Here is a 72,089-nt window from a genome sequence, read left to right as displayed (position 1 = left end):
GACTGAGAGTTATTAAATTTTTCATTTTTCTCAGAGTCAGTAAGTTCTTTATTTTTCTCGGAGTCATTAAGTTTTCCATTTTTCTCGGAGTTATTCAATTTTTCATTTTCCTCAGTGTCGTCAAGTTTTTTCATATAGTCCAGTCGGCAGGTCGAAAAAAAGGCGTCTACCTGGAAAGAATTCCGAACTTAATGAAATTTTGACACGTCATTTAGGGGTACTCTGGGGTGTCGAATCTCAGTTTTCGACCTCGAGGACCCCGTGCTAACTTGGGGAGGGGGAAAAACCACGATTTTTATTACCTTGTTTTGGTTTTTCGCCTATTACTCAAAAACTGTGGGTCCTCAGAACTTTTGTTTTTCATTTTTGGAAAGAGCATTAAATTTCCTTCAAATTTCACTGGTCAATCTTTTTTTTTGACCCAACAGGCACCGATAGACAGGCGTTCAAAATTAGGAAATGTTTCTCAAAATGACATTTTGAGCCACGCATTGTGACATTTAGCAGGCAATTGCAAGTTTTTGGCTCATAACTTTAGTTTTTCAACATATCTATATATAATCTTCATACTACGGATACCCCTAACTTTTACCGCTGTGGTATATCAGATCACTGTAACTTTCCCGTTATCCCCGCGCCCACTCGCGCCCACTTACTGGTCCCGCGGAATAACACAGGGGCTGGCAGTCTTTAATAGTATCTCGTCGGTGCTTATGGGAGTTGGCGACAGAGAGTATATGAGAGTGCTCACGCCCGGGTTTTGGCCGTGCCGCTTTTGTCTCCACATCATGTTTAGCCTGGAACAGCTCCTACATCATCTTTAGCATGGAACAGAACCTACATCATCTTTAGCAAGAAACAGAACCCACTTTACTGTTAGCACATCTGACGACATCTGTGTCGCTCGAATATTTCTCTTACGCCCTCTAGGATATATTCTGACTGGAGTGAGGAACAGGAGGCCACCAGAGGCCACCACAGAAGACACTGTATCGTGTTAGCAACGCGCCCGCGCGCTACACTCACCAACGTACCTTTACTATATCCGTGTGCGCTGCTTGTGCGCTTATGCCAGCCACAATCTATTTTTAGCACTTGCCATGTTGCCATGTTCTATTGCTTTACGGCGGAAGCGAAACTGAAATTCGGCTGTCGAGCCGTCGAGCGTATGAATCGCAATCTGGAGCTAGCATTCGAGTCCCCGTGCAGCGGGGATTTTTTTTTAATTTTTATTTTTCATTACTTTTTTAATTACATTTTTTAACCTTCCAAAAAATTAAAAATGTAAAAACTATGTTCAAAATATGTATTCATTTTAAATAGAAACGTTTTGTTACTGTCATAATTGCATTAATAAAAATTGGTATATGATCGAGAACAGGTTGATGGTATTTATTTGGACTGATTGGAGAATACGAAAATGCAGGAAGTATTTTTTAGTTTATGAATCAATTTGTAGATTTATTAGTTGTCAAACAAATAATAAAATAAATTGTATAATATATATAAATTGATTTTATACTAGCATACACAAGTTTATTTATTAAAAAATACAATCATAACTATAATTATAATAGAATTTCATAAAATGTATATTGAGGTTATTGCAAACTCATCTTTTTTCGCAATGATGCTCTAATTTCATTGCTTCTCTCGAATGTCCATTTCCTTCCGAGACAGTGGCGTTTTTAGGTGTAAATAAAAAATGTTGATATAATTATATCAATTTTAAAATATATCATAAATAAACTACAATTATTCTAATAACGTGGAATGTAGTACATATTAAGTTTTAGTTACCCGGATTTTCTTCTTCGACGTTAAGCACTCTTTACTGCTTCTCGTAATTTACGTATATGCAACATTAAGGTGGACCTTATTTTTCGATCATGAAATTTTTTTGGTCCCGTAAACCAGAATTGTGACAAATGTTGAGAAAATGGTCTGGAAAAATTTTGGGGCCGTTTGGATCATGGGAAAATGAGTTTTTAATGGAAAATGAGAATTTTTTAAATCATGACATAAATAGACGTTATGATATATCGTTGAATTTGTCTTTTTTCTCTTTAAGAATCCATATATAGCATAAACAGTTGTTGATAGAAAAAACATCCGTGACCTTGAAAACTTTAAATAATGACTTTGAAAAAATTTTTTTTCTTTGATACTATATCCACCTCCTTATATACTACAACTTTTGTTTGAAGAGTTTTTTCATATATGTATACATAACTGACAGAGATATTATATATAAATAAATTCATTAATACGCTCCAATCTACAGAAGAACAAGAAAGCGAGCTAATAAAAACGTGGTAAAAATAGTTCTAATATCGGAAAAAGAAATTGTTATGAGTAATAAGTAGTCTGACTGAAACATGGACTGAAGGTGGTCAATGATACCGCTGAACGGGGCGTTAAACTAATGGAGGATCATAATAAAATTTTATCTAGAAACAAAGAGGAGAAATAATATATACTATACAAACTGTGTGATGGAATATCGACAGCAGTATCCTGACGCCACAAAACAGATTTGTCAAAGGATTTTTAAATATTTTTTAATATAGAGAGAAACACCTGATCAATCCCTGCATGATTAATTGCTTTTTTAAGAGTCATTGAAGACTGCTTATTGACTGAGAGTTATTAAATTTTTCATTTTTCTCAGAGTCAGTAAGTTCTTTATTTTTTTCAAAGTCATTAAGTTTTCCATTTTTCTTGGAGTTATTAAATTTTTCATTTTCCTCAGTGCCGTCAAGTTTTTTCATAGAGTCATTGAAGTTTCCATTTTTCTTGGAGTTATTAAATTTTTCATTTTCCTCAGCGTCATTAAGTTCTTTATTTTTCTCGGAGTCATTAAGTTTATCATTTTTCTTGGAGTCATTGAAAAGTCCCTCTTTGTCGTTTACGCGCTGTCGTAAAAAAAGTTCTGGTATGTTGCTAGTCTAAAAATATGATCAATGCTACTTTTCAGTTTCTCAAATAAATCTGCATTTGTCGAATTTTTGCGTGTTTTTCAGTTTGTGTAATTAACATTTTGAACCAAAAAATCGGGAAAAAATCTCAATTATCAATTTCAATTAAATGCAATTATATGATTAAATTAATGCAAGTAAATGGGAAAAATTGACCGAAAATTGAATGGCGCAACGGCTGTTTAAATAATTCGGAGGACTACCTCGTCCGGCTAGACCCTTCATTCCAAATTGTAATATTCCAATATTTCAGTATCATTTTTAATATTGTTCAAGTACTATTTAAAACTATTGATGAGTTTTAACAACAAAATATTTTAAATGGAAAACTAAATTTTGACAAATAAGATACGATTATAGCAAGCTTGCTATAAATGTCGAAAACTCGAGTCTGGCTAGAGACATTCAATTTTCAGGAAACACTATTCTATGATGACGAACGGAGAAAAGGGAAGTGAAGCTCGAGGGTTTCGGTCGCCGTGGAGTGGAGTGAAACATTGTAACATGATACGGGTCGGGTCGGGTATATCGGTGTAAAATAACAGAATATTTTTTAAGAATTATTATTTTATATTAAAACGTTTGTAGCTCATTGCAACGTCGACCGATTTTGACGAAATTTTCAGAATATGTTTAATTGACACAGATTTCCAAAACGTATTTTTTAAATTTTCAATGTCGGCCCATATAAAGATGTTGTAAAATGCAATTTTTTGTAAGTAAGTAAATACGTATTTATTTATTTATTTCAGCCTCGTGGCCCAGAAATTGGACATGGATTATAATTCTCGAAGCCATTCATCCCTCTATTTATCCATTCATCCGTTCCTCCACCCATCCATCCATATCCCATGCCACATCAAATACCTTATTGTCTATGTGATCTATCCCCATGTCTCCCCGCTAATCCTGCCTCTCTCTTGATTATCCCTTGTGATTAATTCTTTCCTTTTTTTCTCTATACTCCTAACCCATTCTACAATTTCTCCCACTCTTTTCTCCTGTACTATCTTTTCTATACCTATGTTAATTCTTTCTACCCCTTCACAGTCTTCTGCCAGGTGTTTTAGTTTCCCCAAGTGTCTCTCATTTTTTCTACAATTCCGATCAGTTACTATTTTTGAAAAAATTATTTTCACATCCTGTACTAAACTAATTGTTCTAGCTTCCCAAAAAGTTCAAATCGTATAGTATAATATTAAAAAAGTTATCATTTTTAGAGCGTCCGAAAATTTTTGCGAGTCACAGTATGTACATATATCGCGCACAGAACACAATTCTTCTTTCTATTAAATCGCATTTCTTAGGTCAAACAATTGCGTTTTGTAATGTATAATAACATGTAATAACGTTAAAAATTACTTAATATACACCCGCGGTAAAATCAATAAGTATAACTTTCCTCCTCACAGCAGAAACGTCGAAAAATTTTTTACAATGATGTCCCACAATAAAAAAATCTGAAAAAAATTGACGACACTGCCTGCTGTAGTACTTTATCGAGGAACCAAACAGTAAAAAGCATGTTTTCATATTTTCTAGAAATCTATATTTTTCCGATTTTTGGGGGGTTTTTCATTATTTACGACCACAGTTTGCAACCAAAAAATCTGAAAAAATTCTATAAAATGCGTCTTAGGATCCAAAATATGTAACATTTTTTTTAGAATTTTAGAACGTATTTGAGACCGGAAAATTGCGCTCGACTGTGCAACAGGCCTAACGGTTCTGGAGAACCGATTACACTGTCCAACACCAAATTTGTTTTCAATATACTGTTGGGTCCTTCTTATAGAGTTTTTTGCGCTGATTCCGAATCTGTCCTTAATTTTTCTCCTATACGCACAGTTTTTGAAAAACATGGCTTTGAAAAAAGAACATATTTTTCAACTTTAAACAAATATTGTGGTTATTATAAAAGATATTGAATTGTTCTTTACAGCAAAAGATTCTGTAGACTTTCCCGAATACAGTGATATCCAATATTAATACATTATGATTGTTTAAACATGTTTAAACAATGATTGAAGACGAAGAGACACTACTTTTGCACCAATTTTTGAGGATATTTTTCAATTTATCTCAAAAAATTAGGGTCCAGCGGAAAATCGAACTATACCACGCGATAGAGCAGACTTTTATCTTGAGAAACCAACCTTTCAAGTTTGTAACGTCGACGTTTTTTTCGAACCAGAAAACAAAATAACTTCGCCCGACATGAGCCACCAGTGGCGCGGCGAGGCGGCTTTCGTCGTCGATTTTCAATTGTTACTTTCAACAATTGCGTCCGTTGCCGGTTGCGGCCCGCGCGTATTCTTATGTTTTCACTTTTGGCCCACTGCAGTCCGCGGGGGTTGCTCATCTCACTGGTTTAAATAAATAAATTTATATATTTTTCTATTTGTGAATTATATTATTCTAATAATTTATTGTGAAAATAATTGTTTAAATAAATAAAAACAAATAACAAATTTGTATAGATTATAAAAATCTATTTATTTTAACAATAAATTATTGAAATAACAATTCAAATAATGAATATGGAAACAAATTATAAAAATTTATTTATTTAAATTATTTTAACAATAAATTATTATTGAGAAATAACAATTCAAATAATTAATATAGAAACAAATTATAAAAATTTATTTATTTAAACAATTATTTTAACAATAAATTATTATTGAAATAACAATTCAAATAATTACTATAGAAACAAATTATAAAAATTTATTTATTTAAACAATTGTTTTAAATTATTGAAATGGTATTTCAAACAATAAATATAGAAACAAATTATAAATATTTATTTATTTATAAATTGTTTAAATAATAAATATTAGGTCGAACACAATATAGAATCCAGAATGACAGAGAACCGAAATCCGGAACCGAAATCCTGAACCGAAATACATAATATCGGTTCTCCAAAATCGTAACCGTAACCGATATAAGCCAGAACTGCCAGCCAGTACCGATATTCTCGTAACAGTTATAAGTGTTATAACATAACATCATTTCGGTTCTTAATAACTATTTCAATCAGAACCGAAAAATAACAGTTTAAACAGTTATTTTCATAACCGTTCCAATCCCTGTCTGTAGCGTAGATTTACCACTATTTTAATATACTATACGATTTGAACTTTTTTTGGAAACTAGAGCAATTAGTTTACTGCAGGATGTGAAAAGAAGTTTTTTAAAAAATTGCAATTGATCAGAATTGTAGAAAAAATACTAAAAGTTGCGTTTTACAACTTTTTAATGTGAGTCTATCTACAGGGTGATTCACGCAATTGTTACAAGTCATAACTCCGTTTTTATTGCATTTACAAAAAAATGCCAAAGGAGAAAGATAAATGGTTCGAAGAGAACTACATCTGTAGGCCTTTCGATTTTTTTTAGATGCAGCAGTGCATGTGCAATTAACAATTGCATCATTTCTTTAAATAGAAATGCATATTGTTTTTTACACAGATCGATTCTTCTGTTCATCCTACGTAAAAAATGATTAGGGTACACACGGCAAAAAATTATTAGATCTCGAGATATTTTCAAAAAATGTCTTTATTGAAGAAGATGCTCAAACGCTTCTCCATTACATTCTAAACATTTCTTATAACGTTTTTTTATTGTTTGCATAACTGCGTTTATACATCAATACGTTGGCCAGCCCGTGCACCTGATTTAAGTCCCCTTGACTTTTTCTGTGGGGTTATTTGAAAGATAGAATTTATTCAAACCCCATAGATTCTGTAGAGAATCTGAGAGAAAGAATCATAGTGGAATGTTCAGCAATAACTGCAGATAATTTAAACGCAGTTATGCAAACAATAAAAATACGTTATAAGAAATGTTTAGAATGTAATGGAGAAGCGTTTGAGCATCTTCTTCAATAAAGACATTTTTTGAAAATATCTTGATATCTAATAATTTTTTGCCATGTGTACCCTAATCATTTTTTACGTAGAATGAACAGAAGAATCGATCTGTGTAAAAAACAATATGCATTCCTATTTAAAGAAATGATGCAATTGTTAATTGCACATGCACTGCTGCATCTAAAAAAATTTAAAGACCTACAGATGTAGTTCTCTTCGAACCATTTATCTTTCTCCTTTGGCATTTTTTTGTAAATGCAATAATAACGGAGTTATGACTTGTAACAATTGCGTGAATCACCCTGTATAATTAAAATTTAAAAAATACGTTTTATAGATTTGTGTCAATTAAACATATTCTGAAAATTTCAGGGTAACCCTAAAGTTATTCTTCTAAATTTTCGTAGAAAGAATTGGTTTTCAATTTGGTTTAATTAATAATAACTGTGCCTAAAAATATGAAAAAAATTGGAGACAATATTGATGACAGTAAGTATTTCATCATTAAATTAATTTCCAAGATGGTGGCTTTTAAACATCGATATAAAATCTGTGTTTCTTCGAAATCTTCCGGCTTTTCTATTTTTTAAAACTAGAGTTTGCAACAAAGGCTCGGGAAAAATTAAAATACATCTATGAATATAATTTATATTATTAGAGATTTGTATATTAGTTACATATTTGATATAAAACAATATAAACTGTATGTCCTAATCCTGGCCAATGATGATGTACGATCTGATCCAGTCTAAAGATGATGTAGGATCTGATCCAGGCTAAAGATGATGTAGGATCTGTTCTAGGCTAAAGATGATGTAGGATCTGATCCAGGCTAAAGATGATGTAGGATCTTGTCCATGCTAAAGATGATGTAGGATCTTGTCCATGCTAAAGATGATGTAGGATCTTGTCCATGCTAAAGATGATGTAGGATCTTGTCCATGCTAAAGATGATGTAAGATCTTGTCCATGCTAAAGATGATGTAGGAGCTGATCCAGGCTAAGTACTAGAGTAGGGGGCAGCACTATATGGGCACGGCCAAAACCCGGGCGTGAGCACTCTCATATACTCTCTGTTGGCGAGTTAGGATACGATACCGTTACCGCCCACTACATACTACGCAATTGTAGGGGATGGCGGCAAGACGCCAACACGCATGGATTCGAACTGGTGACATTGTACTTGGTGTAAGCCTGAGAAGAAGGTTCCCAGGCAGGATTACGGTGACGTGTCTAGGTGCGAATGCGCGGACGATTGGATCAGAGTGGAGGAGGCAGGACTCGTTTCACACGCATTTTCGGCTGTATTGAAATACTTATTACAGCGGTCACACATACTACGCAGCGTGCGCCATCGAAGTCAACACATTGAGACTACGGGCGCGCGGCTGGGGTCGGGCTAGGCAGACCCAACCCGGTAGGCTCGATTTCTTTCAGTGCCGTTCCCGGGGCTCTCCTCTATAGAGAGATTTATGACAGGTCATTACTATTGAGCTGGAAGTCGACACTTCCTCGACCAACACGTTTTGACTGTAATTTTCAAATCACTCGACGAAGTCGAGCCACTCTCGGGCCGCTTGATATGTCACGAATAGACTGCGGATCTTTATGCATTTATAGCAAACTTGAGTAGATGAAATTGATAGTTGTTGGAAAATTTTTTAAATTGAAGATGTCAATATATGATTTCTCCTCTATTAAAATCATTAAGGGAAGAGATGACATTCAATTTAGTTTCTATTTCCTGTAATCGACGCTGACATTTTTTATTTTGCATAAAGATCCGCAGTCTATCCGTGACACACTATCAGGTGGCCCGGTGGCCCGAGAGTGGCTCGACTTCGTCGAGCGCGTTCAGACGTCAGACAGAAGCGGACAAGTTCGTGCGAACGCAGAATTGAATCTCGAGTAGCGCGAAAACTCGCTCGCCCGAACTTGTCCGATTCTTTCCGAACCCGCCCGACGAGATCGAGACACTCCCGGGCAGCTCGAAACCCCTTGGCAGCCCGATGCACTCGGGTAGCTTGAAACGCGCTCGAGCCGAAAATTATAAATTTCAACACTCTACACCTACCGAACCTTAAAAGTAACTGGTAAATGTTTCTTTGTATGAAAGTGATGAGATTGATTTTATTTAGACATTATGCAGCTCTCCTTGTAATATGTTAATGTATTAGCTTGTTCGGAAAGTCATTTCGTTTTCTCCTTTGCTGAAGAAACAATTCAATTCAATTTGATTTCTATTTCTTGCAATCGATATAGTAAATTTTTATTTTGCAGAAAGATCCGCAGTCTATCCGTGACACACCATCGGGTGGCCCGGTGGCCCGAGAGTGGCTCGACTTCGTCGAGCGCGTTCAGACGTCAGACAGAAGCGGACAAGTTCGTGCGAACGCAGAATTGAATCTCGAGTAGCGCGAAAACTCGCTCGCCCGAACTTGTCCGATTCTTTCCGAACCCGCCCGACGAGATCGAGACACTCCCGGGCAGCTCGAAACCCCTTGGCAGCCCGATGCACTCGGGTAGCTTGAAACGCGCTCGAGCCGAAAATTATAAATTTCAACACTCTACACCTACCGAACCTTAAAAGTAACTGGTAAATGTTTCTTTGTATGAAAGTGATGAGATTGATTTTATTTAGACATTATGCAGCTCTCCTTGTAATATGTTAATGTATTAGCTTGTTCGGAAAGTCATTTCGTTTTCTCCTTTGCTGAAGAAACAATTCAATTCAATTTGATTTCTATTTCTTGCAATCGATATAGTAAATTTTTATTTTGCAGAAAGATCCGCAGTCTATCCGTGACACACCATCGGGTGGCCCGGTGGCCCGAGAGTGGCTCGACTTCGTCGAGCGCGTTCAGACGTCAGACAGAAGCGGACAAGTTCGTGCGAACGCAGAATTGAATCTCGAGTAGCGCGAAAACTCGCTCGCCCGAACTTGTCCGATTCTTTCCGAACCCGCCCGACGAGATCGAGACACTCCCGGGCAGCTCGAAACCCCTTGGCAGCCCGATGCACTCGGGTAGCTTGAAACGCGCTCGAGCCGAAAATTATAAATTTCAACACTCTACACCTACCGAACCTTAAAAGTAACTGGTAAATGTTTCTTTGTATGAAAGTGATGAGATTGATTTTATTTAGACATTATGCAGCTCTCCTTGTAATATGTTAATGTATTAGCTTGTTCGGAAAGTCATTTCGTTTTCTCCTTTGCTGAAGAAACAATTCAATTCAATTTGATTTCTATTTCTTGCAATCGATATAGTAAATTTTTATTTTGCAGAAAGATCCGCAGTCTATCCGTGACACACCATCGGGTGGCCCGGTGGCCCGAGAGTGGCTCGACTTCGTCGAGCGCGTTCAGACGTCAGACAGAAGCGGACAAGTTCGTGCGAACGCAGAATTGAATCTCGAGTAGCGCGAAAACTCGCTCGCCCGAACTTGTCCGATTCTTTCCGAACCCGCCCGACGAGATCGAGACACTCCCGGGCAGCTCGAAACCCCTTGGCAGCCCGATGCACTCGGGTAGCTTGAAACGCGCTCGAGCCGAAAATTATAAATTTCAACACTCTACACCTACCGAACCTTAAAAGTAACTGGTAAATGTTTCTTTGTATGAAAGTGATGAGATTGATTTTATTTAGACATTATGCAGCTCTCCTTGTAATATGTTAATGTATTAGCTTGTTCGGAAAGTCATTTCGTTTTCTCCTTTGCTGAAGAAACAATTCAATTCAATTTGATTTCTATTTCTTGCAATCGATATAGTAAATTTTTATTTTGCAGAAAGATCCGCAGTCTATCCGTGACACACCATCGGGTGGCCCGGTGGCCCGAGAGTGGCTCGACTTCGTCGAGCGCGTTCAGACGTCAGACAGAAGCGGACAAGTTCGTGCGAACGCAGAATTGAATCTCGAGTAGCGCGAAAACTCGCTCGCCCGAACTTGTCCGATTCTTTCCGAACCCGCCCGACGAGATCGAGACACTCCCGGGCAGCTCGAAACCCCTTGGCAGCCCGATGCACTCGGGTAGCTTGAAACGCGCTCGAGCCGAAAATTATAAATTTCAACACTCTACACCTACCGAACCTTAAAAGTAACTGGTAAATGTTTCTTTGTATGAAAGTGATGAGATTGATTTTATTTAGACATTATGCAGCTCTCCTTGTAATATGTTAATGTATTAGCTTGTTCGGAAAGTCATTTCGTTTTCTCCTTTGCTGAAGAAACAATTCAATTCAATTTGATTTCTATTTCTTGCAATCGATATAGTAAATTTTTATTTTGCAGAAAGATCCGCAGTCTATCCGTGACACACCATCGGGTGGCCCGGTGGCCCGAGAGTGGCTCGACTTCGTCGAGCGCGTTCAGACGTCAGACAGAAGCGGACAAGTTCGTGCGAACGCAGAATTGAATCTCGAGTAGCGCGAAAACTCGCTCGCCCGAACTTGTCCGATTCTTTCCGAACCCGCCCGACGAGATCGAGACACTCCCGGGCAGCTCGAAACCCCTTGGCAGCCCGATGCACTCGGGTAGCTTGAAACGCGCTCGAGCCGAAAATTATAAATTTCAACACTCTACACCTACCGAACCTTAAAAGTAACTGGTAAATGTTTCTTTGTATGAAAGTGATGAGATTGATTTTATTTAGACATTATGCAGCTCTCCTTGTAATATGTTAATGTATTAGCTTGTTCGGAAAGTCATTTCGTTTTCTCCTTTGCTGAAGAAACAATTCAATTCAATTTGATTTCTATTTCTTGCAATCGATATAGTAAATTTTTATTTTGCAGAAAGATCCGCAGTCTATCCGTGACACACCATCGGGTGGCCCGGTGGCCCGAGAGTGGCTCGACTTCGTCGAGCGCGTTCAGACGTCAGACAGAAGCGGACAAGTTCGTGCGAACGCAGAATTGAATCTCGAGTAGCGCGAAAACTCGCTCGCCCGAACTTGTCCGATTCTTTCCGAACCCGCCCGACGAGATCGAGACACTCCCGGGCAGCTCGAAACCCCTTGGCAGCCCGATGCACTCGGGTAGCTTGAAACGCGCTCGAGCCGAAAATTATAAATTTCAACACTCTACACCTACCGAACCTTAAAAGTAACTGGTAAATGTTTCTTTGTATGAAAGTGATGAGATTGATTTTATTTAGACATTATGCAGCTCTCCTTGTAATATGTTAATGTATTAGCTTGTTCGGAAAGTCATTTCGTTTTCTCCTTTGCTGAAGAAACAATTCAATTCAATTTGATTTCTATTTCTTGCAATCGATATAGTAAATTTTTATTTTGCAGAAAGATCCGCAGTCTATCCGTGACACACCATCGGGTGGCCCGGTGGCCCGAGAGTGGCTCGACTTCGTCGAGCGCGTTCAGACGTCAGACAGAAGCGGACAAGTTCGTGCGAACGCAGAATTGAATCTCGAGTAGCGCGAAAACTCGCTCGCCCGAACTTGTCCGATTCTTTCCGAACCCGCCCGACGAGATCGAGACACTCCCGGGCAGCTCGAAACCCCTTGGCAGCCCGATGCACTCGGGTAGCTTGAAACGCGCTCGAGCCGAAAATTATAAATTTCAACACTCTACACCTACCGAACCTTAAAAGTAACTGGTAAATGTTTCTTTGTATGAAAGTGATGAGATTGATTTTATTTAGACATTATGCAGCTCTCCTTGTAATATGTTAATGTATTAGCTTGTTCGGAAAGTCATTTCGTTTTCTCCTTTGCTGAAGAAACAATTCAATTCAATTTGATTTCTATTTCTTGCAATCGATATAGTAAATTTTTATTTTGCAGAAAGATCCGCAGTCTATCCGTGACACACCATCGGGTGGCCCGGTGGCCCGAGAGTGGCTCGACTTCGTCGAGCGCGTTCAGACGTCAGACAGAAGCGGACAAGTTCGTGCGAACGCAGAATTGAATCTCGAGTAGCGCGAAAACTCGCTCGCCCGAACTTGTCCGATTCTTTCCGAACCCGCCCGACGAGATCGAGACACTCCCGGGCAGCTCGAAACCCCTTGGCAGCCCGATGCACTCGGGTAGCTTGAAACGCGCTCGAGCCGAAAATTATAAATTTCAACACTCTACACCTACCGAACCTTAAAAGTAACTGGTAAATGTTTCTTTGTATGAAAGTGATGAGATTGATTTTATTTAGACATTATGCAGCTCTCCTTGTAATATGTTAATGTATTAGCTTGTTCGGAAAGTCATTTCGTTTTCTCCTTTGCTGAAGAAACAATTCAATTCAATTTGATTTCTATTTCTTGCAATCGATATAGTAAATTTTTATTTTGCAGAAAGATCCGCAGTCTATCCGTGACACACCATCGGGTGGCCCGGTGGCCCGAGAGTGGCTCGACTTCGTCGAGCGCGTTCAGACGTCAGACAGAAGCGGACAAGTTCGTGCGAACGCAGAATTGAATCTCGAGTAGCGCGAAAACTCGCTCGCCCGAACTTGTCCGATTCTTTCCGAACCCGCCCGACGAGATCGAGACACTCCCGGGCAGCTCGAAACCCCTTGGCAGCCCGATGCACTCGGGTAGCTTGAAACGCGCTCGAGCCGAAAATTATAAATTTCAACACTCTACACCTACCGAACCTTAAAAGTAACTGGTAAATGTTTCTTTGTATGAAAGTGATGAGATTGATTTTATTTAGACATTATGCAGCTCTCCTTGTAATATGTTAATGTATTAGCTTGTTCGGAAAGTCATTTCGTTTTCTCCTTTGCTGAAGAAACAATTCAATTCAATTTGATTTCTATTTCTTGCAATCGATATAGTAAATTTTTATTTTGCAGAAAGATCCGCAGTCTATCCGTGACACACCATCGGGTGGCCCGGTGGCCCGAGAGTGGCTCGACTTCGTCGAGCGCGTTCAGACGTCAGACAGAAGCGGACAAGTTCGTGCGAACGCAGAATTGAATCTCGAGTAGCGCGAAAACTCGCTCGCCCGAACTTGTCCGATTCTTTCCGAACCCGCCCGACGAGATCGAGACACTCCCGGGCAGCTCGAAACCCCTTGGCAGCCCGATGCACTCGGGTAGCTTGAAACGCGCTCGAGCCGAAAATTATAAATTTCAACACTCTACACCTACCGAACCTTAAAAGTAACTGGTAAATGTTTCTTTGTATGAAAGTGATGAGATTGATTTTATTTAGACATTATGCAGCTCTCCTTGTAATATGTTAATGTATTAGCTTGTTCGGAAAGTCATTTCGTTTTCTCCTTTGCTGAAGAAACAATTCAATTCAATTTGATTTCTATTTCTTGCAATCGATATAGTAAATTTTTATTTTGCAGAAAGATCCGCAGTCTATCCGTGACACACCATCGGGTGGCCCGGTGGCCCGAGAGTGGCTCGACTTCGTCGAGCGCGTTCAGACGTCAGACAGAAGCGGACAAGTTCGTGCGAACGCAGAATTGAATCTCGAGTAGCGCGAAAACTCGCTCGCCCGAACTTGTCCGATTCTTTCCGAACCCGCCCGACGAGATCGAGACACTCCCGGGCAGCTCGAAACCCCTTGGCAGCCCGATGCACTCGGGTAGCTTGAAACGCGCTCGAGCCGAAAATTATAAATTTCAACACTCTACACCTACCGAACCTTAAAAGTAACTGGTAAATGTTTCTTTGTATGAAAGTGATGAGATTGATTTTATTTAGGCTTTATGCAGCTCTCCTTGTAATATGTTAATGTATTAGCTTGTTCGGAAAGTCATTTCGTTTTCTCCTTTGCTGAAGAAACAATTCAATTCAATTTGATTTCTATTTCTTGCAATCGATATAGTAAATTTTTATTTTGCAGAAAGATCCGCAGTCTATCCGTGACACACCATCGGGTGGCCCGGTGGCCCGAGAGTGGCTCGACTTCGTCGAGCGCGTTCAGACGTCAGACAGAAGCGGACAAGTTCGTGCGAACGCAGAATTGAATCTCGAGTAGCGCGAAAACTCGCTCGCCCGAACTTGTCCGATTCTTTCCGAACCCGCCCGACGAGATCGAGACACTCCCGGGCAGCTCGAAACCCCTTGGCAGCCCGATGCACTCGGGTAGCTTGAAACGCGCTCGAGCCGAAAATTATAAATTTCAACACTCTACACCTACCGAACCTTAAAAGTAACTGGTAAATGTTTCTTTGTATGAAAGTGATGAGATTGATTTTATTTAGACATTATGCAGCTCTCCTTGTAATATGTTAATGTATTAGCTTGTTCGGAAAGTCATTTCGTTTTCTCCTTTGCTGAAGAAACAATTCAATTCAATTTGATTTCTATTTCTTGCAATCGATATAGTAAATTTTTATTTTGCAGAAAGATCCGCAGTCTATCCGTGACACACCATCGGGTGGCCCGGTGGCCCGAGAGTGGCTCGACTTCGTCGAGCGCGTTCAGACGTCAGACAGAAGCGGACAAGTTCGTGCGAACGCAGAATTGAATCTCGAGTAGCGCGAAAACTCGCTCGCCCGAACTTGTCCGATTCTTTCCGAACCCGCCCGACGAGATCGAGACACTCCCGGGCAGCTCGAAACCCCTTGGCAGCCCGATGCACTCGGGTAGCTTGAAACGCGCTCGAGCCGAAAATTATAAATTTCAACACTCTACACCTACCGAACCTTAAAAGTAACTGGTAAATGTTTCTTTGTATGAAAGTGATGAGATTGATTTTATTTAGGCTTTATGCAGCTCTCCTTGTAATATGTTAATGTATTAGCTTGTTCGGAAAGTCATTTCGTTTTCTCCTTTGCTGAAGAAACAATTCAATTCAATTTGATTTCTATTTCTTGCAATCGATATAGTAAATTTTTATTTTGCAGAAAGATCCGCAGTCTATCCGTGACACACCATCGGGTGGCCCGGTGGCCCGAGAGTGGCTCGACTTCGTCGAGCGCGTTCAGACGTCAGACAGAAGCGGACAAGTTCGTGCGAACGCAGAATTGAATCTCGAGTAGCGCGAAAACTCGCTCGCCCGAACTTGTCCGATTCTTTCCGAACCCGCCCGACGAGATCGAGACACTCCCGGGCAGCTCGAAACCCCTTGGCAGCCCGATGCACTCGGGTAGCTTGAAACGCGCTCGAGCCGAAAATTATAAATTTCAACACTCTACACCTACCGAACCTTAAAAGTAACTGGTAAATGTTTCTTTGTATGAAAGTGATGAGATTGATTTTATTTAGGCTTTATGCAGCTCTCCTTGTAATATGTTAATGTATTAGCTTGTTCGGAAAGTCATTTCGTTTTCTCCTTTGCTGAAGAAACAATTCAATTCAATTTGATTTCTATTTCTTGCAATCGATATAGTAAATTTTTATTTTGCAGAAAGATCCGCAGTCTATCCGTGACACACCATCGGGTGGCCCGGTGGCCCGAGAGTGGCTCGACTTCGTCGAGCGCGTTCAGACGTCAGACAGAAGCGGACAAGTTCGTGCGAACGCAGAATTGAATCTCGAGTAGCGCGAAAACTCGCTCGCCCGAACTTGTCCGATTCTTTCCGAACCCGCCCGACGAGATCGAGACACTCCCGGGCAGCTCGAAACCCCTTGGCAGCCCGATGCACTCGGGTAGCTTGAAACGCGCTCGAGCCGAAAATTATAAATTTCAACACTCTACACCTACCGAACCTTAAAAGTAACTGGTAAATGTTTCTTTGTATGAAAGTGATGAGATTGATTTTATTTAGACATTATGCAGCTCTCCTTGTAATATGTTAATGTATTAGCTTGTTCGGAAAGTCATTTCGTTTTCTCCTTTGCTGAAGAAACAATTCAATTCAATTTGATTTCTATTTCTTGCAATCGATATAGTAAATTTTTATTTTGCAGAAAGATCCGCAGTCTATCCGTGACACACCATCGGGTGGCCCGGTGGCCCGAGAGTGGCTCGACTTCGTCGAGCGCGTTCAGACGTCAGACAGAAGCGGACAAGTTCGTGCGAACGCAGAATTGAATCTCGAGTAGCGCGAAAACTCGCTCGCCCGAACTTGTCCGATTCTTTCCGAACCCGCCCGACGAGATCGAGACACTCCCGGGCAGCTCGAAACCCCTTGGCAGCCCGATGCACTCGGGTAGCTTGAAACGCGCTCGAGCCGAAAATTATAAATTTCAACACTCTACACCTACCGAACCTTAAAAGTAACTGGTAAATGTTTCTTTGTATGAAAGTGATGAGATTGATTTTATTTAGGCTTTATGCAGCTCTCCTTGTAATATGTTAATGTATTAGCTTGTTCGGAAAGTCATTTCGTTTTCTCCTTTGCTGAAGAAACAATTCAATTCAATTTGATTTCTATTTCTTGCAATCGATATAGTAAATTTTTATTTTGCAGAGAGATCCGCAGTCTATCCGTGACACACCATCGGGTGGCCCGGTGGCCCGAGAGTGGCTCGACTTCGTCGAGCGCGTTCAGACGTCAGACAGAAGCGGACAAGTTCGTGCGAACGCAGAATTGAATCTCGAGTAGCGCGAAAACTCGCTCGCCCGAACTTGTCCGATTCTTTCCGAACCCGCCCGACGAGATCGAGACACTCCCGGGCAGCTCGAAACCCCTTGGCAGCCCGATGCACTCGGGTAGCTTGAAACGCGCTCGAGCCGAAAATTATAAATTTCAACACTCTACACCTACCGAACCTTAAAAGTAACTGGTAAATGTTTCTTTGTATGAAAGTGATGAGATTGATTTTATTTAGACTTTATGCAGCTCTCCTTGTAATATGTTAATGTATTAGCTTGTTCGGAAAGTCATTTCGTTTTCTCCTTTGCTGAAGAAACAATTCAATTCAATTTTATTTCTATTTCTTGCAATCGATATAGTAAATTTTTATTTTGCAGAAAGATCCGCAGTCTATCCGTGACACACCATCGGGTGGCCCGGTGGCCCGAGAGTGGCTCGACTTCGTCGAGCGCGTTCAGACGTCAGACAGAAGCGGACAAGTTCGTGCGAACGCAGAATTGAATCTCGAGTAGCGCGAAAACTCGCTCGCCCGAACTTGTCCGATTCTTTCCGAACCCGCCCGACAAGATCGAGACACTCCCGGGCAGCTCGAAACCCCTTGGCAGCCCGATGCACTCGGGTAGCTTGAAACGCGCTCGAGCCGAAAATTATAAATTTCAACACTCTACACCTACCGAACCTTAAAAGTAACTGGTAAATGTTTCTTTGTATGAAAGTGATGAGATTGATTTTATTTAGACTTTATGCAGCTCTCCTTGTAATATGTTAATGTATTAGCTTGTTCGGAAAGTCATTTCGTTTTCTCCTTTGCTGAAGAAACAATTCAATTCAATTTGATTTCTATTTCTTGCAATCGATATAGTAAATTTTTATTTTGCAGAAAGATCCGCAGTCTATCCGTGACACACCATCGGGTGGCCCGGTGGCCCGAGAGTGGCTCGACTTCGTCGAGCGCGTTCAGACGTCAGACAGAAGCGGACAAGTTCGTGCGAACGCAGAATTGAATCTCGAGTAGCGCGAAAACTCGCTCGCCCGAACTTGTCCGATTCTTTCCGAACCCGCCCGACGAGATCGAGACACTCCCGGGCAGCCCGATGCACTCGGGTAGCTGGAAACGCGCTCGAGCCGAAAATTATAAATTAAGTTTCTTTTCCCTTCTACGACACATTTTTTTTGCACGAAGACGTTTCAACCCTCTACACCTACCGAACCTTAAAAGTAACTGGTAAATGTTTCTTTGTATGAAAATGATGAGATTGATTTTATTTAGACTTTATGCAGCTCTCCTATTGTAATATGTTAATGTATTAGCTCGTTCGGAAAGTCATTTCGTTTTCTCCTTTGCTGAAGAAATAACATTCAATTTGATTTCTATTTCTTGCAATCGATGTAGTCAATTTCTACTTTGCAGAAAGATTCGCAGTCTAGTAATGACAAACGGAAGCATTGCCATCCCTACACGATAAACGAAATTACTTTCCGAACGACCTGATAGTATGTAGTATGTAATTTAAATAAAAATATTAATTTTGTCAGTAAAAAGAAAGACTGCTGCTGCTACACATTTGTATAATAGACATTTACGTTAGCGACATCTACCACATAGCACGTCCTACATTAATGCGACCTGGCGCGACCGTGTTGCCCTCTTACGGCGAGGCAAAATCGAGCCCCGTTCTCCGTGCAGTGGCGCGGCAGCAGGGATCCAAAACGCGACATAGCTGCGGCGCAGTACAGCTGCAGAACGGTGCAGTTGGTTGTCTGGGTAGATACACCGGTTTTATAAATCATCTTTATTTGTCGAGGTCACAATAAAAGTGTAATATAGTTCCATAAATTTATTATCATTATGCAAGTATAGCCACTCATCTATATACATACATACGTTCGCTACAATAGAACAATTGTTTAATTTATGTTCAGCCACAGAGTAGGCTGTGGTTCAGCAGGAGACCCCACTCTTCCCATCTTAATTTTGCTAAATATAATCCATCAAAATCGATAATTTGAATCTTACTAAACTTGAATATTACTAAATGGATCGTTTTATTTATTACGTTTGCAGTAAAACAATCGACAATAAGCTTATATTATGATTAATCATAATCTATCAATTGATAATTACATTTCTTTCAAATGTACGTATATTCTTGAAAATGACCGTCAATAAAGTATATTGGCCTTTTAAGAGAAAAGATCATTGTAACGCAGCTAATGTATTTGAAACGCGAGGCGCATATAACGTAACTAATCTGTAGGCAAGCTAATCAATACTCATCCATATAGTAGCATAAATCGTTCTAGTTCTCCTGCATATTTCGCAAACATCGTGCGTCCTAGTTTGTGAAATAAATTTCACGATTTCGTAAACGATAGCATTTCATTGCAAACGCAGGAATTCTTAAAATATTATTTTTATGTTTGGGCTACTGTAAAAAGAAGCAGTATAGATTATATAGTTTCAAGGACTTCTTTATAAACGTAATCGTATTTGCCGGACATATTCCGTCGGTCTGCCGTCAGATGGCTATCCGTGTTTTCCCTGTTGCATACGTCAGTGACACAGTGACGACAGTGATGGTCAGTGAACATCAGTGAACATACGCGTGGCGTGGCGTTGAGAGAAGTTAGTGACTGTTAGTGACTAATGGTGACTCATATATCTGCGTTCGGCAGCTAATTTCTAAAGACGATGCTGCAAAAAAGTGACTCGAACGAATAACTACGGGTTGTTCGAATGAAATTTAACGAAGACAAGAGCGTCTAATGCCTGTGGCGTCCAAAGATGATGTCTCTACAGCATGACATTGCCTGTTGCATTTCTGTTTTATTTATTTGCAACCTTGTCAAAGCCGACCAATACTACCAGGTACACAATCATTTTATGGCTATAGAATTTATATGTTCACCGTAGCTTAAAGTAAAAAGCATATAGCAATTGATCGATCATTCTCCTCACAGAACAAGGCATTCCAATTACCTAACAGGCAGTTTGGTTTCAATGACAATACTGACAATACTGACACAAGTGATAGAGACAAGGGATCATTGGCATCGCAAACAGATTTAATATCTAACACAGGACATGTCTCCGAAAGTGGTACAGATTCTGTTCCAGACTCCTTGGATGGATTAGACAAAAGTAAATATAATATTGTGTTCTGCATAATGATATGCACATATTACATATTGCTATAACAGCAGTCTAAAATGTAGGAACATATGTATATGTTCAGCAACTCTGTTACAAAGCGATAACTCTGGTTCTATCGATGATACAAGACAATGCTTTCTCACAGCTCATGGAACAAATTATTTGATCCAAGGAGCATACATTATGTAAATTCTATTTTTTTATAAGGCCATACTTTTTGTAGTCATATTTTTCAAGATTTACATGTTTAGTATAATCCATCTAAATCTCAAGAAATGTGACTGAAAAAAAATGATATGCATAATAATATCTGTTCTTTGAAACCAAACAATTTGTCCCACGAGCATTTACTCATATTATTAATCAGTCACTGAGACACTCTGTATATATATGAATATATTTGAATTCTTTTAATCTACAGATATAGTATGGGATCCCTATTGGGCAAACGATTTAAAATTTGGACAAATATCTGCAGTATCGATAGACCCAACCGGCAACATAGGGGTGTTTCATAGAGGTTCGCACATCTGGGGTGCCGATACATTCAATATGTACAATAAGTACATTCCGAATGATGGTGCAATTCCAGTAAATACTATAGTCCTTCTGGATAAGTCTGGGAAAAAGTTACTAGAATGGGGTAGAAATATGTTTTATTTGCCGCACGGCTTAACGATTGATTCGTACGGAAACTATTGGGTTACTGATGTCGCTTTACATCAGGTATTTAAATTTGATGCCGAAGACATATCAGTGATGAAGGTGGAACAGTTGAGGAAAAGGCAGTACAACTTGGAAAGCAAGTTTCGTAATACTCGTAATGCTAACAACATGTTGCAAAATTATTCTCCCAAACCGTCTTTGGTTCTTGGAGAAATGTTACATCCTGGTAACGATGACAAACATTTTTGCAAACCGACAGCAGTTGCTGTACAGAGTAATGGTGACTTTTTCGTCAGTGATGGTTACTGCAACTCTAGAATTATTAAGTTCAATTCGAAAGGAGAGAAAATTCTGCAGTGGGGTCGGTCTTGGGGAGGAGCAGGTATTTTTTTACTTGTAAGATGCAGGGCTGATCAGTAAGAACTATTATTTAACAGTGAATCAATAATTTGTTAAAGATTTTTTCCAAATTTATGCACACCGACCAGAGAGAGAGAGAGAGAGAGAGCTTCTTTTCACCTTGGAAAAATTCAAGACCTTGCAACTTGTGAAAACATATAAAAAAATCAAATTACATCTGCCCAGTAAGGCCAGTAGGAAATGAATTATTTTAGATGATAGTTCTTATCAAAGTATCCTGTTTGATTAGAAGATAATACAGATTACGATGATACATCAAAGAAATGTCTTAATTTGTAGGAAGTATGTCTAGGCTAGCTCCGCCACCGAATGCATTCTTGGTGCCACATGCATTGGCTCTTGCCAGCGAGCACAACTTAATATTTGTCGCTGACAGAGAAAACGGTAGAGTGTTATCGTTCTCTGCAAACAATGGGACCTTCCAAAAAGAATATAGACATCCCACAATCGGTACAAAGATTTACAGTGTAGCGTATGCTAAAGAGAAACTTTATTTGATCAACGGTCGTGCTTCAAATTACGAAGTGCATGTAAAAGGATTTGTCGTTGATATACATACTGGAGAATTGCTGTCTCAGTTTGGCCCAAGGAACTACATGGATATGCCACATGACATAGCTGTTACCGAGGATGGGTCTGAGATATATGTAGTGGAATTAAATATACACACAATGTATAAATTTTCGCAAGGTAAATATGTGCTTATCTACTGCACTATTTTTCAATGGTACAAGGACCATTCACAGGATTCATAGAAAACTGCGTAGACTCGTTGAATTCGATCGAATTTAAGTTTGGGACCTGAACATTATGAGTACGTTTCTTCCACAGATATAAATGCATCTGTGCAAACTGGAAAGTCAGTGATAACGACGAAACCTCGTCACGAACCGGCACCTTTAATGGACAGTAACGCTAACAATCCTTCCATTGGAGGTACTACAACAGCAACATTAGTCTTATCCCTTGTTACAGCAGCAGTCATTTTTATTGCCCTCTGTGTAGCAATTGCTGCAGTTGTAGCAAGATGTCAGAAAAGAGGTAGATTGTTTCAGTATGATGAATCTGCTGTCGAATTCTCAAAACTAGTCGAATAAGAGTATTGATTTGACTAATTTTGGGTTGTTAACTAATAGTTGTGCACGCATGTCGATTAGTTTAGTCGGAACCAAGCGTTTTTTCGGTAGTGACCTCGGACAGTAGTCAATTTTCTTGATCTATCGTGTGCTATTTAGCAAAGCATAATTTTCCTATCGATGGCTGCTAAGAGACGGAAGGACGAGCGACGTTCACAGGCCGTTTTGAATAGTCTCCTCCGAAAATGTCGAGCTTTACGCTGTAAAATAATTGATAGGCTTTTGTACTGGCTTTGCATGTGTCTCATGCACTACCAATGCTATTTTTATCGTTTTAGTAAGTAATTATTTATTTTTCAACCGAGTGATTTTTGAGAATGTTTATGCAAAGACTACTTTTAGAACAGTGCCAGTACAAGAGGATTGTGATCCTTATTTTTGATTGCATTTATGATTTCTCGCGAAGGTAACTTCTTACGAACACATATCGTAAGTCGACAATCCACCTATACATATCGTTTTACGTCCATTCAGACAAGTAGAATACATAGTTGGTAATCTATATGTACCTATTGTGTAAATATTCTTTAAAACCCCTGTGATCGCACAAGAGCGTAAACGTATACTTTATTTATAATTTTATTACCATACTTGTATATCAAACGACAGTAGTATCGCGGAGCGCGTCTTCCTTGAGATTTTTTTACGGTATTTCTCGCGAGTACTTGGTTCGCAGAACATTGCATCTTTCTGTTCTACCTCGAGTATATGACCGTTTGTTTATTTTACATGTGCATCTCTTGTAAAAGCAAATATATACGTGTTCTCATTTCAACGATGTATACGGTTATTGTCCTGCGTATTATCCTATTCACATAGCTGTCAACCAGCCATGTAAGTATATATTCGATTATGAAAGATACATATGTACAATACATTGCACGCTGCTTAGAACTCTACCAAGCCTCGATCGCAAATTTGAAGCTAGTGTTAACGCAATTGCTACTTCGTGCGAGTATACCGACACACATGAACTCCGTGTTTTGGTATCGCACGAATTTTTCTAATTCCGTTTGTTTTCGCAAACAGGATGTTTGTTGATTATGCGGAAAAGAATGCACTGGGAAGCGGAGAGGCGGGAAATCTTTAAACTGTCGAGCCTCTTGGAAGGCAGAAGAGGCAAGGGTTTCAAGATATTCGAGAAACGACCGAATCCGCGAGACTTTAGTAAATTGAACACGGAACCGGAAACCTCAGAGGACGAACACCCAGAGAACAGCCTCATGAGGGTCATTTAATGCGAGCGAACGGTCAACTGTTAACAAATTTGAAACATTACACGTTCAGTTCACTTACCGTTTCACTTGCCCCCTGTGCGTGCAGGTTCAAATTTCGGACAACACTATGCTGCACAACCATATATTTCGAATGGGAGATTCACCTGCGCAGGATGTGTAAAAATTATGTGTGAAAGCAAACGAATGATTCTGCGTCATTTTGTTTTTGGGAACAGTTCGATTGCTGCAAATCGTTGTTTGCACTTCTCATCCTCGCGGTAAGTAGATTTCCATTGACCGAAAATGTTTATAAACGTGCACCGATACGACGGTCTTTACACATAATTTTAATGCGCCCTGTATACATCAAACACCTCACAACTTGTTGCCTTCTTAAGCGTCGCTTGTTCAGTTATGTGTACGTGATTACTTCAATTAGATCGAGTCAATCTATTTGTACAACTTTATAATGATTGAACGAAAAGCACTGACGTTGCCGGTTCCGTTAAGAATCTGATCATTGTGACACTGGTTCGTACAACTTGATTCGCTCCGATATTTTACAGAAAATATTCCTATCGTACGTTTAAAGTGTTTCAAACTGAAGAAGTATTAACATATTTTCCTCGCTGTTGTGAGGAGAGATATGTGCACTACGATATATAAATATATAAATATATGTGTATTTTAAAATAACATTCGAGATCGAGACGCACTTGCGAATAGTATTTTTGAGAAACTGCCACTATTTTCGTGTTGTAGTTTTTCCAACGATAACGACACGGGTTTAGTGAAAAGAATGTTTTATCCTCGGCTGGATTCGAATACTCGGAATTTGAATGTTTTTGGAATTGGGAGAGATTATTTTATTGATTCCAGCGAGAAAAACACAAGGTAGCCATCTTATTTATTGTATTAGGTAAGACTGTAAAATCAATGTAACGACTGTACGTTCGAAACTTACGAGATGTAACTCCAAAGATAATATTTCTCTCGAAATACTATTAACTTACCTGATAATAATGGCCTTGCAAAACGATATTTGGAAAGTGACCAAACATGTGCTATACATACATACTATCTGTCAATATCTGACTAGAAATTCTATTATTCGATTATATATTGTAAAACTATAACATATCTCTTTAAAGATATAAGAAGAAAACCTATTGAGTCTACGTTTCAACCGAAAACAAAACAATGCAACTGTCTGTTGTATTATTGTATACTCGTCGTTACTGTTCTAAGCTTTAAGGACTGGCATACTTCGAATGTGTTCCACAAAGACAGTATTTTAAATAGTACCTGAAGAGAAACTTCCAAGTTGAAACTTGTTTCAGTTCCTCCATTAAGTTTCGTAGTTTAATTCTGCCTTTCGACGGTGTAATCTAGTCCGTAAATGAAAGTACTTAAGTTAGTCGTTCGAATACGTTTTCCCTGTATACATATATTACTATGAACATGATACTTGTACCCGTGAACATGGAAATGTATATATATTCAAATAAAAACTGTGTGTTTGTACACCATCGTCGTCGGCGTTCAGTCAAGTCGAGTCGAGCAACGCAACGGTCGGCGGAGACGTTTGGCTTTTTGATAATGATTTATTTTACACACTTAGTTGTCCTCTATACACAACTATACAACGATAAAAATTAAAATTCTTCTATTTATCACTAATTAAGGTCGTCGACGATAATGATCTGTGTTAGAGATGCGATAAAAGTCAGTCCATTCTTTCGCGACACATTCTGCCAAGTACATTCACCAGTTATCGCAAACGCACGGGCCTAAACAGAACGTACGCGCAGAAAAACGCGTTCAGATCGTGTACGAAAAATTTCGCGCAACTATTAATTCGTTTGCCAACAACCGCGACAATACGGCAGAGGTTCGGTGTTGAGAGTTGGCGTTCATCCACGCACGCAGATGATAAATAAATAATTATTATCCTTCGCGCATTCAACCGGAAATATGGCGCAATTTTCGAGTGACACCTTATCGCAGTGTCCAATCTTATGTCAAACATTGTGACGCGACATCACTTATTATAAAAAATAATGCAAACATAGCTTGATGAAAGTAAGCCGGCAGGAGCACGCGCGGAGGAGCTGCGATTAACTGTGCTATCTTATGTTTTACTGTCTCCACTCTTTCCACATTAGTATCATATCAAAAAAATTGAAGACAGTTCCTAAACAACTTCGAGCATTTATTGATCAAATCAAAATTGTTCTTAACAGACACTCGAATAAATATCTCGAGAACCGAATTTACGACTTGGATTGAATAGTTCTTATCGCAATATAGTACCATTCGCTGCGCCCTTAAATCACACTTCAAGGGAAAACTGTATTTCGAATGGAAGAACTACATGTTTCTTTGCTTCTTTAACTCGTTGACTGTAATTGAAACCGGAACAGTAAAAATTTACCATATCGATTGCTACTGTACCCCTTTTAGATCCATCAAATCGTAATTAAACTCGGTTTGCTACTGAATTCGTGCTACCAAATACCGTCAGGCTCCTCCTCGCCTACTTCGTTTGCTTAGTAAAAATGTGTAGCCCTGCTGGAGAATATAGAGCGCGGGAAAGAACGGTAAACGAGGAGAATGTAATTCGAGTCAGTCCAAGTACAAATCGTTTCATCCTGAACACAAGTCGCACCAGCAGGATGAAGTTCTGTGAAATCTATCGTCTCCTCACACGGCGCGGCGTCTACACCATACTTTCCGTTTGTACATTAAAAATCGTATACGTTTCGTAATAATACACTGACAACTGCATATCGTTAATCCCATAGTTTTATCACTAACTTTTACCTAAGACTATCGTAAATTCGTAACTAGATTAATCGATCGTCGCTGATCACTGCTACCGGTTACCGCTTATGGTTCCCTTGCAATATCGTACGCGCAGCTCGTCGCTGTTCAATTCGCACACAGAAAAACTGTGTGCATGTGTACCAGCGGGGCCCAAAATATCACAATGTCCAAGTATACTTCGCGTTAGTTCGTTCGTTCGTCCGTAATTGGGGGGAATATTCTCGCTTACGATATTCAATTTCTTCGTTAATGTTAGACGTGTACGTATCTCTATTTACAAAACTTACGTCTCGGTGTACAACAACGGAACAATCTATATTTATAGCGTCCTATACGGGGGGTTACTTGGGAATGCAATATACGGAGGTGCTAACTTGCGCTTCAATTACACAAAGTACTGGTTTCCTTCTTCCATGCAAGACCCGATGGCGCACGCACTGCTTTCCTCGAGGCAAGCGAAACTTCTTTAACACTAGAATTACCAGCGTAGTCGAAACGATCCATTTCAAATTTCTGATTCTACAATCTGTACGATGATTCTATAATCAGCGATGACGTGAACGTGCATCTGTAGAAATTTATACGATACGCCGATTGAATCGAAGGTATTGATACAGCAAACGAGGTTAAATTCAAATTAGGATATGTATTCTTTTATTAACAAAAATTTCAAGAAGAATGCTTCGCCAACATTTACATACACAACGCTACCTTCAATTCTTTGGAAATGGCATGCCCCTCTCGCAAATAATACACTGTACAATAAAAATTCATTGAATTTCTTTAAGTGGATTTTTATCGAATTCAGTCATTTTTATCGCTCGATATTTCTAGTGTTAATCTTCAACACCGGTCAACACCGGGTCAGTCTTGACCCATCACACACGTTTCGCGATACAAAATATTATCTAACGACGTCCATAATACGCAGAAGAAAGTAACGTTCTAAAAAAATGTTCAAAATCGACGCTCCTTGCTACACTGAAAACATGGGTCGCAATTGACCCGGAATCGGTTCGACGAGAGTTCGTTAAATTTCGCTTCGTTCCGCGAGAATCGAGCCAGTCCGTGCTCGAAGTACAAAGCCGAACAAAGAAAGATTAGCTTCTTTTCGTTGCAAGAGACTGTGCTGAATCGACATTCGCAGATTTCGATAAAACTTCGATAGAAAGCGATTTCTAAAAAATATTCGACCGAAGGGCTGGTTGCAGCCCTGAAAATTAGGACTAGTAGCAACCACATTCAATTTGGAAACTTTTAGAGCAGCAAGGACTGTGTATATTTGAAGAAGGAATCCAACTAAGCAGATCTTAGAACTTTCCAATGTTTACCACTGAAATATAAATAATAAATAAATAATAATTACATTAGCTCTAACCGTCTCCAAGGTACATTTGATGTTTCACGTGTCAAATATTTCTCCAAGAGCTAGTTTTCCGCGAAGCACCAGGAAAGTTTGCGAACGTCATTCCGGCGTGTTCTCTCGTTCGTGGTTAAACTTATGCAACTCGTTATTTATAGTTATTAAAGCTTAATGTGATCGTTGAACAGTGATTAGTCCGTCTGAACGAGGATCGAATACAGTTAAGATCGGCGTGCAGAAAACCGTGAGAGCGCGGTTTCCCTTTGGCTCTCGTGTAAATAGAGTTGTTGAAGAAAACAATGAAAAACTGAATCGCGTGGTTCTCCGAAAGAAGCGGGCGGTTACGGATTGTGTACGTTTCGCACACGTTACTGAATGGCCGAGATCAAAGGAATCGGCCGTTTTCGTCGTATGCAAAACTTAATAATATTAATCGTAATCTATAATATATCTGTGTACGCCAAATTTCCCTATATTTACATACGTAATACTATAATAACTTCTCGTATACTTTTCGTTACACCGTGAATGCGATGCATGAATTTTACTCAAGTAAAGTCGTCGACCGTCGTGTCTCCTTATGGTTGTGATGACAAATGAAACAATCGTGAAAAATCTCAAACTATCTCCACAATTTAAGTACTTGTTCCGATGTGTGTGCGTATGTGTATGTGGATAAAGCAACGTTACTCCTACGAATGAAAATCTTCGGTTAATACGTCGCGAGTACACGAGTTGCGGGAAACTGTTCGATTGGTATCGATCTTAGGATGTGATGTGTGAGCGTATGAATGAACCATTACACCTTTTCAACGTTGCACAGCTTCTGGCGACAAGAATCGTTCGTCTTTCCCACAGATTCGTCTTCTTCGATCGAAATCATCACTGCGTCGCAGCGTGTCGTCGTCAGAACCGTTCCCTTCGCTACTGAATTCGAGGAAGTTGCAAGGTTTCGTTAGAATCGCAAAAGAAACGAGAAAATTTCGTTGTTACCGGCTTCGATCCTGAACTACCAACGACATGCTACAGTTTCTCCGAGTTACCGCGACTGTTTGTCCTTTAAATAGAAACCAGACTATCTTCGTACGCACAGTCGGTTGATGTAACGGTAAAATTCAATTCTCAGTGTGGTTCCTCTTCTCCTTTCGTCTTTGTAACATTGTAACAGACAGTTGAACAAAATTCTGTGTCGCGATGCTGTTCATGGTTGAAATCGGCTAAGCTGCTGGTCACCGGCGTATGAATGAGGGCGCCATCCCCTTGGTCACTCGCATCCTGCACGTTGACCGCTCAGAGCCCCTGTCCACGGGAGGAGCAGCGTTCTCTCTTCCGGTGTGCGTCACGACCAAACTTATCGCAGAGTTAATTTACCAGCGTAAAATCGAAGCACCTCAGTAAACGGAACTGTACTCTAGATCGTGGGCGTATTGCGGTGGTCCTGCAGGCGGCGGTGGCAGCGGTTGTGGACTGTACTGTTGCGACGCGTCCGAGGCGCGACGCCTCAGCGCCGCGATACTGTGGGCGCCTCTCCAATCCGGCACCTCCGTCGAGCTCACTTCGGCGGCCACGCAGGAAAGACCACCGCCGCCACCGCCGCCTCCGCTGCCGGAAGTCGTCCCGGGCGAACCCTGGCCGCAGTTCAAGGACGAGCCAAGCCCGCCACCCTGACCGCCGCCCACACTCGAACCTTCCGGGGAGCCTCGGGACGATGACACGTGAACACCCCCTGCAAACAGAAACGTTGTCGATTAGCATTTCATGTCACTAGATCTCCTTGCGTTGTCGTTCGACTCTGCGGTCTCTTCTCAACCCTTCACCTTAGCAATACATGACTCAGTCATAAACCGTCACGTAAAAATCTAAGGGGGAAGGAATCCCCGAACCCATACTTCTTTTTATATATTTATCATGAAGAAAAAAAAGTAATGATATTTGATCCCCTCAGGGTTTCAAATCCATTCACCACTCCTCCCCTCCTTCCACTCTCATTATCGCCTAATTTCAACATAATTTTCAGCGGGACCTACTGTTTATTACGGTGGGTTCCGAACCACCTTTATTTATCACGAAGAAAATTGTTCTTTTTTGCGGTAGGTTTTATAATGTACGTTTTTCCATTGAATTTCTTCATTCTACAAGAATTTACTGAACGTAGTCTGTTTGGAAGTCATCCACAGTCTAAAAGAAATGAGAACAATAGTCGAATGCTGAACCACCAGTTAGGGCTAGAGGGTTGTTTATTTGCAAACAATTCGCTACGCAAACACCGGCCGCACAGGGCCCGGAAGAGTGGATTCTGAAGACGTTCCACGCTATCGTTGATCCAACATTGTTCATACTGTGCGTCGAATAGTCAGGCACGGAATCCCTTCGGCGGGACAGGTAGCGAAAGGGCAATTTACAGCTGCGATACCGCAGGTGCGCCTCGGACCGTTTCCTTTCTTCGCAGGAGATATTAATACGGTAGGCTCACAAAGTGCGTGGGGTGCGCGCTGCTACCGGGTGTCGTAAAGTCGTTTCCGCTTCTCCGTGCGCCACGTTGGTGGCCCCGCCGTGAAACAACGGGGAAAAGGGATCTTTTTATGACGGCATCGCGGCGAAAGCACAAGTTTGCGGAGGACTATGACCGCTCCTTTTAGCTAGCTACACCGAACAATGGAATAGATAATGGCGCCGACGAGTCTGATTCCGCGGCATTTCCTTGCCTGTCAATTTCGCTAGAAAATCTTCGCGATTTACAATCCGTTTACCAAATGTTTCTACTAGTCGTCGTAAAAATTTGAGGAAAGTCGCGGATCCAGGATTCGGTTTTCGCTACGTGCGAATTTATTCAGCGTTTGGCACGAGGATTGATAAAGTTTAGTGGCACGCACATTTTTATGGGCACAATGAAACTCTTGTATCTGAGGATCAAGTTATACCCACTATTTTATAAACTAGTGGCGGAAACTGTGAATTTGCATTAGATGCTTTATTTTGTAGAGATAATTCGTGAAACATAAAGAAGCCGTTCGATGGGGGTTGCGAGCTGAAATAGTTTGGGAGACCATGTTCTATAGTGTCTCGTAAAGCGGGAAGAGAGTCCAGAGAGCAAGTCTAGTTTCTGAGATCAGCTGTATTCCCGTTTCGAGGGCGTTTCGTCGCGCGCGTACCGAAAATCGGGCATTTTTCGGGCCCCGGTTAATTCACACCTCATAGAGGTCTGTTTGCCCGGCGTTGGTGGACGAGGATAAACAAAATAGAATTCCGTAATCGACTTGAAGACCGGCAGACCACGGTCGCGCTACCGTTCGATGCTAATCATCATCGGAAACCGAAAAATAAGGCGCTGCTCTAAAAGGTGTTTGTCGTAGGTATTACCGGACAAGTAAAAGCGGATAACTGACTACGGTGTCAGCCTGGTCTGGGTATATTGGCGTCCACCTTAAACCGAGACCACACGAACACCGTGCGGACGGTAAATCGCGGCTGTGGAACAGCGATTTTTTTCTTTTCGACTGACGCTACCTGCCCCGCGGCGATAATACGTGATAATTGACACCTTGTACGTGTTACGTGTGTAAACATGTAAGTGTTCGCGTTTCAGACACGTCCGTGTTCGCGCGGACATTGTGAAACTGTGCTACACCCAAAGGCAGTTTCGCCATTAGCCTGAACCCCTAACTGTTCGCCTGAACACCGTCCGACTCTGGTTCAATGCGTTCCTCGATCGAATCGATGTTCTAACAGCGGTCAAACAGGATCTGTCAGGTTCAAATACAATGGACGTGTACGCGTCGAATGATTAAAAGAGAAAATGTCTGGAGACTTTCCGCACGGCGAGAAAATTCGGAGTTTTTCGAAGAATTTTCCATCTATCCAGACCCCGTTTCCTTTCGTCACCGATATCGCTTTTTCATTATCCATCAGACGCCCGAAAAAAACCGCCATTATAAATAAGCATTCCGACAAGCGGCGAAACAGCTGAAATTTTAGAGGGAATGGGGAAAAAAGTAGATCTTAGGAGTTGTTGACCTCGGGAAAGCGACGGTGCCGGATTAATCCATTTCTACGTGTCAATATGCATTTATCGGTAGCAGCATTCGATATGATGTTTTTAGGTCATACATAATACCGGGCAGCGTCGGAGCTCGCGGTTTTCCCTTCATTCGGGAAACAATTACGCGGGTACGGAGGTCCGGCGCACGGCGGGAAGAACTTTATGAAATTGGACCGCTCGAAATGGATATTTCTCTAATCAATTATCGATGGTTCGATTACGCGTTTCCTTCGAGACACGGTTTTTCTTTTCGGAGGTCGGATCAACGAACTCCGCCGTCTCCGAAACCTGTACACTTTTTTTTGTACGGTTTCTCCTCTTCGGGTAATTTCACGCTAATACACGAAAAGCTGATGGACGCGTCTCTCGTGTTTCTTATTCTCTACCAACGCGACGGGTTCGCGACTGTGTTCCTCGGAGAAGGTTTCCACTGTAGCCATTCATGGCTCTTCGAGGTTGGAACGAGCAAGAGAGGTCTGAGCGAAGCGAACGCGGCGAACAGAATTTCGTGAGACAAAGAATTTCACACACGCCTCATCGTCGGACACCGTCGAAGGTACAAGGTCCCCCGGATAAGGTGAAGCGTAACTCAACCAAGACAGGTTGCATCGGGATGTTATGGTAAACATACAGCGAAAGATCTCGCACCTAGGTGCGAGACCAGGCACGGTGTTTGCCTGCGTAAACAGACGAGAGGACGGAGTTTATGTTTCTGTCTCAAATTCCTTGCATGCAGGCGCATAACCCCTTCAAGCGATAATGCACCGTAACGTTTAACGACTTCGTCAAAGAGGCACCGGTTCTTCGATACTGTTTGCATGTCGTCTTCTTCAGGGGGGCCACGGTCCAAAAGTTTGGCAAGACGATTATCGAACCGCCTATAAGCGTCTGCGTTTCTGCGCCGCGTTAATACCTCGTCTCCGACGGGAATAGAAAATCTTCCTCTCCTAAAGATCCGTTTCGAGGCTGACTCGCGGTCCGAATCACGGTCAAACCCTGCGTAGTTCGATAGCCATCGTGCGGAGCGAAAAAATATTTTCTCCGGAATCGAGACCCCCTCACACGGGAGAAATCGTGGTTCGGTGCCCTAATCACAAGATCAAAATCCCAAGGTTGTGTAATGATGCCTTCGAGTTGTGTATCGAGCAATGATACATTCTCAAAAAATCGATATGTTCACTAAATTTTCAAATAATCGAAAACTTTGAGCATCATTACACTGCTTTAGGATTTGGTCCTGTCGTCAAGTTACCAAAGCAGGCAAAGCACAACTTCTCCCATGTGGGAGGTTTCGATTTCGAAAAAGATATTTTTCGGTCTGATCAAAATTTTCTACGGTGCCGGACGATTCACGTGAACAGATTTAACCACAATGAATAAATTATATAAATGTTCCACGAATGACGCGGTTCCTAATTATTGCATAGTTATCAATTATTTCTTTCGGCTATCCGAAATTAGCGTAGATCGGAGCAAATGTGGATCATATCTGCGTATAATTAATTGTTAATCACTCTTTCTAGTCACGGAAGGTTCGTATGTGATCAAGTAAAGGTTTAATTAATGCGACCGCTAAATTAGATCCAGATATTTGTAAGAATGATTCGACAAAAATATCGGGCTCGATAGAGCCGATGTGAATAATCCAGAGGTCTGATAGTGTGGTGTTGGTTCGTGTGTCGAGCAACGCTAATCTACGTGCAAGATAGACTTACCAAGGGAATTTAGTCCATAACTAGCTTGATAGACGGTCTGCGATGGACTGCTGATCGGGAGGCCAGAATTACCGAGACCCAAGCTCGAGCCGAAGCTCCCCGTGCTTTGCTGACCAAGTTGCCCTAAACTTTGCCCGAAACCGCCCATTCCCATGCCTCCCTGCCCCAGTTGTCCAAGACCTGTAAAACAAGCGGTTTCGATTAAACGCGTCGTGGTCCCCGCGTCGATAAACCTGGTCGACCGGTTCCAGAGGAAAAGAGGGCAGGGAAAACGGAAATGACGATACGAGTGTGGTTAATTGAAACTGCCCCGATTACCGTCGTCGTCGTAGTCGTCGCGTGGAATTAAATTAGATCCGGACCGCTGTCGAAACTTTGTCTACGACATATTTAAAGACACCGCGTTGTTACCTTCCCGGCGCGGCGCGGCGCGGCGGGCGCGAGAACGTGCCCGTTATGAAGCCGCGCGATGACGGGCAGAATTGAATCTAATTAAAGTAAAATCGAGCAATTTGTTGGTTTCAAATGATCCTGTTGTTCCGCGGAGAGCGTGCCGGGGAACCCGACTCTGAATTTTATGAGGGGCAATTAATAGTCACGTCTCGCGGGACGCAACGAAAGTGATTGAAGTTACGCCGCCAGGTGATATCCCTGGCGGTGCCGTGCCGTTTCGGGATGATCATTGACATATGGAAATCACGAGAATCGTCGACGCCTGCTTCACCCTGCCTGCCTGCCTGACCTGTTCCCATTCCCCATCTATCAGCAGGTCCGTGGAACATCCCGACGCCGCACAGATCCGAGGTCATCGGGCCGCCAAATGGCGGCAGACTGTGCGAGGGTAGCAATGTACCCGTTGTCCGGAACACCGAGGGCTTCTTCTTTCCCTTCTTCCACTTCGCCCGCCGATTTTGAAACCACACCTGCAACGTTCCAATTCGCTCGTTCAGAATCTACCAAACCATATTCGCAGCCAGCTACAGTGCGACTCTGTTTATCCAAATCTTTCAAAGAACAAGACACGGTTCAGACAACTGGATCGTTCGGATAATAAGAGTCCACTAACTTCTACAATCGTTTTTTCGTTCGTATAATAGCAACTGTTGCTCGTATGTAATAGCGTCATTTTGATGTAACCGCTAGGGTCTAGCGTTAATTTCTATCGAAAGGACGAAAACCATTAGCCACTGTAGGGGTTAGTGGACGTTTGAATCATACTCTGTATTTCATTTCAATGGCGTCGCGTCATTTTGACCTATCCGGTAGTGTCTGTTGTTAATTTCTAGCGAAAGGAAGAAAACCATTAAACACTGTGGGGGTTGGTAAACGTTCGAACCGTACAGTATTTCGTCGCAATGGCGCCGTTTCGTGGAATGCAGTGAACAGAGAAGGACGCGCAGTGTCGTCGTCGAACAGGGCGAGCGAATCCAATAAGCCGAGCCAGCCGGACTTTTCCGCGACTCGAAATTCGGTGCTGGGATGTTAAGATGTCCCTGGGCGTTACGACAATATCTTCGACCCCACGGCGAGTAGCTATTAGCCGACGTTATGAGCTGTTGATTCTGGCCACGTAGTGGCCCCCTAAGCTGCCGGGGTCCCGGGGACTTGATTTATTGATATCGCATGCAAAGCCCACCCCTGTGTTCTCCGATATACCCTCGCCCTACAGCCCCCACCATTTCCCGGCCGCCCTGTTCCACACACCAGCTACAGTCCCTTTCCTGCCGCGGTAAAGCACGCTATAGCCATCTCATATGTGCCCATAAATTAGTACTTTAGCATTAGAGCGCGATGCGCGCTTGCGCCTCCGACGCACACGTAGCAACGCGTTACCTGCGAGAGAAACGGCTGGCGGAAGCGAGACAGCCGGCCACCGTGGAGTATGGGGGTGGAGACACCCTCTGCTAACATGCAGGGATTATACGAATCTAATTGGATATATGGGATTTACAGGCTCCAGTGTACTCCAGGTATTGCCAGAAAGCGATCGTCGGATTTCTGCGGCGAAAGGCGGTTTGTTAGTAGCCACCAACTTGCCAGACTATGGAAAACAGCTCGGAGGAGTGTCTTTTGTTGTTGTTATTCTGATCGATCGATAATCAGCCGCATTTCGAAAATCTCTCTTCGACTAAGACCCTTCAGCGACGACGTCTATGCAACGACTCGAAACAATATTTACGAAGTTACGCAAGGTGAGGTTATTACGCGATACACTTTCTAGTATTTTAACTCTTAAGTGGACCTTCAAAATGTACTATAAAAATGCAATGATTCCATTCAATTATATTTATATTCAATATCCGTATATGTACGGCAACGCCGATGACAGTGCCACCGGAAGAGTTCTCTCGTCGATAGATGAAGAATCTCAAAGAGCAGCATCGAAGTCATTAACTCGGCTCGAAGACGAGCGATCGGTCGAGAAGCCGGTGATATCGGGGCCGGTCGACGAAAGCTCTCGTTTTACGTGCAGTTATTTCATAACAGGAGTCATTAGCATTCACCTGCGTTAATTAACGGAAGTTCTGCGGTACGTGTATCGCGGGCTGTATCGGCCACGGGCGCGAGGGAGAGGGTGGGCACGTGATAATGCGCGATATATGCCTCGGCAGAGTCCCTTGTGCTTTTTCCCTCTTCTGGCTTGCATCGTCGATGCTCACGCGGCGTGTAACAGCAAATTATCCACGGGCTTTTAGTCGTAGTTCTGCCGTAGTTGTACCGTGAAATCGACGCAACCACACCCACGAATGCCGCAAGAAACATTGACATCGCGGGGTCGGACGACCGAGGGGCGCAAGAGAGATACCCCGTCTGCATATTCGAAAGATCATCGTTGTCGTTCCGAGGGTTGGCGGAACGATATCTTTTCCGTCTCTTAAAAGCTACAATTCCATCTCGCGTGGGTGTGTTGGCCAACGCCACCGACGCGACGGCTGCTGCTGCGCCAATGAGAGCTGCACGCACACCGATTCGATCGCGGTGCACTTAACACCACCCAGCTCTAATGCCATTCTCTCGTCACGACCGTCCATCCTTGAGAGACAACGGACGTGCCAGATGTTCCGAAGTCTCGTCGAATCAAATCGAAATCCTGACGGAGATGAAATTTCTGCCGATTCCTTCACTAGCTCACCAAACATTCGTTTGTAGGCAACAGTAACACTGTCTCGTGAATGGTTAATTACCATCCGAATTAACCACTTGCACTGCAAGATTTTCAACAGACATAAATCGACATAAAATAGCCGAAATAAATTCCTAAAATGTACACATGCTCATCGATATTATCCATTAATTTATATGGACAGTATAATGCATTCATTTTGATTATTAGTGTTCTTAGTGCTTTGAACTCTTTCCTCGTGAAATATAATACAATAGTATCACGTGTCGGATAATATCGATGGAATCGCTCCTCGTTTATGCAAACCGCGTTCGCGTCGATGACTATCGAGCATAGTTATCTATGAAATTGTGTTAATTACAAATATCACTATACGACCCCCGGCTATGATGGGAACGAAACTATCGTAGCCTATGATGTCACGCGGACAAAGCTGATTCGTACGAACTGTTCCCGGGCTAATTGCATACCTGGCATGATCGATAGATTCTCGTCCATTAAATTTATATATAGTTTAAAAATCGCGCACTATCGTCACCGAAAGGTTTCAAATTGATGACTCTGCTACCGACGTATCTATCAAATAATATCGTTTTCGGACGGTTCAGATCGGAACGCAAAACTCTTCGAAAGAAATGCATTCATTTCTCAAACTTCTGTCTATCATTTTAAATAATCAATCTTTTCGAAGGTTGAAAATCACTGGGCACCATTCTCCGTAAAAAACAAGTTGTACATTTTAATTGGAAACAACGACGATAATAATAATGAGTTCCATCAATTATCTTCAGTATAAGGACTGTCTCAGTGTTTGTTGCTTGAATAATTTTAATAAATCAAAGACGATACCCACCCACTTTTGTCGTAAATGACAAATTGCACACTTTATGACTAATTGCTCCAGAATGATAAAATTGATTGAATTCTGTAGTGTATCAACAAATAAAGTGTCATATATATTACAACCTACGATAACCATAGTATAAAAAAGAATTTAGAATGAGTGTTGTCGTGTACTTGTATGGTGTCCAGAAACGGATCGAGTTGTAAATAGAAGGGTTGGAATTCTCGAACAGGAACGTGTTCTAATGGCAGCCGTCTGGATCGAACCGTCGAACACACCTTTCGATGACTAAGGCGGCCTGACTGATGCCTTTCGTGGAAATAATACGTGTGCTCGAGACGGGTCGGCCGTTCAATTAGGAACATTGCTTTTTAAAAATTGATCAATCACGGCATCGTTGCTAGCGGCTCGTGCGCCGTCGGCAGCTGTTCCCAGGAAGGACCTGGAAAGCCCTGCGGGAGCGGAAGGGAAGGCGAACGCTCTCGGATAATCATCATCGGTCGCGTCGATGACTCGAGACTGATAACAGATCGGAAACACCGTCGAAAAATTCTGCTGTTCTGGCACACGCCTAAGAAAGGATTTTTGTTCGTTTGTATAATAAATTCGTTCACGGTGAATTCTACCCTCGTATTTCTATTTCTAGCGACAGCAGCTTATTTTAAATAGAAAGATTTGTCGGTTAACAGATCCAGACCCGGCATCCACGCTTAAATGCAGCGGTGCTGGCTAAATGCTGGCCATAATTAGAAACTAATTCGAGTGATTCGGTGTCGGTTTTATGCATTGAACTGTCTGCTGCGTTCGCTAGTAGTTCCAATCAACTTCGAGTACCGAAAACATCCATTATCTATCGATTACCAGCGACTTATACATTAGTCAGCGTCATCATAGAAAAATTATAGACCACTAAAAATTTAGAAAACCGTATACTTAGATTTGAAGGCAATGGTTATTGAAAAATGGTTATTCATGTGTCATTAAGCACAGACTCGCGGATACGTAATGAAAAAGTTAAAAATGAAAAGTGAAATGGTTACATGCGTCAGAGGGGTTGTTATTTCCCGGGAAAACGTAAACCGAATCTTTTCATTTTATTTTCATGTGTGAATCGAGCAGGCTTAGTTTAACGCGAGCAAAGAGTTTCTCGAGCCGAGCGAGGAGGGCCCGAAGAGGGCAAGAGGCAAGGTTCGTCGAGGTTGGGGGTGGCCTGAAGGTTAGGGCGAGGTTTAGGCGATGGAGGAGGCGGCGAGACCTCGTAAAGGGGGTTTCAACGGGCGCTGATATAAATTGAGCTTGCCATCAAGGCAAGCGGCGGGATCTGGCCAAGACCCCAAGATATATAGAAGTAGCTTTCAGCCCGCCATTGAAGAATAGTTCGACTCACTTCGCGGAAAAATGCCCGGAATCGCCGCAAAGCGGGATAACGTTTTTCTTCGGAGAGAGTTTCCCCACGCGAGCCGAGGGGCCGGCTGAACTTTTCACCGGATGAAAACTTAATTCATCGCTCATGGTTTCTCCGTCCCTCAAGGACGAATTCCCAGCTCGATCACCGCGGAACGCATGGATCTTCGTAGATCTTCGCCGGTCGCGATGCGACGGTTCGAGTGGAACGAGACGGCTGCTGGTCAGACAAGTTTCGAGCGCGGAATAAACGCGGAACGATCGAGCTATTGAAACGGCAGCGTAATTAATAAACAATCGACCCTTCGGTATTTTAAACGGTGTCGTAATTAATCGAATTCATGCGAGCCGGAATGGTAATGATTATAAAATGGTTCATTACAAAGTAATGAATCACGTCAAACTAATAACTGTAAAATTTGCGCGACTTTGTCGAAATTCGTTGTAAAGTTTCAACTTCGATATTACGGTGGGATATTGCGGTTACCGTAATTCGAGTATACGGCGTTATGTTCAATCGTTTTTCTGCGAATTGTCTAAAAAGGGTGATGATTCTTCCGTTTTCGTATCGCGAGGGGAGAAATCTGGTTCGACGGCCAGAGAGAGGCTAATATTTAATGAAAATAAATACTACATAAGTTTAGGCGATGCGACCTTGATTGATGACGGTGGTTGGGCTGCTGTCCGAGGGTGGCAAGACGCATTACCCGGACCGCCCACTGTTTCATGCTGCGTTACGTCGTCAGGAGGGACATTTTCGTCGGGCCATTAGTGGGTCGTCGTGATCTAACCGTCACGCAGAATTAAAAATCGAGGATCGCCTCCAAAATCTTTTCTTTACCACCGTTACGAATTCGCAAAATTTTCCTTGCCAGTACAATTCTTTATAGGGCGGTGACCTGTACAGACATACTCGCAAAACGATATTTAATTTTCCGAGTATTCTTTCTGCTTGAAGCCAACCAAAATGGACAATGTTCAGCTTCGGATGAAATTAATAAAGTGAAATGTTCCGATTTTCTTAACGAAAAGCCAGGAAACGAATTCCAACAATTAAATAATTGTCAATTCAATGAATTATTTCAGTTCGTTGCTACGAGGAATCATTCACGAGTTAGTGCGTTTCGGTTGAACTTCTATCAAAGCGTTTACTATCGGCAGCGTTACTACAAATTGCACATTTCGCTCTGTAGCACAGGGAACTTCATAAAGGGCGCGGAACAGCCGATAAAATGCATACTTGCAGCTCTGGCATGCACGACGGACCGTAAACTTGATCCATTTATACTTTATTATTATTTCACGGACGCAATATCGTTGGCTTCGGATGCTCGTCGTCAAATTAGCCCGAATTGCCCGTGGAACTGGATTTATCCCCAGAGTAAGTGCGATCGCAAAAAGTCCGCTCCTGTTCGTTTGTGGACGAACGATCTACTGGATCATTCCATCGCACTTATTTCTTTCGTTTACTTCACAACTTCCAATCGTTTAGCGTGATTCCAGTGGCGATGAAATTTATTCGATTGCATGCCATCGATCTTTTAATAATGTTTTTATTATTCGTCGAGTTTCGTCGATTACGAGTTTCATCTTAATGAAGGTAATTATTAAAAGAATCGATTGAATCAAGTCTTTCGTTTATATGTATGTATTTGTGCAAAGTTTTACCAAACTGGCTGTATGAAACTGTATGAGAATTTTTATATTCGTTAATTACTTGATTACGCACATTAATATTATTATTGTTATATCAGCCACATATTATGGTATATTTTGTCTTTACCATTTGTTTCAGATATCTATAAAAATTTCACACTGATTTTTTCGTGATAAAAAAATGTATAAATATACGTGTCAAATCACAAATGATTAGAAATGCTCTGTGCACCACACTAGCTCTGATTGTCCACAAGATATTCTGAAAGATGAGTATAAAGAGTACCTCCTCAAGATTGGATTATGAGGGGAGTAAAAAATAGGCACATCGTTCGATGATTTTTCGAGTTTCGGAATCCCTTGTTTGCGGGTCGTGCTCCGGAGCTGTCACCGTCGAGAATCATCGGCGAGTATCGAGACCCCGTCGCGCGCGTTGCGGCTGTGAAATTATTCAGAGCCGGTAGTCGTCATAACAAAATGGGCGTTAGATGATGCTCCCTAGGGTGATCGCGGCGACATAGTTTATCCATTGAGGGCCCCGCATTCTCCTCCACGCCTATCCGTGGCCCGTGTACACGGGGATGCTTTTCTCCCGGCGTGTTACGCGCGCGTTCCTGCGAGCTGGTGTGCGCGCGGTGGCTCGTACGTGTACGAGCGGAGCCCAGCGTGATATTTTTCGGCTGGCGACACGTAAGAGCTAATATCGCGGTCTATGCATATTTATACGGCATTAAAAATCACCCCTCCCTTAAAATGCATAGGCTGTTGCATAGCAGACGCGCTGAATCTTCGTCGGTCGGCGTAGGCTAAAGCGTTTGTCACGCCGCGCCGAGACTGTAGTCGCTGGCTCGTTCCCTTTCAACTTTTACCGTCTCATTGAGACTTCTCACCATCCAGTCTATAATTCTCTGGAAGATCCTCGAAGCCTCTTTTATCTACTTAAATCTGTAAATTTCACTAGCGAAACTAAAGTAATCGTTGTATTCTGATACTGCAGATCTTCAATCGAATTCCCCCCTAATTTTAATGAATCATCTTCTCGACGATGGAGAAAATTTCTTACGCAGAAATAAATTAGAAATGCCATCGATATTCGTTAGCATAAATGTTTCTTTGCGTCAGGAGCCATACGAAGAGAACGCAGACGATGCATCAAGCCACATTTCACGCGTAATATCAGGCCACTGCGCACTGTCTACGCCGACCGTGCATTCTTATTCTCGTCCCAGCTAGACGTTGATTTATTTTTTACGCGAGTTCGATACCGGTTCGATGACATCCGCCCATGTAACCGGCTAGAAACAATGCGGCAGTGATTTAACAGGGGGACAGAGACCATGATCGAGAGTGATTCGCGTTCCGGCGAAGCTTGACGCGCGCATGTTTGATGCGCCGTCGTAAAACACTCGATTGCCGCGTACACGTGTCTGGTTATACGGCGGACGCATCCGCGTAAATGATCAGTGATAGTTTACGGGATGGGCAGACATTTTGTGGATGGAAATTTCATATCGATCATAGAGACGGTTTTCGATGCCCGATTCAATGCGCCGCGCCGCGCTGTCGTATTTTTCGAACCTTTTTTTTTTGGTCTGGCTGGCGTTCGATGTTAAATTAACCCTTTCGTTCTCGTTAACTTCCCGGCTGATGAGCACTTTTTTACTGGATTTTAGAGTTTAATCAGATTAATATTGTCCTGAAACATCGTTTCGAAAAATTGGAAACTAACAAACTTTATGAAAAAGTTGATCGGGTTGTCTGTGACGAGCTAATGTAATTATCAAATTTTAATGGTTCAAACTCTGTTTATATAAATGGTAACATCTTTTTAACACTAAATTCATCATCACCGGTTAATCGACCAATTTTAAATATTTTATTTGACAGTCATTGAGATTACAAAGATTTTACCATAGAAAATGAATTGATCAATTTTGTTGTCAAACTTTGTTCGCCAAAGAAATATCTCGCAGTTCTTACAGAAAAGAAATCCACCAAATTGTAAAACACATGTCAGCCAGTTTTAGCATTCAGTATGTTTAGCGAGTTCAGTGTTAACGCAGTCTGCACTTTTCGTGGGTGCAAACTTGAAAACTGAAAGCAAAGAAGGTCCAGCTGCGAACGTTATTGCGAGAAAGCAACTTTCCGAGCGAACGCTGAAACCATTTCCCCCATTTCTCAGGACAAGACAATAACGAACTACATTTACCCTCGGTGCAGTCACTTGTTTGTCCCCAAGGATGGCCGAATGACACCGCCATTCGTCCAGCTCCCGTGGGATACTTTGAAAGTAATACCCAACATCCGCCACCACGGGCCGTCGTCTCCTAGGACGGCATATGTGACTTTTAGCAGTCGAAACGTGCTGCGAGCACGAACACAGATTTTGACTTCGCTGTTGATCCCCGAAATTAATCGAAGCGGGACGCGATCCCAGAAAAATTTCGCCAGTAATAAACCTGGATTACCGGTGTACTTATCAGCAGACTCTGGATTTTACGTGTTCCGCACATCGATGAATTTTATTCAAGTTATTAAAATTATTAACCCCCATACGTTCTTCAAAGTAAAAATGGACTAATTTAATACTTTTTATATTGTCTCTATGCCTGAATAATTTGTAGATTTAAAGTGTAAAACAAAAATGGGTGGCAACGCACGAGAATTAAAGGAAGAAAGAACTTTTTGTTCTTTCAATTTTCTATTCAAGAGTTCTAAGGGTTCCGATTGCGCTAGAAAAATCGATGTACAAGTATCGACATCTTGCCGCAGGTCCGAGGCATAATTTTTCATTTTTGACAATGCAACTGCTATTGATCACAGAGTCTACTACCTCTTGCAGTTCGCATTATTTTGTAGAGATAAAAATGCTTATATCTGTTGAATATGTATTTTGCAAGATTCGATCGCGACAAGAAATTTTTGAAGACATTTACGATCTCCAAATCAATGTTTTCTGGTTTAGTTCGTTGAATACAAGTGTTCGAAAATTTTTCGGGTATGTAAAGTACGCGACTGTTTGCTTCCGTTCCAATCTGCATTATCAATTTATGTATCAGGGCAGATAACGAGTCGCGAACGCGCGAGATGAGCGCTCGACACTGCAATTGGCTAATTCGGAGACAAAATTTTCCGTTGTGCAGCCGTCGCGCCGCCCCCTCGATTTTTTTTGGCCCGCGAATCGTTCGATGGAGGCGGCGGCTATCGACGGAAGGTCGTATCCCATAAAATTTCCGGGCAGCAGTAATCGGAAGGACCCTTCAGCCTAGAAACGACCAGTTACCTGGAGGCAGTTAAGTTAAATGCCTGTTAGCAGACGTTAACTGCCCGCCGCTATGGGTTCTATTCCGTGGACGATTGCAATTTTAATCGCCTCTTCATTATGATTAAATTTAAATCGGCTGTGTGCAGGTCTAATAAAGCTCGTTCCTGGGCGGTCGCGGCGGCCGGCCGCCCCCGGAAACAGAAAATGTCTCCTGGGCGGATTAAAATACGCGTAATTAAAACCGTAAAGCGCCGATACGTGTCCCCGAAAATAGACTGTCCGCTTTAGAATAAATGCCCGACTGAAAAAAGCTTTTGTCTGCGGTCAGTCGCGAACGTGAGCGCGCGAGCGCATGCGGGGCTGCGTCCTCGCTGCCCGACCCCAGACGGATGATTGAGCTTCATTTGAAGGATCGAGAACCGTTGATTAATATTCTAGAAATGATTGACGGTAAGGAACGATCTCGTTTCTAAAATCGTGCAGGCTGCCCCGTGTGGCTCGACAGAACACAACCGTGCGGGGCTGAGTGCTCGAGAGCTCGCGCGCGCAAAAATGCCATTGACCCCCCGGTCGCCATCAGGCTTTCGAAAAGGGGTGGGAAAAAAGACCACGGACACACACGCTCGCCCGATACCATTTTTCCGCGCACATTCGCGGCACCGCGAAATTATTTATGGCCGTCGAATCACCGTTTTGCGACGAATAATTCCCAAATATCGCCGGATTTTCCAGCCGATGCTGCATTTTTACGCCGTCCCTCGTCGCCGCGCCAACCACCCGCGATTTTATTATTTCGAATAATACGCGACGCCGCGCCGACAGAGGTCACGTGATGCCGCTGAAATACTTGGTTAGCTGCGATTTGCTAGCACGTTTTATGGTTAATGCCGACAATTTCCTCGCGCTTGTATAAATGTTACAACGAGGTGTTCATTTTTAAAACAAGCTGATTTCTTGCTTCTGTTTCTTGGAATCTACTGCGGTTATCAATTTCAATTTTTCGACTGTTTAGTACAATGCTAGATGTGCTTCCTTAAGCCATAGAGAATCTTGAAATACCGGGTAGAACCAGTTTCAAACAGTAGAAACTAATTAATTGTTTCTTACAATTAGTACAAACATTTTTTATTTTGCATGAAGATCCGTAGTCCATTCTATTTGCTACGACGTTAAAATCTGAAATTACCATAAATTTGAACACCAATACAGTGTTACTCGTGCTAGTATAAGGGCGATAGTTTTTTTACAGTTTCGTCCAGCAGCGATGATTTCCTTAAAACCGCGACTTCGCCAAAAATTCAAAAAATTTGTAATTGTTTCCACTTAAAATCAACAGTTACTGAACATCGCAACGCGTTTAAGGGTTAACTTCCGTCAGCTCGGTTTTGCAATGAAGTGTAAAATCCACGATAAACCTCGTCAAACGCTTCAGCAACACCGCATACCATGCGATACGCGCGGAGCCATGACGAGCGACGCGACGGTGTCGAAACGCAAGTGAAACAAATAAACAGAGTTATTTTCTATATTTCATTTAGTTTTTTTTCTAGCATTTTTGCGTGTTCCACCAAAAGCGAGACAACGGTTGCCGACGGCTCCGCTTGGATGGGATGTGAACCTGAAACGGCGGAGAGAAAGGAATAGGCGAACGTAAATACGACGGTATTTATATTTTATCCGAAATAATAAAAGTCGGTCTAATGTAAAATTCATTATGTCCATTACTACTAATTAATCGGAGTGAAAGGTTAGCCGGTGGAACTGCGTACATTTTTCAGCGATAGAAGTCGGAGGCTTTTGATTATTTTATTTCCGTCGATTGCGGGGATATTTCGCGGGGATGCCGGTGGTGCTCGTTGCTTATTAAATATCTGATTACTGCGGGGTTAAAAATTTCACGCTCCTCCGATGGGCGCGAGCAAGCGAGCGAGTAAACATATTGGCCGCACCGTGTAATCTCAGACGGTGTGTTTCGCGGCCGACGCGACGGGCTGAACGAGTGACACAATTGAAAATGTTATTGCGTTAGGCGCGTAATTAAATGCCTCGCATAATTTCGCCGGAATCGGTCCGGACACACGATATGCCTCCGCGGCTTCAAGTATGCAATTGCTGATTGTAGAGCAGTCTCTCTCTCTCTCTCTCTCTCTCTCTTACTCTCTTGCGAGCGAGAGAACACACCGTTGTAACCGTGCAAGCAATAGAACAGTTGTTAATTAACTGCAATTAGAGACGGAGCGGCAATTACTCTCTTTTCGAGAGCGATAATAAATTACAAGGGATCGATAAATCGTAATATTTCATTATAGTATTCCAAGTATTTTGTTGGTAATTACGGGCGTGGACCTCCCCGCTGCCGCGCCGATCTGCTAACGCCATCATCGCATTAAAATGGTCCACCGGTTAATTTTTCGCCACGGGATACGAGCGGCCACCCCCGCCGCGCCGAGCGGACCGACGCGACGCGATGCGACGATTCGTTCCGGAAATTCGCAACGTTTCCGTTTCCGACTGTTTCGCCCGATTAAAAAGTCCCAATTGTTCGCGCGGGAAATTCCACCGATTCTGCGTAGCCGAGGAACTCTGCCGATGATCATTGCCTAGCGCCAATTAACCGGTTCCGAACAGAATTTAATAGCAACCGGGTTACGCGACTTTCGAGCGGACGCTTTGATTATTTTTTTTTATCCCGCGGTACTAGTAAATTGCACTGTTGCAGGATTAGTCGGTGTTATCGCCGTTTCATTTTGAAAGAATAGTCCTTTGTCCTTGAATCTTCTTTAATCTCTAGTAACAATGAAATACTACATAATAAGGGTAGGAAAGTTTCTTCCGAGTAACACTAGCAGACATGCTGACAGTTCACCCCTAATCTATTTCTAAGTACCATCAAATCTTCGATTGCTCAACGATGATGCTGTAGTCTGACGAGATCATTTCAAACATAAAATTACGAATAAAACAAATGTGCCAGGATTAACCCTCCGATGGCGGCGCCTGTGTCTATTTCGATCTAGAGTATCGGAATCCTCATTTAATTATTCAGTTCCGAGCGATTAGATTAAATGAACAACTGTGATATTAGGACTAACAGAAAACTGATACGTCTACAAGAAATACTACCAAAAATATGTTTTAAAAATTGATAACTAAACCAGTGAATAATCCTAAACATGACAAATTAGAAAATTGTAAGAATGAAAACTGAACGAAGATTACGATAGGATCAATTGTGCAACTATGTCTGTTGATAAAATTGGATAATTCATCCGGCAAACAATTGGAGGCATCGTTGCTGTAAGGTCGCTCTCCGAACGAATCGCTTAATACCGAGATACTAAATATAGGGGTGGCGAAGTTTCTTCGTAGCTGAACAACTTCTTCAACCATCGAATGTATTAATTCGATATTAGTCTGGCAAGATCGCTAGAGTGTACGGAGGGTTGTCGATCACCTGCACCCTCTGTGCCCCTTGTTTCAGCTCCCGCTGAACAAAGGACGGAAGACACAGACGGGACCCGCGTGTGCACGTGGCACTGTCTGAAAGAGTGTCGGAGGCGGTGTTCGGCCCTCTTGAAAATATTCAGCAACGGGGTCCGCCATGGCTCGCCAAGAAATCTTTGATAGCGACGCTCGATAGTATAGCGACGCTGGGCGCCGGCGCCTTTCCCTAGCAGCCCCATTGGTGCCTGAGTCCCTCTCCACGCGAGTGCCCGCCGCTAGGTTTCCTTGGAAACGCTTCGTTCGCTCTGATGTCTACCCTCGCCCACGGAAAACCTCTTTCAATTAGGCAGCCAGCCACCCCGAGCACCGACCGACGGCTCTCCTCTCTCTTTACTCTCTTTTTCTACGCTCTCTCGGCCAGCCGCCTCTCGCACGCCGCTTTTCCAACCCGTCTACCTGCCTCGATGCCAGCCGACTGGCTTTCTCGAACTTCCTTTCCCGAACGCGATCTCTGCCCCCGACGACACCTTTCGTTCTCGACGATTAGGACGAGCTCGCCAAGTACCGGGCCCCATAACATCTCTTTAAAATATATATTATAAAATTCTATTGCCTGATCGGTTACTGATTCTACACAAAAGAATAACTCGAATGTAGAATAAGCTTTTTTCTATGTTTTTCTTTATACTGAACAATTTTCAACATTCTACGGTCTAGAGGCACGAAACAATTTGTAGAAGTTTCTTCGAAGCTATTCCTTGTCTTACAATTCAATTCTATGGTTTCAAATTAAAATTGATGTGAAAGCGTTAGGTTGCTACTACATATGTTAGTTCGTGATAGAAAGTTAGACATGTCCGAAACATAATTTTAACTCTTTACACTCGGAATTATTTTTCCTGTGACGGTAGAGTTCCTGTGATAAAAACTGATGTCGAGTCACACTGGAAATAGGAGTGCAAAGGGTTAAGGCAAGTGGTTAGATGTGTTCCTAAATAGTAATGCTGTAATATTGTCTAAAATATTTCGCCTGCCACTCGATCGTTTCGAAGAGGATTTTCTTCAATGGGATCATCCATCAAACGGTGATCGCGCGTAAAGCGGACGAAAGCAGACTTACTCGGTGATGTTCGCTAAATGAAGATAAGTAAAATTGGTCACCGAATTGAATAGACTGAACTGTGTCAGATTCCCCCCGTGGTAGAATATTTCTAGTGTATACCCTCCAAGGGGATATATGTATTTGAATGAGAATTATACATCGCACACGTCAGTCCCCGGCAAAAAGAAGTGGATATGTCGGATTAACGAGCGGCACCACTGATTCCTTTCATAATTATTTTGAATGGACGGTATATACCGTGGTCTCCGAATAAGTGTCGTCTATGAGGTGGACGGCACGTATGTGTTGATGCGGGAAAAGAAGACGAGCGAAACTGTTTGATATGCAGCACGACGCCCGGCTTGACTGACGCTTCCAACTTGCGAATAAAATTTTCATGAATTTCTATTAGCTCACGGTTTTCTAGACGTGTTCCGGAGACTTAAAAAAGCTCTGGCCCGCCGGGAAACGTGGAAGCTACTCCCCTGGTGGTCAGCGGTATCGGTTTTATTAATTTCGAGGTTGAGAACCGTTGTTCCCTTGACGAATTTTTCAGAATAACCATCATGTAATTTTTAAACTTGTTCTGATTCGATTCCATCAATCAACCGTTCACTTTGCCCGTTCGTATTTAGTCTACGGAGATTCGTGTTTAACAATCAAAATAACATATTTAGATGCCAATCAACGGATACATACGTGGAATTATTGATCAACGCTGAACCTACCATTCAATCGGCTTTTTATTTTGTAATCGTTAAAATTACAAAAATTCTTTCATAGAAAATAACAGAATTTCCTTAGCAAAGCATCTGCTACAATAAAAATATCACAGGAGATTTTAATAATTAATTATACAAATTAATTCTTAGCATTCTACTCTTCAAATTAATCTTTCAAGCATTTTATAAGTATTTGCTCCATCTGACAAATAAATGATTGGAATTTAAAATAAAGTCACAATTGATTGATTATACATATTACAATTACTTTCAGTGCTTGAACTTTCCTGATTGAAATTTAAGCACATTTACAGGAAGGTTTTGCGTAATTTTGCAATTTCTACTCTCTGCGTGTCTTAGTTAACGATAAGTTGACAGCATTCCGGAGCCATGCGGTGGTTGTCTTTGAATTTTGCGCGTTCGCAGGGGTGGGGAAAGATTCCGGAAAGTTTTGCGGTAGCCCCGTGTCAAGCTGTAGTCCGCCAAAATTCGAGACTACGTAGGGTGAACGCTTAATGCTACTCCAAGTTTCACTTTAATCCGAAAAGCCGCGGTAGGCCGGTCAAATTGATTTCGAGATACTCGTGGTTTCATCTGGTTACGCTTATTAAAGCGATCCCTTGTCCACGAAGCAACGCAGAACGAAATACAAATACGCTGTCTCTATTAATTTCTGAAGAAGCATCGAGTTACTTGTAACGATTCCAAGAGCTGCAATTGCATTATACAAACGGCCGTGTTTCTCTGGGAATAACATGGACACTAGATAACTACGATAGCCGATAAAAGAACTGCACCAGTCCGTAAAAATCCGGTCTTTTGAATATTCAGTCGCATCGTGTATGTGGCAATTAAAACTGTTTCAATCCCCGTCACTCCAAGAATATTTGACGATCCATAGAAATGTTGTAAATCTCGAGCTGCCCTTTTTTAGAGGATGTTAGGTGAGAACTTAATAATTAAAAAACATTAAAACGTAATGATTCTCGTAAGTGTGTTACAGGTTCGAGTGGGAAAGTTAATTGTTTAATGAACTCGAGAATTTAACACAGTGCACTCACGTAGGACAAATGAGAAACTGATAGCTTCAAAGCGGTACGATTTCTAGTCGGTAGTCACCGTATATCGCGAGGAATGTCTTATCGATAATACTCACTTGAACTCGACTCTCCGTGAGACCAATTTTCGCGGCGATCTCCTCCCTCAAAAAGATGTCTGGATAGTGCGTTTTATTGAAACACCTTTCCAGGTGGTCCAGCTGGGCTGGCGTGAATCTCGTCCGATGCCGTTTAGGTTTCCCCGGCTTGTCGTTGCTTTGTCCGATCCCTGCCGCGTTTCCTGCCACATTTTTAATCATCTTCACTCCCGCGTACCACTGAATTCTCCCATCTTACATCTCCGAAGTAGGACGTTTCCAAAAGCTTCACGAACAATGAAGTCACAATGCTTTTTCTGGTTTTTCTTGTCAGTATCGTTATAAACAGCAAATAAACAAATACAGTGACTCGCACATTTGTTCATATATTTTACAAGTAAAGATGAGACCTTAGAAGCCAGATGAAACCCTCAACGCGTTAAGTGGCGCACAAGTTTTGAACGTTTCGTACAAGTAACAATGATTTCACTTGTAGCAGAGGCAAGTGGTATTAATGAGGTTTATTAATTATCTAGCCACGCGACGTTCACGTTATACTGCTATAATTATACTGCTCAAGTTATACTTATCGAGCTCAACACGATATTAACTTCAGACAGAGTTTTTCAAGATCACGGCATAGAAGCGAAACGTGGTCGCAAATATATTCTCAGAATTTGAAGGCAATTAGCATCTTAGTATAATTAACCGTTTTACTTCCCAAGGCAAGCCGGACGAAGCTCTACTTGGAATCAAACTGTTCCAAGTAGTAGCCGACGTTCTTGCATCGTAACGCTGCAAGTTTCAACGTCAATACGACGTGATAGAAACTATTGGAAACAGCAGAGCTCAGGTGACAAAGACATTTATACAGCGAAACGCTCGCATGGTTTTAGTCGTTTCGGTTATTTCTAGGCGGACGATTCGCGGTATAAATAGCGAGGATCACTGTTTTTGTGACAGAAGCATCTCTCGGCCGGAAATTCAATTTTTATCGTGTCAAAAATATATTATATGAAGCAATACTAGTTAGTCTGGCATAGTATTCGACACTTTCAAATTCATTGTACAGCAGGCAGTAAAAATATTATTCTTCTAAGCGCGCAGTGATATTCCTTAGTAAATACAAATTTTCTTGGCGAATGACAATTTAAATGATTCATCTAACTTCTTAGGTTCTGAAACAAGAAAATCGCAGAAAACGCCCTACAACAAAACAGTTGATAGTTATTCGTTTTTCTTTTATAGAGATCTCCAAAACCAGCACATTGAAAAATTGGATGAAAAATGCAAACAAGGATTGCGCAGGATAAAGGAGAAATGTAGAAAAAGATAGTTCTTTACTACCAAGGCTAGAACTATTTTTAGCATTTTTAGAGTCTGAACTTCCCTGAGAAATGGATCGCAGCAAAATTTCAAAGTGAGAAGCGTACACTTTCACGGTTGGTCCAATCTCTGCAGAGAACCAACAGTGGCCATTTTCGGCGGAAACTGTTTGGCCAGTCGAGTGAAAGTACAGGAAGTGTGATTGTTGGGTAAAACGAGAGCGACGCGACGCGACGCGTCGCCGCGCCGCCGTCGGAAACAATAAAGGCTGGCTAAAAGAAAAAGATGATCTTCGGGGGTGTAATCGCTTACCCGTGCCAGCCATGATCAATTCCTGATGGAGCGTGAGGCCACCGCTGGCGGACAAGCCGGTGCCCAAATTCACTCCTAGCACGGGAGTGTCCAACTTCTCGTGCCTCTTCAGGTCCTGTGCATGAAGATCCTTCACTCCTGCGAACATGAGACGCGAAAAAATCGTGGCATTACACAGAAAGACCGTTTCCTCTTCCTTTTTCTGGTTCCCCGCGACCCCGCCACGGGCCCCGCTCCCTTTCGCTGCTCTATGTAGTTTAAATTTGTGTAGGAGCAGAAGCTGACCGGCCCGATGGTGAGGGGAACACGGACCACTTAGCACGAAGGTGCGAGAATCGTCACCGGCCTCCGGCTTCTAGGCGAGCAAACACGCAGACTCTGGGCCCGTCCTCATGTACACACCTACACCTGCACATGGTCACGCTGGTCGTTGAACAGTCTTCCATCGTGCAAGAGAACTGCCTGGAACCGTGACGATCCTCGTATACCTGCTCGTGCCCGTGCCCGTGATCGAACGGCGGCCATCGCGCCTCGTTCTGCTTTGTCGAAGATGCTTACGCAATCGGCTAAACTAGTTCCCCAGAACTCCCGCCCAACACCACGGCCTAGGGACTTTTCGCGACGGAACTCTTCGCTACCCTCACGCGCCGGAAGTTGTGGAATCGCGACGCCATCGGAAGACAATCTGCTAATTGATTCCTTGTTTAGACTCGTTGATACCTCAAACAATTGATTTTCTCATTTTTTCACCATTTCTCTGACCACACCTTCGTAGAAATGCTTCGAATGGTAAATTATGTAGAAGGCAATCGGTCAATTGATTTCTTGTTCAGATTCTTCGATATCCCAAACAATTGATTTTCTCATATTTTAACCATTTATGCTAATGGCATTCTTCAACCAACATATCTAGCTATACATTCACAGAAAAGTTTCGAGTTGTCGACTAGATAAAAGGCAATCTGTTAATTGATTTCTAATTTAGACTCGTTGAAACCAGAAAGAACTGTCCCCCTTTCACTACTGGTAGTTTCCGATTAACATGTCTAGCCACTCATTTGCAGAAAAGTTTCGAATTGCCAATAAGATAGAAGACAATTTGCTAATTGATTTGTTGCTCAGGCTTGAACTGCTTTTGCAAACGGTTAATTAAGTATCAAACGGCTTGTCGAACCAGTTACGAAGTTACACACATACACACGTATTCGAACGATAATATATTGTAGTATCGCGCAAGGAATTTTATTGGTTACATAAATACCAGGGTCCCGGGCAGTTTTGCATCGATATTTTATAATCCACGTTGTTAATAGTGATTCATTCACAGCCGTGCAGCCCTGTCCCCGCTGCATTCAAAATGTTTAATACAGCCCCGGCCTGATGCATAATATCCGTTACCGGTCTGGAATTTCAATGGGTGTCGCGGTGTCACGTAAATAGTTACATAATTTCGGGTTACATGCTTCCGGCGAGGCGGTTTTCGCTAAGTTATGCAAATGCCAGTACGAAAATCCGTTTCCGTTTTTATCGGCGGCTGATATTCCGGCTCGCGTGTGCGCGTTAATGCAATTTGTGCATTCGATGAATAACGAGCGGGTACACGACGTGCAAACTATTCGTTTCACAAGATCCTTCGCGGATTATTGCGAACGATTACCGCCGACTTTCGTTTTCGAGTGGCTGCCTGTCCGGACTATTGAACAATGTCTTATCAGAACTACCATCAATTCCATGACAGCAACATTACATCAAACTATTTTGTCTTTTAATGCTCTGTGCGTGGAATAAATCAAACGTAAAGAGGCATTCATTAGATTGATCGCGTAATGATTAACCTTCCGTCGGCGGAATCCTATGTTGACTCGCAGCATCATGATCGTCATTAAATTATTCAGTTTCTGACGAATCAACTAGATACACAGATACTGCATTAGCAATTCCTATTTTTTTGCAATTAACAATTTGATCGAAGAATATGCATTGCTGCATTCACGATCACTCGACTTCTAGGAAATAATTGTGAAATTTGTATCGTTGTCGCATTTTTTGTGAGACAGTCGACGATTGTTTGCACATTTGTCCGTCAGTGTACGTCGCGTCGATCGACATGTAAAATTCGGGACATAGTTTTTCAATAATTAATAACTATCGGAGCGGTACTATTTCGAGCTAGACAGACGGTGCCCTCCGGAGTAAGTAGAAAAATCGTCTGGAAATGTTATAGAGCCGTGAAAATCACAGACAGCCGGTAAAAAATGCACGTAATCGATCGTTGAATGGCGAATGGAGCGATGTAGGAAGAGAAATAATTAATTAGAACGATAGTTATGAGCCTCGATAGTTTTTCGTCGATCGAGGAGGACCGTTAGGTGTCCGGACCACCACGCGAGCAAGTTTACTCAATGGATACTCCGTATGAATGAACTTTATGACTGGTCTTTATTTCCGTTTTAGTTTTATGACTCCTGATGATTTTATTTCGATTTCGCTGGGAGACCCGGAATTTATGAGCACCCTCGCTCTCGCCCGAAATTCGGTGGACCCCTTTGATCTTCTTCGTATTTCTCTCTCTTTCTTTCTGTCCTTCTTTCAGAAAAAAAAGTACGACCGGTACTAGATTTTTCAATCGATTCTACGATTATTCTTTTTCTACCAAAGAATGTCTCGTCCATCTACGAAAGGAGCGTTCGTTTCCAAAAATGAATGCGAATTTCGAATATGCACGATATACATATATTCTAGAATCCGATTCACGTAAATTCAACATTAATTTATTGAGGGATCGAATGCAGCAAGTTACATGTACGATCACATTCTGCGTTTTAGTTATTGTATCAAATTTCTCATTATATTAAATAATTCTTGTCTACGACTCCGAAAGCAAGATTTTTATCGAATTATTTTTCCATTAAACTTTCTTCGAATCGACATTTAAAGTGTCACGTATAAAGATCCACAGTCTGTTAGAGTTTGCTGTTAACCAAAAGTCTTCAACTCTTCAATCAAAAGTCTTTAGATGTTTTGCGAATATAAATAATTAAATTATACAGTAACAATTGTCCCCAAAGGTTTAACTTGTGGGTAAAGGTAAAGTAGCAAATATAGGTTTTCGTAAAAATGTTGATCGTTATTCTAGAGTTATTAGTCGCGGTTTAGAAGCGGAGGACAGCGATTGTGTGTATCAGCGACTCCTTTGTTTGCTCGTCGGTGCTTTACCCTTTATTAGCTCCTAGAAAGATTATTTAATCCTATTGCACCTGATCGGATTATCGGATTTTTTAATCGAATTAAAATGATAATACCTAAGGCTGCGCAGAGGGTACGTCGCGCTCGATTATTTCTCCGTGTCTTCTTTTTTTCCCCCGTTTTCGTTTCCCCGTGCGACGCGAGACCGTAAAAACTGGTTGCCCGGGGACTGATTCAATATTCCGTCGACGAAAATCATTTCAATAACGACACACCGAAAACGCCCGGCATCGACGCCCGCTTAAAAATCGCCTGATTGACAGCCGTCCGTTCGAAAGCGTCTGATTAATAAATTCATAAATCACATTACCGAGCCGAAAACGGCATGACTGACACGCTGATGCCAAACGTCGCAATCCCGATCGACGACTCGTTGTCTCAGTCCCATCGACGATGGCACCAAATACAATTAATCCCAGCCGTGAAATTACTTCGTCACCGTCACGGACCTCCCACGGGAGTTCTCAAATTTGCAACAACTTTTGTTCAAACATCATCACCGATTCGAGCGAGGAACAAACGAACTAATGTGAGTCTGAAAGTTGTTAAAAAAATCTGGGATAGTTTATACATTATTTTTAAATTAAAATCCACGAAGACAAATAATCAAAGAGTTCAACCCTTCCTACAGTGACCAATTAGCAATATATTGCTGTTATATAAAAAAATATCCTAACATTTATCATAAAGAAATTGAGTTTCAAATTCGTCTGACCATTGCTCACCGTTTCTACTCAATGTACGGTAGCGCACGGAACTTTCGAACTCGAACTCGAACTCCTTACAAACGGAGTGACTTTGGGAAAAACACAATCGCACACTTTCGGTGTAATTTTTCAAGTAGATTTGTTTGGTCTTGTGTTAAATAAGCCGCAGAGAGCTTGTTCCTAGAGGACAAAACTGAGGACGAAACTGGCGTGCTGGGCCCGAGTTGAACGCGTCGCACGTCGCTCAATTTCTATCGGTAGCAGCATCCCAACTCTAAATCGTTCCGTAACTTTCCGCCTAATGTAATCAGTGTTGAGGTAATTAAGGTCATCAAACTCGAGAAGCGGTTTCCTTGAGCGGGAGAGAAGCGAACGGGCCGGCCACGTGTTGTCGGCGACGAGTTTTCTCGTTTTTTTACGTGCGACCAAACTTTTTTCCTTTTCTTCACGGAGTGTCCGACTCTCTTTCGCCTCCGGATACTTGGACACGCGTAAATCTCAAAGAATTTTAATAAGAATGGGTAACAGCACCGTCGAACTTTCGCGGCGTTTCAACAATCGAACGCTTCTGCTCTCGTTTCCAAAGTTCCCTTTGAACTTATTATGCTCGGCGATCTAGGCGAACCTGTTTTTACAAGACTGCTCCCAAATTGATTAAAGAATGAAAAACCCTTGCGAGACTGAACCTCTTAAACCCTCTTTGCCACCAAGTTCGGGGGACGTGTGCCATCCAATTATGATAGCCATTTTTATGGTTCAGAACTGTGAAGGACGTGATAGCAAACATCTTTGTTCCATGCAGATTTGTTGAGAGGACGTAGATAAATCATTAAATATGGATGAATATTTTATAAGGAAACACAACAGATACTGGCTGTTATACAATAATAGTAATTGCCTCTTTGTATATTTATGAAACATGTGGATCTTCATGAAAATTGCAATTTTATGGATATCAAGATAAAGAGAAAGTTTTCTAATCTAAACGAACATTGGTGAAGAATACTACAAAAGTATCCGTAGCGCAACAACTATTTTTAATTGTTAATGAATAAAAGTATAACTATAATAATTGAATCAAAGTTACGAAGAGACGCAATTTTATGACCGCAACAAATGGCGGCGCGAATGATTCATTCGGGAGTAGAATGATGTAAAAGTGAGCTTAAAATATGTATCGTGTAATGGCGGGTAATAAATGAAATCGTGCGAATTATGCGCATTTGTTATCTGTGTGAACAGCGATTTGCAGGATCTGGTTCATTTTGCTGTTGTATATTTTACGAGGGGTATATACGCGAAGCGCATGCTAACGATTAGTGTTAAAATACAATAGAATGTGGAAGACATATTTCGAGCAGTTTCCGCTACTCTACCGCCATCTAAATTTCACGGGATTATCATGAATTGCTTTTAAAAATAATGGGAAAATTAGCGAAATGTAAACTACATTTTGAACGTTGTTATCCTTTCTGCGAAAGTAATTGCTCAGTATTGAAGTTAACTGTGACCTAATCTATGAGGGACGATGAGAATGCACGGAAGCAACCAGTGCCGACGGCCAAGGACTAGCTTCCGGCGCGATTCTAAATTTCTGCATTATATAATTAGACTGCGGATTTTGTGTATTTATGACAAAAATGGGCACGTACAATTTAAAACAGTGGAGGTATTAACAAGATTTAGGGCCACCAGTGTATTAGTTTCACCTTAGTAATATAATTAAAAGAAGAATGAAATTGTTATTTGACTCCTGTGTCTTGCAATCAATGGAAACATTTTTTATTTTGCATAAAGAACCGCAGTCTAATTATAATAAACAATGAAATCAAGCTGCTTTTTGAAGTCTGTCAATGTTCAACTTCATGTAACACCATACCGCAACTATAGCTATTCGATTTTAAATCACGAGGAGAAAAGATCCGTCAAATATAGTTAGAAACTTTCACGCTGTTCTAGCGTAAGTTATAAAATAATCGATAAGGTATCAAGTGTCCACTTATGGTCACTTAAAGCGCTGTCACCGTGAACTTTACCTTGGTCTCATTACCGTCAACTTTTTCGTTGACAAAACATGAACGCGAGTAACAACAAATCGTACATTGTCGAGAATGCGTTTTTTGAATGATTGTATTTTTGTTTCTGATAACTTCAGAATATTCATGTAATTGAAAGTTGACAGCCAATTGAAACTACAGATTCTGGGACATGAATAAATGGATTTTTATCACCATATCAGGTAGGTAAATCATGGAGGAAGTTTTTTGGTTTGTTAGTTGATTAAATGAGAGGCAGGAGTTATCTTAATTGTAGACACATTCTTCAATTTACTATTTGGACGGTGGAGATTATGATCCTCTCCGTCGCTAAGAATCACCCACTCTTTCAGCGTTTCAACAACCTTGGGCAATAAAAAACGATCAAACCAGCATAGATTCTTCGGCAACGTCATAAATTGAACAGTTACCGACGAGGTTTTCTCTCGCTTTCAGTTTCGTCGAAATGTAACGCGCAATGATTGTTCTTTTTCAGGGAAGTGAACACTCACGCCAGAAAAATGAACAGTCTGTTCAATGGCCGGCAGCTAAATATTGCACAAAAATAGCGGAGAAAGAATAATGACACGGGAAAACTGCACAAATCTGGCATCAATCTTTCGCATCCAACTCCATGGGTCAGCAATAAAAAACCATCTATCGTTCTTCACTCTCCGCGCGGTTCATATCCGATTCAAAATTGTTCCGCAAAAAATGAATCAACAATTGTTAAGAGCCAAGAACAATGTAACGTCACGTTGCTCTCTCGAGGTGGTAATATCAAATGACAACTTGCCTGTGTTCTCACATTATCTTTCTGACCAATTACGATTCTAATTAACACCAAAACAATATTTGCACGAGAAGTAATTGTTACTTCATGTAAACAGAAAGCTACTCTTTTTATTAGTAATTTATGAACTTATTTTACATTCTTTCATTCACAAGTTCTCGGTTGTTCTTATTGGGAGAAGAATCTCTGCAGAAATTAATACTACCTCAAACAACCTTTTAGAAAGAGTCTTCATTTTTCTTCGAGTTTTTAGGAGAGAAGGCACGTTCGTCTACACAAGATTGCTCAATTAACAGTTTGCCTTCTGTACTTAAAAAGAACTTAACCATTTTTAGAAACCATGACTTAGCGTCACAAGATCAGAGGAACATTAGAGAAAACGAACACTCGTGTTATACAAATCTGGGATCAATCTTGTACAATCTGTTCAATAACTGCTTAGGCAAATGCGACGAAAGAACGCCCTATGTGAAAGATTCACAACCTTTACCCCCTATGCGATGAAACATAAAATATCCTAGCGCTTCATTCAAGTTAGTACATTGACTCCAAACTTTAATTTGATTTTTAGTAGAGCCTTCTTCCAAAGAACATCTTTCAAAACGGTGCATAATGTTTCTCGAATTCCTTGTACCTGATCGCTTTGGAAAATGGCTGGTGTCTGTATTACAAAATTATTTCGGCATTGACGATTTCAATTCCTTATTTTATTTCCTCGCAACAGGAATACTAAAGTCTTAACAAAATTAAAGACAAACAACTGCAGGTTTTCTCATAATTAGTAGGCTACCTGAAACTTCCGGTAGCACAAGTATTAAGATATCTAGAGATCCTTTAATTTTCCCACAAAACTGACAATGCAATCGTCAATACCTAGACAATACAATCTAGAACACGCGAACTCTTTCAGAATTGTACACTCCAACAACCGACCAAAAGCTGTTCTGAGAACAACACACTTTTTTAAAAAATACCGAACCCCTTCCGCAGTTTACATTACCACTAGAACTACCAAGCGCTAAACCGCAATTTAATCGTATCACTTTATAACAATAAGGAGATTGGTCTCATTATAATATGAGCTTGAATGCAGAAGTTCGCGAGAGAATTTCAATGTAATAGTAAGAGAAAGGGCAAGTCGTTTTAACACGTCCGGTAGTTCTAGTGTTAGAGCCCGCCAAAGTACAAAAACAAGAGCATCAGAGGGGTGTACAAATAGCCCGTCATTTTCATAAATGAACTGCCTACTTGTTGGGTTTTCCACAGTGTCCTAACAATGTCCGATCGTCCTCAGCTACTTACCAGTGATACCGTGTGCGAAGCCGCCGGCGGAGATGTTGTTGAGCATGCCGTTCCCGGGGAGCGTAACCCCGTCACAAAGATCCGCGGTACTGGAAACCCGCGTGTCACCGCGAAACGTCACCTTCGCAAAGAAGCTTCCGTGAACCGTGCGTATCACTGAAAGGGGATGGTGGTGCGATTTAGCCCGCGACAGTGCAGTATCAACTTTGAGACGCAAACCGAGAAACGGCCCGTGCCCCAGCAAGGCAAACAGCGGACTGCCTGGCTGCCATATCCGAGCTCCCCCACCTTCGCCGAATCGGCGCCGGTGTCCCTCACTCTCTCTGTTCAGAGCGAGCCATCCTCCTACACTTCTCTTCTTTCATCTCGTGGCTCCGGCTAGGCCGGTCTCGCTTCTGCCAGCAGCTTGTGGGCGTGATATTAAATCGCTGCTACGCTTCGGACTCGCCGCCAAACCCAGGACCGTAGCTAGCCCCGAGCTGGCGAAACACGCGGACCAAGAACGCGACAGAAAGTTCCTACGAAAATTTTCTTCAGCAACATCAACTGTCCTTGAACCTAAATCGCTCGAGAACTCTAAGAGCTGTACCTTGAAGAAGATCATACATTTCGGGAACCGAAGGGTACATGTTTGAAAATTATACATAGATCTTGATCGGTTGCAGATTGTATCTAAAAAGCCTCTTGGGGTTTGGCGTCGTAGTGTCCCGAAGTTTATAAAATCGGCGGACTTCCGGTAGCGCTTTGCGAGGCAGATTGTTAGAGGGGATGTGGATAGACGGGTGAAGAGAACAAGAAGAAGAGGAGGAAGAAGAAGAGGAGAGTAAGAAGCGCGTGGCTCGGCAAGTCGGCCGCGAAGCTAGGGATGAAAGGGAAAGAGAGACAGCGTCGTCGAAAGAAATCGAGAAGCGGTAGTGGAAGCGGAGTCTCTGCTGGCAGACTACGGTGGTTGGCGGGGCTGTCCATATCCCGAGGTAAACTCTATCCAGGTTACTGTAGTTTAGCTGTCTCTGTTTTGCGGTAGGCGGTAACCGCCGCGGGCGCAGCTCCAATGAGCGAGTAGCCCGCCCTCTGGATGCCCCACTAGCTTACCCCCTGCCGGAGATTTATTGAAATTTTATTTTTATGGCCGGTGAGCACGGCGTCCGGTTGATGCTGGGGGCGGCTGGGGTGGCGAAGGGGGCGAAGAACAGGAGAGGATTCCTTCTCCTTTCCGCCAAGCTTTTTTCGCCGCGTTTTCCAGCGTCCTCGTTTCGCTGCCGTCGCTAGCCACCCTCTGCTACGCTCACCTCGCGCCCTTGTTGCTCCGCGAAGCAAACCGTGCCCGCGTAGCCTGCCATCCGCTTTATTCGCTGCGTCCTTTTAATTCAATAGCCTACCCCTTTTTATAAAGTGCCAACCCGCCGAAGACGGATGTCGGCCGCGTCAAGACGAGCTCGCGAACATTTCGGCGCCCAGGTGTATTGGCATACGTTATTATTGTAGACTACGTTCCCGTCCTATCGAAGGAGTCGCGACGCTCGGGGGTAGTATAATGCGCCCGTTCTGCCGGGATATTTATCGCGACGATTGGGAATTACGGTCCCGCCGGATCACGGAACTGGGTGAAACGCGTCACGTCCCACGGATTTTCGGAAACCTCGCAGACCGCTCGTCCAGAGTCTAGGCCCGATGTTATTGCCATTGGTATCTTTGCATTGGATTCGACGATACTTTAATTCGTTAGATTCAGCTCTGCAAGGTACAGTAGGGGAGTATTTTATATTTCGAAATTACTGAGGCCATTTGTCGACAGTCTATGCCACTGTTGTACGTATTAGTATTTTCGTGTCATCCTCAGGATAGGTTTTCTATTTCACAATTATTTCAGGGGTAATTAAGTTTAAAATATTGGTTAATATTAATCTCGAATATAAATGAGCTAATTAAATAAAATCGTTTTTGTGGCATAACAATTATAAATATTTAATTTGATGTGAAATGTAATTCGAGTTTTTAAAATTAATTTAATTCGTATATTCTTCACATTTATTTTCACTATTTCACACTGAACCTAGAGGCGTTAACAGTTCACAGTAATTATTCTGAACGAAGAAGTATGGGCAATCGAGCACCTTATTATACTTTTGTGTTATAATTGGTCGAAATTGATCGCAGTAACTTTGCCATTAATTGAACAATAAATTGTATTAGTATTAGTATTAGTACACCACTGTGGGTTTAAGGTCAAGCTTTTGGAAAATCATGCTCTCCTTGTTCGGGAGAGTTGAGACCTTGGGGAAGCGACACGCACACGTGCCAAGAAGCCATATTGCTCGGGGGAGCGGATGTCAAAGAAATTTAATAAACACGGCAGAAACGCTTCGTCAGTTCGACATTCCTGCATTAATATGAAAATAATTTATAACGCAGAGTTAATATCGGAGACGTTGCGCTTTGAGAGAGCGTCTTCGACGCTTTGCTTCGTCGGACGAAACAAAGAACAAGGAAGTAGCTATTAGAATTCATCTTACGGTTTAGTTCTTGGAACGTACTCGCGTGGGCCTGTTTTAATTTCTGACATGTCGACCATACTGGCGGAGGTGCGCTTTACTAAAATATTATATTATCATCTCATGATGCTTCGTAAACAGTCAAGGTTATCCGAGGGTCACAACTCATATCGATATTCTATGTATTGGTACAACAATTCATCGACGACTGTAAAAAATCTAAAACGATTTATTTTCCATGCTATTTCAAATTATGTTATAAATATTTACAGTGACATTCATAATGAAGGAAATATTGAAACGGCCTTCTTCCGTAGCATTTTCGAAGAACTTATTAGTATGTTAGACAGCGGATTTTATGTGTTTATAACAAAAATGAGTAGGCGTAATTTAAACCAGTAAAAACATTAGAAGAAATTAAAATATTATTTCTAACATATTAAACACACATATTATGATAGAAAATAAATTCCAGTTTCAGTCTACTTCTTAGTTTATATGTATATCTACTCAAAAGTATTGCGCTTTTTTGTCGAAGACGTTTGCAGTCGTCTAGTGAGGTTCGAGTCTGTTTGCGCTATAATTCATCCTGTTGTTAGTTATCACCATGTGTCTACTTCAGGCATCGTCGTTCCTCGAGGCAGCCGCGAAACGATAATTGGACGGTAATAAAGTTTTGCCAGCGTAGAAACAGCATCCGCCGGTGTGTTCGGTGATGGTAAAAACTGCAAACGCCGCACGGGATGGATATTTGAAATACGGACGGATTGCTACGGATGAATCGCACAGCAAATTCCTCGGTTTTGTCTGTTTCATTACACCATAGAATTCCGGGCTATTTTTCGAAACGTCGCGCGTCCAGGGCCGAGCGGAATCGCTGGGGTTACACCACTTCCCATGGACCGTTGCCGCTCATCGCTCGAATATTGCCGTGGCGCGGTTCGAAATTTCTCTGTGTGATCGAATATTACTCGACGGCGACGTTAATTATCTTTAATATGATTAGCGATGTACTTGCATACACGTGAACCCCGAATGTTTTCAATGCGTGCCGTACCCGTGCTCTTACTCCTACACCGAGGAAGGGAAAGTGACGCGAAACGATGGATTTAACAATACAATAATGACTATATCGCAAGTCCGAAAAAAAGGTCAAGCTGTAACCAAAATAGGGATCGAACAATCCAAACTTCTCTCAGAATTTTTAATTTCAATATGATCCTCAGAGACAATAACAATGCTTGTACATACTTATGTTCCCGATTAAATGATTACATATCTATTAAAAAAAATAAGGGAGAAACTACGGTATTTCCTAAAAGTATAAAAATATAGAATTGTCCAGTATAGGGGAATTAAAAAGACTGTACTCCAATTTTTTTGATCGCGTTATACTCGGTTCTACAATAACACTAAACGATTCTAATGACTCCTCAGATGCATTCAGAACTTTCGATTCGGATAAAGAGCCGAAGTTTACGAAAAGACGAAGGCGATCGTTAATTCGTCCGCGGCTCTTCGTTTTATCTTCGTATCAGAAATGTATTTGCAGGCGGAGGCATATGTGCCTGTGCGCGATCGATTTTAAACAGGCGAGACGAGCACTGGCAAATTGACAATGTGTCGAATGCAGACAACCGATGCCTCTGGCTAAAACTACCCTTCCGCGTTGCGAAACCGTAGTCCGTTTTTGGTATAGCGGAAGCCTCCACGCTGCCAATTCTCCACGCTGTGCAGCTCTGCCGCCGACATTTTTTTGGCAACGACACGCTGCGACATACAACACCATCCGCCATCCGCAAGTATTTCGATACTTGGGGGAATCTGATTAAAAGCATTTTATTTCTATTATTTTTTATTATAGAATTAGAACGTATTTATGTATGTATTTGCAACCAAACAAATTTGTGTTGAAACTCAATATTGCTGGTATATCGATCGGGCCATTATTTCCCTGATTTTAAAAATTCACTGTTCTGATATATTCATGTGAACAACTATATCACTAATTTTTAATTCCTAACATTATTTTCGTTAAATCACTTCAAATTGATGGTACATATGAGTAGTTCGGTAGTTGAACACGTTAAATATTAACCTCGTGATCATTTTAACTCTTCACCCACTGGAAGTCGAACAGGATTAGTTAATGACGGTATTGCATGCAAAAGGAAATGCTCGATGAAACGCGTTAAAATGCGAGAAATTCGGCGAATGAAAAATTTTGAAAAACCATGATAAATCTCTGTTGGGTGATTCGTCGAGTCTGGAAGCATTTTTCGGGATTCAGGGGTAGAAGAGGCGCGGTTGAGCAGCGGTCCGCACAAAGACAAGATGAAAAACGGGACCAGCTGGTTTGTGTTCGCGGCGCGGTGGATTCGTTTGACGACAAACGAATTCGCGGGTCCTCCTCGTCTAGTTAATTTTTGTCGTAGAACTTGCATAGTTTCGCCCTCCGAATATTGGACGTATCAGAGAGAGGCCAGATACTCAAGCTCACCCTTCTGGGCCTCTAACCCGGCAGAAGTAATACCACTTTCGCGAGGCTGTGCACCGTGTGCCCCGCCTGTTCGAATTGGAACAACGTGCACGGGCAACAGGCGACACACAGGTAGACAGGAATTTCTGATATTACATACCAGAAGCCGGAATGCCCCCATAACAATCCCGAGGGAGTGTACGAGGTTCTCTACATACGCCAGACATATTCCGCGTCTAGCACGCATCCCCGGCTCTCGTCAGTGTCTCCCGTTTGCTACAAATAGGGGAACCTATCTCCCTGCCTCTTTCCCACCCACTCTTTCACCTTCGTCCTCAACCAGCTCCCCGCCCCCTCTACGTTGTCCCCTGACCCCTCTATCCCGTATTCCGTTTTCAATCCTCTCCGCACAGCCGCCCGATACCTCCCTCGATTTCGATCCTCCACGACTGTTCAGAAAGCGCGGGGGCTCCTTTAACGAAGAAGCCACTCCAATAAAAAGCTTCTTTTCGAACGGGGGTGGAAACTTTCTATCTCGGCACGAATCGTTCCCCGTTGCTTGAGAGATTCCCAGCGATTGTTACTTCGATTCGTCCCGCGATCACTGGGACTCTCTGCCGATCGCTTTGCAGTCTCAGACCGCCATTTTGTCCTGTTCATCCCCGCAACAGCTTTATTCAAATCAATCGCGGTCACTGCAGTCTGAGGAACCTATTTAATATTAGTATTTAATAGTATTTATAAAAATAAGTACACGTGCAGCGCTGAACTATTTCTACTATAGTGATTTTCCGACTTCTTCTTCATGTCTCAATCACAAAATGAATATGAAAACAGAAAGTGGGGGATTTTCATTGTGAGAGCACACAACGCTTTGCAATGCCTGTCAGAGAGATAGTAGGAGAGATCTGAAAAATCTTGAGCCGCGAAACGTGTTTCGCACGGAAGAACGGCTTGGTTCAGGTGAACGGTTCGAATCGTGTTAATTGCGATTTGTCAATGGAATGTTTTAAACGCACGACATCTCTTCACTTATCACGAAAATGGGCTGCATGTTAAGGTAGGTCGTTCCACAAGGATTTAGTACCTTCGTTAAGCTGTAAGCTTCATTCAATTTTCTCCAATTTGTGGCAATTTGTGCTTACAGCGCCCACATGCTCTCGTGCCCCCACCCTTTAACACCGTACCTCTGGCGAGAGAGTGCGAACATGCCCGCGCGCGCGCGCGAGAACGCATTCTCTCTTTATCTCTCTCTCTCGCTCTCTCTCTCTCTCCCTCCCTCTCTCTCGCTCTCTCTCTCTTTCACGCACACAGAATCGCGGCCGAATACGGCCCTCCAACTGAAATTCATTCTACGCGCGCACTTCTAGCTGCAACTCTTGAAAACTCTTTTCAACGCCGAGCTTCCGAAACGCCTGTATCCGATTACCGTTGATCGCTGAAAGCTCCAGCGCGATGGATTTTTACGGAACCAACGCGCTCCCGATTGTATTATCGTTCCCTGCGATTAGAAACACTTTCCAGCGCGCTCTTTTTCCTGGAACACGGTTTCGAATTCACTTGGGATTTCGTTGCGTGAACAAAAAATCTAAGCGAACGCTATACCAAATATTCGACCTGCTTCCAGTCGGAGTGAGGAAAAAATGGTTAAATTTGTTAGCCGATCTTTATTCAACATGCACAGACCTATTAACCCTGTATCAGATACAGTGTATCTAATTGTTTCCTTTAGGCAACATCAATTTCAAGGTACGTTTTCTCATATTGTCTACTCAATTAAATCGAAAATCACTTTTCCCGCATTCTTTTTGTATTTCTACAAGACCTGCATATTGTGTTACATTTTTTAAAGAAATTGCAAGTGACAAACGAATGCAGCTAGATTTTTCATTTTATGCATCGAACTAACATTCGAGTTCAACTGTTGAGAATTTTACGTTTGTTCTCAGACTAGACGATTTAAGAAACCAAAATTCGGCATCCCGTTCAAGGATGATTTCACCCCCCTGAAGATAAATTACACTATTCGCACACATAGCTCTACAACATTCTGAATTTCTGCGTTTCCCAAATTCCCTTTCAAGATAATCCATCAGGAAAATAAAATGTTTCGAAATTTCGTGGACCGTCGAGATGAACCCCTCAACACGTATCGTCGTTCAATTTGCACCGGCAGAACTCGCGAAATCGCGAAGAACGAAGAACGGAAAGGGAACCGAACGGTGCCGGATCGCGCAATTACCGATCGAGCGTGGTTGAAGTGCAAGTTTTGATTTTTCGGTTGGCCTTCGCCGCGTCGGCTGGTTGGCTAACGAAATCAACGCCAACGGGGGCTCGGCGAAACTCTCCGGTGCGTATTATTGAATGAACTTTTTAATAAATCGCCTGTATCTGCTACTTTTACAGCGCAACGCGGCGGCGGCGGCCGTCGTGCTGGCCCGTGGGGTGGTTGGCCGTGGTGCTCGGCGTTGGGGGTGGGTAACAGGGTATACACGGTGGGTGGGAAATGCAGGAGGTGGAGGAGGAGGATGACTTCGCAACGCACGATTCCAAATAGCTGCACGCGTGCTTAAACCTTTGTTGCAGAAGTACGGCCACTCTCTGAAGTACCATTCCGAAATTATTACATTCTAGTGGGGTAGATATTAGCTCCGCTCGTATGCTTTCATTAGACGTTACCTTCGAGCGTTTCAATTTAACGCGACAACCGCCCCCTCAGCCTCGTTCACAGGTCTATAATATCCGACCAGGCACTTGCCGACTCTCCGGGCGTGCTTCATTTGGACGTCGGTCGAGTTCCAGCCATATCTCACATTCCAGTTCCGGGGCAGGCAACGAGTTTCCGAACGGCGATGCCACGTTTCTGCAAATATTTTGCCACTCGACAAGCGGCCGGCTTTTGCTTAATTGCCCGATCGACCGGCCTACGCGCGTTTACGCGGCTTTTCGCCGAGGCAACTCGCGGCTTCTCGGTCTCCGCGATCCTCAACCCCCTCTGGCCCCCGATGTCCGGTCCGGACGACCGGTTGTCTCGCTCTTCGACCTCATCAATTCCCGTTTTCGTCGTTTAATCGACCGACCAATCGTTGGTCATTTAACCCTTCCATGATGGGACAAATACGTAATGTTCCCGACACTCTATGAGGCCATGTGTGACACATAGTTGCGTTACTTTGTACTCTTTCAGTTATCCTACCATTTGCCATGAGACAAGATGATTCGGATCACTGGAACGTTCGCATTATTGAAATACATCCACAATGCACTATCTGTAGAATCATCGAAAGCGTCCGCCTTCTGAAAACAAGCGTGAATAATATTTTTCATCGATGATCGTAAATGGTACAATCTGATTTTGTGCATGGGCAATTCGTTCCGAGGTAAATTGAACGTCGTTCCCCGCAGGACGGAAATCGCGTCGTTAATCGGATTATTTTCGTCCTGTGAATTTCGTTTGTTTTCCCCGTAGCCTTCAACTGCAAGCATTTTTGTGCGAGCAGGAACTCCTCCCGTTTAATCCACCCCTGAGAAACATTCGACGAGAACTTGCGGTCGGTTCTCTCTTCTTGTGTATGTCCAAAGTTTAATTAGTTTTTCGAATGTGTTGAACAGGGACAGGTTAAGTTTAGTGCAAGTCGCACAGTGGCGGGACAATTTTGCCGAGAAGTTTTTCAATTTTCCCGGCTCACGGACTGCCCCCGGAAAGTATTCGGGGACGCGCTCCGACACTTCTCTCGTTATCTCAGATTTGTTTATCGGTAGTTCAAAGGACCTCGAGGAAGATCGTTCTCTCTCTCTCTCGATCTGGAAACCCACTGCAAAACGCTTCATGCCTCGAACCCTTATTATTTCTATTTGCGCTTCGATTCGTTTCATCCCTTTCATTCCGATTCTTCCGAAGAGACGTTTGTAGTTTCGCAAAAATTCCACTCTTTGCGTACAACTTGTACACTTTTTCGCTACATAAATATTAAACACATCTGCGAACAATAATTATTTCTTTCGTCACATTTCCCTTTACTCGATTGATACGATTGATTTTGCGCATTAATGATGTAACTTTTATGAATTTAATGGTAACTTCTATGAAATACTCAAGTATAATATCTGATCTTCGCGGAGGCACAGTACTAGGTACATTGTTCGTGAATGCATGCATGAATAGTAGATTAGAAGAATTAGAAGTGATTGTTAAAAAATTTCGACGATCCGTGCATTACAAAGTAAAAGAATGATAATTGAAGCGAGAAAGAAGATAAATGGAACCTGGTACTATTATTTTTAGGAAATCAGCAATTCCGACACAGTTAAGTACGTTCGCAGAAAAATGTGGAGAACTCGACGACACCATCTTTAGATTTGTCTCCCGGCTCTCAGCTTTTCTTTATTTCCATTTCACCTTCCGTTTCCCTCGACCTCGCCCTACCTCCCCCACACTCCTCTCTAACTGCGTCGAGACTTCGTTAATGGAAATTGATTACCGCAAGAAGGCGATATCTAAATCACGTTCTCCTCTCCTCCAGCTCGCCGAAACTTTATTTCCTTCTATCTAGCCGTCGCTAACTCGCGATTCTTTATTCAATGATTTTTTTCTCCTGTTCACATAGTCACCGAATTCTCATGCAAATTCAAAGTAGTCGATTTGCCAGTTTCTAATATGTCGAGAGGATTCAACAAATATTTATGATTGGGTATTGGCGAAGGAATTAATCAATCAGGGCCCAATGCATTGCGTTTTTCATTTGATATCTTCGTATAAGAATTGATTCCGATGTTCCTGTGACTGTCGTTATCGAAGAGACGACGTCGTGTAAGACTCCCCGTGATGTATACATAGAAGTACATCAAAATGCAGAACATTGCAACGGCGCGGTGCGGCAGTAGTCAAGAATTTGAAGATACGAGAGGCCGGTAATAAATCTTTAGCCGGGACTTAAGTTTCGAAGTAAATCTTCCCACGTTTTAGCAGTAAGTCCAGAGCTCACTGCGGAAAGGGATCAAGAATACTGACTTGCTGGATAACTGCTTGCATGGTCCCGACAGTGCCGGTGGCTGCGTAGACTAGGAAAGGTGCTAAATCCACTTGTGACGAGTTTAAAATCGACTCTATCGCCCATACTGATGTGTCTCGCCTTAATCCGCTCGAGAGGCGAGCAAACCGTCGCGCGTCGCGTCGCGTCGCCTCGCTGGCTTCAGACGTTATTCGGATGCCCACTTCCGGTTCCACGAGCCGATTCTTGTCCCACCATGTTAGCCAACTTGACACTTTTCTAGCTGAACGCTTCATGGAAACGAAAATCACGTGTCAGTTATTTTTTACGGATATGAAGCTCGAAAGTTGAACTCGAATAGTAAGCTTCAATAGAGATACATAATTTATGAATGGAATTGCTTTTAGACTGCAAAATGAAAATTGAACGACCGTGCATTTCGGTAAAATCAATATTATATAAACTCTTCTTTTTTTGGAAATTGTTCTGGCTATTATAGACAATCGGTTCCAGAGCCCGCTCCGGGGGGGGGGGGGGGCAACCCGGAAATTTGTCCGGGACGCGAAAATTTAGGGGTGCCATTTTGGCTGTAACTGTGAGAAAAATATTGATGTGTTAAATACCCAATTAATAAAAAATTTGCTTTTATTAAAATTTAAATAAAATGATTTGATTTTTATTGAAGATACAAAATACGTACCTTTGTCTTTTTGTCCGGGGCGACGTAACCGCTAGAGCGGGCGCTGTCGGTTCATCGTTAATCCTATGCATTTATTGCATACATGAACTTTTAACATACAGAACCTGTCGAAAAATTTTATAATTTCTTCCCTGATCGAAACACCACTGCGTTAGCAGTGTTTTAGTTTGATAAAAAGAGAATCGGTGACCAGCCCGATCCCATTCGAAGAATACTCACGTTTTCGTACGCGTCGCCACCCGCTGTGTTTGGCTTTACAGGCACGTAAGTCACGCGTCAGGGGATGATTCCGCGTTGCGTGCGTTTCAGGGCAAACAATAGGCCAACCCCGGTCAGGGTGCGCCCTGCAAACATAACTTCGCCGGGGAAGTTATGTCCGTTTCTCTAGACCAACGTGTCGGCTGGATCGTTGGACAATTGATCCACGACAGCTCGGAGTCGGGTCAGTCATTCTACTTAATTGGGGCTTCGGGCGTGAAATGTTCACAAAGTCAAGTTGGAGGAAGCGTCTGCCGCTAGAAAAGCGATTCTCGGATCATCAATGTTTGGACGTGCATGGGAAAAGCATGAGACCGCGGAGCATCACGCGAAGGGGGTGGGGTGACATTCGACGTGCCGGGGTCTGAACTGTCCGAACGAGTTCAGGATTCGATAGTTACTGAATTAGGGAATGTTTCATTTTTCTGTTGCACTGAATACAATGAATACAATCGAAAACACTAAAACTACCTAGATTGCTTAATTGGCAATTATCGAACTTGTATAGCTGTCGTTGCAGAAAATGATTAAGCAAATTCATTGATCCGTGCAGTACAATAGAAATCACGTACAGAGAAATACAATACATTTTTTCAAGATGCTGAACAAATTTCTACTGCAAAGAGTTAATAATTAATAAATGACGTAGGATTATCATGTTTATCTTTCGGGAATCCAAAGAAGAATGTCGAAGGTTGCGGTTCGAAGGATGCTCGCCGAGTTAAACTTCGATTCAGGTCAAATTCGCTATGTGCGCCCCCGTGTTATAGGGCGGGTGGCTACCCCATTGGATTAGGAGACCCCATAGAGGGAAAAATGTAATATAAAAGGCTTATCGGCTAAGCTGTTAATATGTTGTAGGACGGTGTGTCCGAGGAGGAACCATGTATATATTACACTGC

General features: G+C 42.2%; 2 protein-coding genes and 1 long non-coding RNA gene across 7 annotated transcripts in view; 1 reads left to right on the top strand and 2 right to left on the bottom strand.

Annotated features, from left to right (window-relative positions):
- Positions 1-727, bottom strand: part of LOC143208637 (uncharacterized) — a 2,289-nt gene extending 1,562 nt beyond the window's left edge. The window contains exons 1-2 of the long non-coding RNA XR_013008945.1: positions 303-727; positions 1-170 (exon numbers count right to left, since the gene is read on the bottom strand). The exon at positions 1-170 is cut by the window's left edge and continues 57 nt beyond it. This is a non-coding gene — a long non-coding RNA (uncharacterized LOC143208637). The remainder of the gene's footprint in view (positions 171-302) is intronic.
- Positions 728-18,949: 18,222 nt separating this feature from the next.
- On the top strand, positions 18,950-25,435 carry LOC143208604 (peptidyl-alpha-hydroxyglycine alpha-amidating lyase 1). 5 transcript variants are annotated; one of them, XM_076423133.1, is made up of 8 exons: positions 18,950-19,078; positions 19,872-20,182; positions 20,275-20,455; positions 20,889-21,515; positions 21,592-21,717; positions 21,833-22,243; positions 22,385-22,594; positions 23,719-25,435. In XM_076423133.1, exons 2-8 carry the CDS (start codon positions 20,099-20,101, stop codon positions 23,925-23,927), a joined length of 1,848 nt encoding a protein of 615 aa, XP_076279248.1. In that variant the 5' UTR covers positions 18,950-19,078; positions 19,872-20,098; the 3' UTR covers positions 23,928-25,435. The 5 variants fall into 5 exon arrangements, with proteins under 5 accessions (XP_076279248.1, XP_076279246.1, XP_076279249.1 ...); XM_076423131.1 differs by having other exon boundaries at positions 19,004-19,078; positions 19,753-20,182; XM_076423132.1 differs by having other exon boundaries at positions 19,019-19,132.
- Positions 24,857-60,531, bottom strand: Otp (orthopedia homeobox). Its single transcript, XM_076423136.1, has 6 exons — positions 60,268-60,531; positions 52,184-52,321; positions 50,567-50,748; positions 34,592-34,772; positions 33,850-34,029; positions 24,857-29,821 (listed from the first exon to the last, which is right to left on the bottom strand). The coding sequence occupies exons 1-6, from the start codon at positions 60,311-60,313 to the stop codon at positions 29,487-29,489; spliced, it is 1,062 nt and encodes a 353-aa protein (XP_076279251.1). The 5' UTR covers positions 60,314-60,531; the 3' UTR covers positions 24,857-29,486.
- Between the last annotated feature and the right edge of the window lie 11,558 nt (positions 60,532-72,089).

This window comes from Lasioglossum baleicum, chromosome 5 (genome assembly GCF_051020765.1).
Source record: "Lasioglossum baleicum chromosome 5, iyLasBale1, whole genome shotgun sequence".
NCBI classification, from domain to species: domain Eukaryota; kingdom Metazoa; phylum Arthropoda; class Insecta; order Hymenoptera; family Halictidae; genus Lasioglossum; species Lasioglossum baleicum.
The sequence above is the reverse complement of the archived record's forward strand: the minus strand, read 5'-3'. Positions and strand labels throughout refer to the sequence as shown.

Bases quoted from the DNA above. Each gene is read 5' to 3' on its own strand.
- Otp (XM_076423136.1), bottom strand. From the start codon at position 60,313: ATGCTCAACAACATCTCCGCCGGCGGCTTCGCACACGGTATCACTG. The intron at 52,322-60,267 runs GTAAGTAGCTGA...TCATGTTCGCAG, and splicing joins CTTCGCACACGGTATCACTG to GAGTGAAGGATCTTCATGCA. The intron at 34,773-50,566 runs GTGAGTATTATC...GGAACGTTGCAG, and splicing joins TCACGGAGAGTCGAGTTCAA to GTGTGGTTTCAAAATCGGCG.
- LOC143208604 (XM_076423133.1), top strand. From the start codon at position 20,099: ATGATGTCTCTACAGCATGACATTGCCTGTTGCATTTCTGTTTTATTT. The intron at 22,244-22,384 runs GTAAATATGTGC...TTTCTTCCACAG, and splicing joins AATGTATAAATTTTCGCAAG to ATATAAATGCATCTGTGCAA. The intron at 22,595-23,718 runs GTAGATTGTTTC...TTTCGCAAACAG, and splicing joins AGCAAGATGTCAGAAAAGAG to GATGTTTGTTGATTATGCGG.